The following is a 69,141-nucleotide window of genomic DNA, read 5'->3' on the forward strand; positions in this document are numbered from 1 at the left end:
GCTTGGAATATTTTAAGCTAAGATTAGGAAGTTTGTTAATCAGAGATGAGCCACCAGACATACACTGACTCAAGTGATCTGTTCAGTAAAGAGATGGCCCGGAGGTGTGGTTTAGCCTCTGTCTTGCATGGCCTTAGGATCTGTTAATGATTTAGTGTCTTATTACAAAGCGTAACTCCAACAGAGAAGAGGTGTAATGAGGCCTGCCCAACCTCCCTTCTCCTCATAGCCAACAACTCAGCTTTAAGGTTTTTATGGGGTCCCCTTGGCCCAGAGGGGTCTGTTCAGTTGGTCAGGGGACTTAGGATTTTATTTTAGTTCACAAGCTGAATTAAAAAATAAATGGATTTGGAATGTCTGGTTTTGGTCACAGTAACGTGGCTTGTATTGAACTAGCTTTCCCACCAGAAGCAACTATAAAATATGGAAAGAATCAATAAAACAATTATTTGAAGGCATTAGGAAGAAACTATTACAGACTGATTTGAGGGCTATATTTCTTTTGAGACAGAAGGTATACGAGAGTACACTTCACATCCAGCCTGAATTTACTGAAAACCATTTCATTGTACAGTTAAAATGAATGGATATTATGCTTGCAAACAGGACTTCAATAAAGTTGGTTTTTTTGAAAAATCAGAGTGTTTTTCTGTAAGGATTGAATAGTCCCACAGTAAAGATCAGATGTACCAGCATTTTGATGCTTCCCATCTTTACAGCCAGTGCCCTTCCCAGTAACTTGGAAAGAAATCCTACCAGTCAAAAAGTTCTGTCCACATTTTTAATATTTCCAACAGATTTTTAGTTTCTTCCCTCAACTTAAATATGAACAGGTAATTAAAAATTCACCAGAAATGTAATGAAAGCCTCCAACATCAGAATCCATGATAATTAACAAAAAGGGAGGAAAAAGGTTCCTAGGTGAAACACACAAAATGGAAATATAAAGGCATCTCATTTTATTGTGTTTTGCTTTATTGCATCTTGCATATATTGCATTTTATCCAAAATGAAGGTTTGTAACCCTGCTGCAAGTCTACTGGCACCCTGTTTGCAATAGCATGTGCTCACTTCATGCCTCTATGTCACGCTTTGGTAATTCTCACAAACTTTTTCATTATTATTATGATGTCTGTTATGGTGATCTGTGATCAGTGATCTTTGATGCAATTGTTTAGGGCACCATGAATCGTGCTCACAAAACTGAACCTACTCACTAAATGCCGTGTGTGCTCTGACTGCTTCACCGATGGGCCATCCCCATCTCTCTCTCTCTCTCTCTCTCTCTACCGATGGGCCATCCCCATCTCTGTCTCTCTCTCTCTCTCTCTCTCTCTCTCTCTCTCTCTCCCTCCCTCCTTGGAACTCCATTGTCCCTGAGACACAGAAATATGGAAATTAGGCCAATTAATAATCCTAAAATGGTCTCTTAGTGTTCGAGTGAAAGGAAGAGTCATACTACTCTCACTTTAAATCAAAAGCTAGAAATGATTAACCTTAATGAGGAAATGATCAGACTTGAATGGATGAGGAGTTGCTTCTTAGACAAGCAAAGAAAGTGATTCTCTGAGACAGAATCAACACTTGGTGAAGATGCTGTGAACATGTTGAACTAGCAACAAAGGATTTATAAAATTAAGTATACTTAGTGGATAAAGCAGAACAAGAGTTTAAGAGAATTAACTCCAATTTTGAAAGAAGTCCTAACATGGGTAAAATGCTATCAAATGGCATCACATTCTAGAGAGAAATCTCTTGTGAAAAGAAGAAACAATAGGTTTGGCAAACGTCACTGCTGTCTAATTTTAAGAAATTGCCACACACATCCCAATCTTTGGCTGCCATCAACATTGAGTCAAGCAAGAATATCATAACTTGACTCAGTGAAGGCTCAGATGATGGCATTTTTTAGCAATAAAATATTCAAGTAAGGTATACAAATTTTGAAAGACATATGTTATTGCACACTTAATACATTCTAGTGTAAAGATAACTTTTGTATACACTGGAGAAGCAAAAAATTCGTGCAACTTCCTTTATTGCAACATTTGCTTTATTGCGGTGGTCTAGAACCAAACCTACAATATCTCCAAGGTATTCCTATATATAACTCCCCTACAGCGAACTATAAAAGACCAATAATCAGAAAAATAAAAAAGATTTTGGGAATTCAAAATCTGACTGCCAAAATATAAAATCCAATGGTAAAATCGCCAGTTCTATGAGGTACAAAAAATAGACAATGAAATGAAAAATATGAGAAAAAAGAAAAGAAACATTAGGATCAATGTAGGAGAGCTCCCATCCAACTAATGTAAGCTCTAGAAAGGGAGAAGGGAGAAAAATAGAAGAGAAAAATGATCAAAAATGATACAATTTTTCAGAGCTAAAAAACTCCACATATTGAATGTACTCACAGTGACAACCAGGGAAAATGAGTTAAAAAAGACAAATCTCACTAATATTTAAAATGCCATTTTGAAATCTTGAGCTCAAGAACAAAGATAAGATCTTGCAAGTTTCAAGAAAAAAAAATAGTATTCTTCAAAGAAGCTAGAATCAGACCAATATCAGTCTTTCCACCACCACCACTAGACACTAGAAACAACAAAGGTTCTGAGGCAAAATTACTTTCAATTTTGGCAAACTTGAAGTAAGGCTAGAGATCAAATATGCCTATCTGGGACAGGAAAATGAAGGATTCCAGAGAGATTATTTTTAAAGGAACTCATAATAACTCATTATAACAGGCTTAAAAAATAAAAATAAATAATGCTCTTACTTTTGCTTCTGCCCTCAAAAAGTAGATGCTACAGGACACGCCCCCCCCCCCACATACACATAGAACATGAGACAAAAATAAAACAAATGTTTTCAGAAACTGGACAAAAAGCAGAGCAGGACTGATCCCTGAGAAAAGGAAACAAGTCAAGCTCTATGACAGCCCCATCTTTCTTTCTTTGTGAACACAAATTATTGCCATCACTGTGGGGAGGAGTAACTCAAACAGAGCTCAGCAATCTTGCTAAGTTGAGGAGACAAAGATCACGGTTTGGGGATACCAAGGCTATAAGAAATTGCAGACCAAAGAGGAGCTACACACAAAAAATGATCCTGAAATCTGCAAATAGGTCTCCTTTAGTCTTTGGCTGAATACCATTCTGCATATACATGCAAGGGTGGAAATCCAAAAGCTTAACACAGAAACACTATGGGGAAAGATTATAAAAAAAACTTTAATCCAAACAATTCTCAGCATTCACGTAAGGCAGGAAATGATCTGATGTCCCACCATCATAGTGAAGAAACTGCTGAATATATGGAACACTCAATGGAGACCCAACAAAATAATAGGCCCAGGGTAGAGTGTTCTGTAGATATTAGACTAGTTGGTTTACGGTGTTGTTCAAGTCTTCTATTTCCTCGTCGATCTTCTGCCTGCATGATGTATCCATTTTTGAAAGTGAGGTATTGACATCTATAATTATCATTGTTGTCTGTTTCCCTTTAATTCTTCAGCTTTTGCTTAATATATTCTCAGACTCTGCTTGGAGGCTCTGTTCTCTCTTTCTGAGAGCTGTTGCATTCTGTATCTTCTTCTATCCTTTCACTTTCAATTGGTTTGTGTCTTTGAATATAAACTTGTCTCTCATAGACAGCATATAGTTGGATTATGCCATTTTATCCATTCTGTCAATCTCTGCCTCTTGACTGTGGTGGTTAGCCCATTTCACTTGTAATTACTGACAAAGTACATTTGCCATTTTGCTATTCTCTCTATATAAGCCTTTTTGTTCCTCCATCCTTTCACATTACTGCCTTCTTTTGTGTTAGTTTTCTATAATACCACTTTAATTTACTTGTTATTTCTTTTACCGTATTTTTGAGTTCTTTTATTAGTGTTTGCCCTGGGGAATGCAATCAGCATTCACATCTTACCTTACAGCAATCTAGCTCAGAGTAATACAGACTTAATGTCAATACTATAAAAAACCTTTGTTCTAAGACAATCGACGCCAAGTTCTGCTTATAGTAGCAGCTATGGCGTCTACCTAGTCCTCTTGGGAGAGCTATCACTGATGGACAGGCTGGATTTGGCCATGATACTCTGAGGAAGTTGTCTGGCATTAGCAGCATTGAGCAAGGCATGACTGGACTGAAAATCAGTGGTGACCTGACAGTTGCAGTGACAAAAACTAGGTATAGCTTTGAGCAATAGTGGTGTGACTAGTATTGTTTAGTTATAAACAATGGACGTGTTTATAATGAAAAGTCACTCTGAGGATGACATACACACAGTTCTGTTAAGTGCTCTGTCTGGTGCAGCAGTGAGCATGGTAATAAGAATTTGGATGCAGCTCAGTATTTCCCAAATGGGAAAGTCCCACTATATTTACTCTTCAGTGTGAATGGCCATGGACATTTCTGTGGAGTGGTTGGTATGACATCTGCTGTGGACTACAACACATATGCCTTAGCAGTGCAGCCCCTAAACCTATTGTCAGAAAGCATCCCGAACCTCAACTGAAACTAAACCCAAGGGCAACATGGCAATTGGGTGTTCTGCTGTGCCACCACCTGCTGTAAAATACAACATGAACAGTGGAACTTGGGATGAAAAGGAATCCTTGGTAAAGGCCACCAACCCAGCCAGTTCTGCTTCCTCAAACTATAATCCAGCAGCCTCAGCCATTATTCAACTACCACCATTGGTGCAAAACCAACTGCCTCAGCAGCAGCCTCAGCTACCACAGCCACAGCAGCAAAAGGACCCCAGCCATAGGCCTAGCCTCACCGAGTGCAGCCTCAACAGCAGCAGCTGCACAATCGCTGGGCAGCTCCTCAGACAGAGGAGCAGGTTTCAACCAGAATAGCAGAGCTGGTGGTGAAGACTCTGGTTCAGGTGCTGTGCTCATCAGCAGTTCACCTTCTAGTGAAGAAATGCATCCAGTGCTGGAAAAGCTGAAGGCTGTAAACAACTACAGTCCCAAAGACTTTGATTTGATCCTGAAGAATGGACGTGTTTATAACTAAAGTCACTCTGAGGATGACACACACTGTTAAGTGCTCTATCTGATGTAGCAGTGACCAGGGTAATGAGAATTTGGACGCGCCTTATTATTTCCTGAATGGGAAAGGCCCACTCTATCTATTCTTCAGTGTGAGTGGCAGCAGGCAATTTTGTGGAGTGGTTGAAACAAGGTCTGTTGTAGACTATAATGCATACACCAACGTCTGGTCTCGGGATAAGTGGAAGGACAAATCTGAAGTTAAATGAATCTTTGTCAAAGATGCTTCTAATAACTGATCATGGCAGAAAACTTAGAAAACAACAGCAACAAACTAGTTACCAATTCAAGGGCCACTCAGGTACCTCTAGAAAAAGTAAAGCAACTGCTTAGAATGATTGCTACTTTCAAGCACACCACATCAATCTTTGATGACTTTGTACATCATGAGAAGCATCAAGAAGAGGAGGAAGCCACGTGTAGGTTAAGAATACAGTAATTGGGGGGGGGGGTCTTTGTATTGCTGGTGGGATACAAGGATGGGTATTTTTTAATACCTCTTAATATTACATTCTGAGTTTAAGAACTTCTGAAGGAAATTACCACTTAGTTTATATAACATAACTGTACAAACACCCTGCAGGGGTCTGTGTGGGCCCTATGTGAATCATTTCTTCTTCCCTTCCTAAGAATAACCCCTCACACTGAACCTGCATCTTATCCATTCTTCATACTCCTCAGGTGATAAAGGTCATTGAGTGTAAGTGTTTATCAGAGCTGAATAAATTCAGCATTTATAATTACACAGACTTCTTTGAACTGAGCAGGGGCTCTAATCACTGATCTTACTATTAATTTAATAAGAAAATGCATTTACAGTTTGAAACAAACAGCTTTTAAATAAATGTTTGACTTATTTATTTTATGAGAAATAAAATTTTTTGCATAAAAATACTTTGTTCCAAGAGAGCTCTATTCCTTTTCCTCTTTTACTATTATTGTCATCCAAATTACATCTTTATATATTACAATCCATAAACAGTTTTATAATTATTGCTTTGTGTCGTTTTATAAATCACATAGGAGAGTTACAAATAAAAGTACACATATATACCATCTTTTATATTTACCTACATAGTTACCTTTACCAGGGCTCTTTATTCTTTGTGTGAATTCAAGTTACTATTTAATGTCCTGTCGTTTCAACTTAAAGAAATCCCTTTAATATTTCTTGTAGTGTGGTTCTGCTAGTGAAGAATTCTGTTTTTGTTTCATGAGGAGCAGTGACAGATAAAACCTGCAGGTCTGAGATGCAGGTGGTGAATGAGGGAGGGAGGAGCCAAACCTGAACTTGCAAGTCAGGTCGCAGAAGGATCTGAGTGGAATGAAAACGAGCTCTCTTAAGAGGTTATCTGGTGTTGGAGGTGAGTTTCTCAACTAGGGTTCTATCAGATGTTGCTGAGTTTCCACATAAGCTTGTGAGTGAGAACACTGTTTTGACCTTTGTGTGCTGCATGGTGCTATTCTCACAGTAGTGAACAATAATAGTGTAGCCCTGATGACAGTTTTGTCAACGACCTTCCGTCCCCATTTGGCAGTGTGCACAGGCAGGCCCTTGTGCTGTCGCAGTGAGGGGTGGGTGGCAGGAGGAGACACTAGCTTCTCCCAGCCTCCCCCAGCCTCCCCTACACGCTGCCAGCTGACTCACGGGAGTGAAGAGGCTCTGTGAGGTAGAAAATTAGAGGGGACTTTTCATTCTAAGGGAGGAATTTTTATGTACAACTCAGCTGGTCCCCCGCCACTTTGCCACAAACATTGCAAAAACGTGGATTGTGCAGTTTCAAAGTGAATCATTTTGTGCTTTTTGTACTTTTCATGGTTTTGTTTGGTTTTGTTCATTTTTATATTTAGTTAACATTTGTTTGTGACCAATCTTACAGTCCAGTGCTGCAGTTTTTGAAAGCAAGGTGTGAAATGGAAGAGGACCATTCTAGGAATAGAGCTACAGACATTTGGTGATGAAGGATTTCAGTCTTCCGAGTTACTAGTGAAACAAGGGACACAGATTCTGTCTTTACAATGAAAGCTGCTTCTATTATATGGACTTATCATCCACGCTGTCCTAGTCCACTGTGCATCATCTGTGGCATGCAACTTACAAATCTAGCAACTATAAATCACAGCCACTTGACAAGTAAGGATATTTATTATTTTAAATGGCTTTTGGAATATCAGAATAGCAAAATTTTTGTTCAAAAATGATACTCAGTGAAAAGGTTTAGGAACCAAATTATTTAGTAGTAGAACTTACTCCAGGAAAGAAAAATTCATATAGTTGGTGAGAATCTAATAATACCAACATAAAAATGCTGGGGCAACATCAATCCAAGAATGGATTAATAAAATGTGGTATACATATACCATGGAGTACTATTCAGCTCTAAGAAACAACGGTGATATAGCACATCTTATATTTTCCTGATTAGAGCTGGAACCCATACTACTAAGTGAAGTTTCCCAAGAATGGAAAAACAAGCACCACATATACTCACCAGCAAACTGGTATTAACTGAGCAGCACCTAAGTGGACACATAGGTACTATAGTAATAGGGTATTGGGCAGGTGGGAGGAGGGAGGGTATATACATACATTATGAGTGAGACATGCACCATCTGGGGATGGTCATACTGGAAACTCAGACTTATGGGGGGTGGGGAGGAAAGGGCATTTATTGAAACCTTAAAATTTGTACCCCCATAATATGCCAAAATAAAAAAAAAATGCTGGGGAAAGATGCAGCATAATCAATTAAAAAGACTTGACTCTCAATAAGTTGAACTACTGATGATATGTCACATGATACTAAAAAGGTTCTGAATGATTAACTGAAAAGCCGCAGCTTCTCTATCCAGGTTGGTGATCAATAGTTTTCATTAGTATTTGTCATGCTGTAGCATTTATAAAATTTGTAAATGATGATGAAATGTTTAAAAACCCTTTTTCTGCTGCTAGGAGCCTCCCCAAACAAAGGCCAATATATATATAATGTTGTGTCTTTACATCTGAAAACCAAAGGTCTGTCATCTGTACTCCAAGTTTCCCATCAGTGGCTGGCTCCGTGATAAGTTTTGACTCATTAAAAAAGAAAATCCTAATGCTGACATTAGAGCACACTGCTTTCTTCACAGAGATGCTGACAGCAAAAACTTGGAGATGAAATAAAGAAAGTTCTGAATAATGCTAAAAAATTGGTTAACTTTATTATTAAAGACCCATTTATGCAAGAATGTTAAAAAAAAAAAGGCCCCAAACTAAAAAATGGACAACAGCACATAAATCTCCTGCTTCATCCAGATATCCAATGGCTTATCAGAGGAAGAGTTCCTGACAGGCTATTTGAGTTGAAAGGTGAACTGCCAACATACTTACAAGAAATTAGGAGGCAAGGTTTTGCTGAGTGCATTGAAGAAGTGAAGAATGGCTATAGAAACTAGCCTATTTAGCAGATATTTTTCATCATATGAACAAATGAACGAGTTTCTGCATGGTCCTAGGGAAAAAATTTTTTCTTACAGCAACAAGAGTCTTAGATTTAAAAGGAAACAGACTCTAGAACAATCACCTTGCCAAATGAATTCCTGAAATCTTTCAGCATCCACTTGGGCTTAGGAATGAAGGAGCTAAGTCTTAACTCTTGCCAGAACTCACCTGGAAGAACTGCAAGACCAAATTCAATAGCTTTTCTTCTCCTTTTCCCAGCACTAGTGTATGACTAGATGAGGAGTCCTTTCTCGAAATCTTCTGCTCAGCCTGAGATTTCTTTCTCTGAAAGAAGAGAAATAACTTAGCCTTAGTCTGACAGTTCCGGATTTCTTTGAAATAAGAGTATCCTTCAACTTAGTGCGCATACTCATATACCATGAGGGTTACCTGCAGGGTCTCCTGAATTTGAAAGTTCTTCAAGGGGTTCTCTGGAGTAAAATAATTGAAAAAGGCGGGAAGAGACAGACACCCACAAAGTCTGCAAAATATACTGTTTAGATTGAGATTGTAAAAATAGCTTTTGGAGATGGGTTTATTCTTAAATTTTAAAAAAGTTAGGAACTAGTCTAAATGTTAAGGCTTCCCACACAAGTGGCTATGTTTACTTAATGGCTAGTGAACATGGGAATATACTTTTATCTCCTTGTCTTCTGCTTAGCAAACCAGATAGGGCTTGAGAGGGGCAAAGAGAATAGGCAGGACTTTCCTTGTGTATCTTCAGATATTTAAGAACGTTAACTCTCAATGAGGTTGAAGTCATCTGGAAAGGATTGATAAGAGTATTATTAGTACTATTTGGGGGAACAGGGAGGATAGGATTTGGGTGCCTTCTTCAGTGGACTCATTCCAAGACAAAGATACTTTCATTCTAATAGTGCAAGACTAAAGGTCTCTGGGATAAAATTGGCCACATGCCTACATAACATACGACTCTGGAACTGGGCTCCCTTTAGATTGTGAAAGCTGCTACTGTACAGAAAGATTTTGATTTATAGTTTATGTTTAACTGCCTTTTATATTTATTTGTGTTTGGTAAGACTCATGTGTTATACAAGCTATTCTTTCCCAGCTATGAAATGCTGTGTACTCTCAGAATTTGAATTCATTCATTAAAAAATTTGTTTTTAGGTTTATCACCTGTTGATTTTCACTGACATTTGAGTATGTTATTTTATAAATGACAAGATTCCAGGGGCTTTGAGTGCTTTTTTTTCCTTTAGTTTTTTATTTGAAAAAGTCAGTTAAAAAAATCTCTAATGTTGTGGTTAAATAAACTTGTTTTGCTTCACAGAAGAGTGTTAAACTTCGTATTTTAAAACATGTTTCTCTAAGGTTAAATGTTATCTTAAAATGGTATTTTTACTCGTATTTTGCTTTTGCTACAGCCAAACATTCAGCTTGTTTTTCATAGTTTTTGATATTGTCAGAAAAATAAAAATAAATGACATGATATGTGAACTTTGATAAGAAAATGTGCTATGGTCCTGCTCCCTGTGATTTATTGCTACTGCTTGTCTGTTGTTGTTGTTAATGATGTTTGTTTGTTTAGTGATTCTGTTGGACCAAATCTGTAAAGTATCCTTTTTTTGTTTTATGTAGCAACTGAAGTCTCTGCTCAAGTGAGCTTAGTGGTCAGCTAATGACTGGACACAGATTTATTAGGTGCCTTGAACCCCTAAGTTTCCCTGCTTTTGCAAGGGGGTTGTGTATTGGGGTATGGCTTCAACACTCTGACAAGCATTTTTGACTCTCAAAGGGAATGTTGGTCAAAAACAATTGTTTTGTTGAAAGTTTTGTTGAAAGAGAAACTCCTCAGAACCTGTTAACCTCATTCTTATTTTCCCTGTGTATCTCTCTGCACTACACTTTGGTTGATACACCAAGCAATCTTCCAGGACACTCCTCCTCTCTTTAGCCATGCCTCATCTGTGTATCAGCCAGGGACCAGTTATAAAAACAAAAACTGCACCATGAAATTAAGAAGAAAAAAACCAGAAACCATACCATGAAATCAAAGAGAATTCACTATAGGAAATTAAAAGGCAGAAAGGGAACAGTGAGATAATACAGAGCTGTAACGACTGAAAGCAGTTCCTATTCCTACAACTAGAGGAGCAAAGAGAAGAGGCACGATTATTAAATCTAGGGCCTTGGTTTAAACCTAGGGACTCTACAGAGCCATAACCTAGACCTCTGAAAAGGATGTTGCTGTCCTGTACAAAAGTTTCTAGAGCTAGAAAGGGGGGGACCAAGGGTTTTGGACTAAAACTTCTGAGAAAGAGCACTGACTCAAGGTCATTGCTATCTATAAATGGACACAACAAAGCTCCTGGAAGATTGGGGAAAACTGGAAACAGCAAACAGCTTCCACGTTGGAGTTTGGGACTATTGCTGATTAACACTGACAGGAACAGGAAGAAAAATAGGAAGGAGCAGGTTGATTCTTCCTCCTGCTGCATTTCAGCTACCTCTAGTGCCCCCACTTGGCAGAATTGGACAGAAATATGGTTGACAAGGGAGAAATGTAGTTTGCCAAGTTCATGTTCCAGTATCACAAAGGAGGTATGGAAGAGTAAGTGTGGATCCACTTACATATATATATATATATATATATATATATATATATATATGAACATATATATTCTCTTATTTCTCTGTCTACTAACTGAAGTTCTTGGGAATATAATTTTAATTATGTTTTCTACTATTTCTGAGGACACTAATGGTAAACTGCTTTTATAATTTAGGATTCTGAACTAATGTTCAGCAGGGCCTGTGTGGCCGGGATTTAGTGTGTGTCCTTCAGAAAAGACTTGCATTTACTTTTGTGAGGCACCAAACCAGATATTATCTCCAGGCCCATACTTATGTTAATTTCTGTATTTGGAGAGCAAAAGAAGGGCAATGTCCTAGGCAGATTGGGGAATAACAGATCACCTTTACCTTTCCATCATACAGAATTTGGCTTCATCCAAAAGGGTATATTCTTTCAGAATGTGGACCAGTAGTTTTCCCACAAAAATCAAGCCATGCTAGCCCTTCCAGTAGATAGAAGAAAGAGTCAGAACTAGACAGAGGACCTCCAAGCTTGCTTCACAGGGCGCTCCAGAGAAACGCAGGTTCCCTGAGGCAGAGGAAGATCACTTCTTTTGGGATTGTTGGGTCTTGAACCTAAGGACATCGGAGGCTGACATGGTTCTAGCCTCTGGTTTCAGAAAAAGACAAATTCCCATATGGATGTTCAAGACTTCAACCCACACAGTGTACTCGGTCTTCAGGGCCTGGTGTCTGGCTCTGGTATCTGGCTGTTCCGTCTACTAAAGCTCCAGCCATGCTGGCCTAACCTGTGCTGTTCCTCAGAAATACCAACCACTCTCCACTCCCAGGTAATTTGTGTCTATCATTCCCCAGCCTGAAGTGCTCTTCTCTTTTACTGCAATCAGGACCCTACTCAAAGGACCCCACTATGAGAGGGTTTCCCAATCTCTCTGTTTAAAGCAGAAGACTCCATCATTCTCTATCTCCTTAGGCTGCTTTATTTTTATTCTTAGAAAAAGAGACATTTTATTCTTAGAAGAAGAGATAATTGTTCTTCCTATCTTTTGTAAAAACCTAAGTAAGACCTGTTAAATTTCTAGTAAGAACAAGAGATTCTGGAAAAGACCAGATTAGTGGCGACCTCCTGGCTCTCTGCTCCCAGAGTGGGAGGTGAAGAACGCGGACAACTACACGCAAGTGGGTTGCTGTCCCACAAGAACAGCATGGTGAATCTGCAGAGAAGCAGAGAGGGACAAGCCGCACTAGAAAAAAAGGTGACTTGGAGAGTCAACCGCAAAGTCTAGAGAGTGCAAGATACACAATAGGGAATAGAGTGGGAGATGGGCGCACCTGTCGAAGGCCAGGGCAGTGTGGTCTGACCCACAGGAGGACGAGTCTTTCTCCACCGACCTCCACACCTATGCAGGCAGGGAAGTGTCTGAAGTCAGCATGAAGTTGTGGCATGGGCTGAAAGGCTGTGTGGAGAAGACAATGGCGGGAAACATTTTGAACTCTCCAGTGCACGGTGCTAGGTCCGCACTGGGTTGAGGAGGGACTAGTCTAAGTGGACACTTCCTGAGACTGTGCGAAGGAGGAGTTTGGAGACATGCGCCTGCCACTGGTGGCTGCCCGGACCAGAACAAGGGACAAGGGAGGTGAACACTGAAAGGGAGGCTCTGCCCCTGGAACCCAGCAAAGATTCGGCTGGTCCAGGGTGGGACAGGGAGTGCAGGATCCCCTACTGGACTGACGTGAGACAGTGGGTTAGGGAAGCAGTGGGGACAGCTGGCGGCCCATTGAGACAGCAAGCCAAGCCCAGGACCCACTGTCCCAGCAGTCGCCTCCAGCGCTGGTTGGGGGCGGGGGCAGCCGCCATTTGGGGGTAAATAGCCTAGAAATGCTTCAGCGTGTTGTCAATGTGGGCACCGCCCCTTCCCCAACTCAGCAGGCCCAGGCAACAGGACTTAGGCAGCACCATTGCCCCTGCCCTTGGAGGAGGGGAGTAGCGAGAGAAACCACTTTCTGAACATTCCAACATTCTGCCCCCAACCCAGCCACTTGCCTTTTTGCGCCAGCAAAACAAACCCTGCTCCTGGTGGAAGAACGAGAAAAGCCGCTTTCTGGGCTGAGTCACACAGCAGCCTCAGGAGGCACTTCTCCCCCATCTGTTGGCTTGTATTTCGTGCCCACAGGACAAACCCCGCCCTTGGAGGGGCAGAGTAATGAGAGAAGCTGCTTCCTAGGCTGAGACAGCGGTGGCTTCAGGCAGCCTGACTCCTCCTCCAGTAGGGCAGACCCAGCCCTTGGAGGAGGGGAGAAACTAGAGAACATGTTTTCTGGGCTGAAACAAGCAGCAGTCTCAGGTAACGCCCCTCCCACCCCCAGGGCAGACTCCAGTCTTGGCAGCAGGGAGAAAGGAGAAAAGTCGCTTTCTCTGTGTAACTGGCGTGAATCTCTGGGACCTTGGAACTAAGCAAAAGGGGGCAGACTGTTGATTCGGTCCAGCAGGTTGGTTTTGATCATCTGATAAGAACATAACACCAGGGCTTGCCCTTGGCACCCAGACCACTGCCAGCTTTGGGGCTTGTGGTCTGGAAAGGAAAATCTTGGCCAGAGTCATCAGCAATTGCACCAATTGACACGCCCCCACCTGGAGCTGCCTCGCAAGTGTGGCAAATAACATATTAGCAGCTCTCCCCTAACAGCAGATCAAGCAACCACAGAAGCATACGCTCTCAGGCTCGCAGGCACCTGTTGCCCTTATCCCACCTAAAGTGGCAACAGGGCTTAAGTAACCCTTGGGAGTGACAAGACATTTCCCAAAGGTTGGGATACTGGTATACCCCATTTGGGGGCTTAGAGCCCAACACAAAAACATTAGAATACCTTGATAATCGACTCCTCCACACAAACCTCAAGCAACAAAAGAGAGGGTAACCTCACAGCCCAACAGAGTGCCCTCTATCTTAAATTAATGGAGGGCAGCGGAGTCACACACACAAAAGTGACTGACCACCTAGGCAACTAAGCAAGGGGTCCAAACTTACTAATCTCCTTTGCAAGAGGCAAAGAGATAACAGGTCAGCAATAACCCAACAGGCTAAAACACCTCTAAGGCAATAAAGGAAGGACCAGAGTGCATCTCCCCAGCACTGTCAAGAAATGTCCCTTTGGGGACTTGAAGATAAGGTCATAAATCAGCCCCAGAACCCCCAGTTCTTGACAAAGTAGCCTGATGAGAAAGAATCAGCAAAAGAACACAGGAAACATGAACGATCAGAGAGAAAAATCACCCTCAAAAGAAAATATTCTATCTCCATCAATAGATACCAACTTACACAATATGATTAAATTGACAGAGAAAGAATTTTGAATATGAATTGTAAGAAAACTCAATGGAATTGAACAAAAAATAGAAATCCAACATAAAGAAGCCACAAAAACAATACAGGAAATGAATGAAAAATTCTCTAAAGAAAGTGAAATACTATGGAAAAACCAAACAGAAATCTTGGAAATGAAGGAGGCATTCAAGGAACTTCAAAACAGTGGAAAGCCTCAAAAACAGAATGAATCATGCAGAAGAAACAATCTCAGAACTTGAAGATAATGCCTATGAGCTAAACAAATCAGAAGAAAAAGAACACAGAAACAAGAGAGAAGACCAAAATATACAAGAACTGTGGGATTATGTAAAGAAGCCAAACATAGCCAGCCCAGAGACAGAAAAAGAAAATACACAAGGGCTGGAGAACTTATTTCATGGAATACTGGAGAAAAATATGCCTGGCCTGTCCAGAAATCAAGATATCCAGATACAAGAAGCACACAGAACTCCTGAGAGACTCAACGTGAAAAATCAACCACCACGTCACGTAGTTATTCAGATGACCAAAGTAAACACGAAAGAAGCAATCCTTCAAGCAGTGAGGTGAAAACAGCAGACAATCTAGTAAGAACAGGAGAAGAGTATACATTCTAGAGTGATTTCTGAAAACAGAAGGAAAGGTCAGAAGAGGGAGGAAAAAGTCAAAAGTATAGTTAAGAGAACTGAGCACCACGCTCACAGACATCATCCCTAAGAAAGAATTAGAACTAAAAAGTGGCCGGGCGCGGTGGCTCATGCCTGTAATCCTAGCACTCTGGGAGGCTGAGGTGGGCTCAGCTCAAGGTCAGGAGTTCAAAACCAGACTGAGCAAGACCCCGTCTCTACTATAAAAATAGAAAGAAATTAATTGGCCAACTAATATATATATATTAAAAAAAATTAGCCGGGCATGGTGGCACATGCCTGTAATCCCAGCTACTCGGGAGGCTGAGGCAGGAGGATCGCTTGAGCCCAGGAGTTTGAGGTTGCTGTGAGCTAGGCTGATGCCACAGCACTCACGGTAGCCTGAGCAACAAAGCGAGACTCTGTCTCAAAAAAAAAAAAAAAAAAAAGTGGATGTTCTGTGTTATGGCAAAAAGAATACCAGCCTTCACAGATTCATGAACCTCAATGTGGCACAGAAGCAGAAAACTGCCATTCTCTAAGGAAACACTGTGGATATGGATCAAACTCCACATACTATCAGCAATGACCATGACAAACTCAAAGTTACAAGTGTTAAAAGACCATGAGATGAACTGAGGAAGGAAAGGAGAAGATTTCCAGAGGGAAAAACAATCCTCAGATCTGGGAATATGACTTTCAGAGAAACCAAAAGTGCACACTCCAAAGAAGTGAGGGGAGCAGCTCTGGTCTCTGTTCAGGCTAAGGCAGACATCATTTGGACTGTGAAACATGCAACCCACAGTTAATCAGAAACTCTCTTCAAGGGCTCCAGACTTTTCATTCTATGATGCCACTTCTAAAGACAAAGTTTCCATAAATCAGCCTGATGGATTAATTAAGGTTAATGTTTGATAATGGCTGGAATACAATGTATTCTTATTTTAAGGTTATAAATCTCATTTATATCTATGAAAATGCACTTTTTTGTTGTTGTTATATCATTATCATTTCAGGAAGCTCTAGTCTAACCCAAGACCTGAGTTCTTGAACTAGGAAGCTCTGTATCTGTACACAAAATTCATGTGCACTTCTTTAAAGGATAAAGTCCCCAAATTTTCATATGATTCTCAAGAGGGTCTGTCACCCCAAAAGGTTAGCTGTCACTGTAACAGTATTTTTTCTACATCAAGCCCTATTTGTGATCATTCACCGAATAATTTGTGGCGCCTATTGGTGGCACATTTAGACGTTGGTCCAAGTAGGCATGCCCACTAGAAAGTTGGATATAAAGGTCTAGGACAGAGCTCAAGAGAAAAATTTGAGTGCAAAAAGTCAACTTAATACACCATGAGCATACAAACAGTTGTTAAAGCAGTGGAAGTAAAGATCCTTCCTCCTACAGTACACAGCACTGCTGTGAGAGGAGCCAGAAGCTAGACTAGGAAACATCTATTTGAGAAGCGAAGGGTAAGGAAGAGGCCAGCAGGGAGGCTGGAAATGAAAGCAGAACTAAGGATCATAAAAGTGTTTCCCTGGAAGAAAAAAACCCATCAGAAGCGCCTACTGGATATGGCCACTAGGAGGACCCAGCTCGCTTTGCAGACACCTTCAGGGCCTGGGCTGGGGCGGACTTGCTGTGACAAAAAAGGGACAGGGAGGTGAGAAGACTGTGAACACAGTGCAGGTTCAGGTGTCTTGCCCTGAGCTGCCGGCGACAGCAACGCCGGCGGGGACAACACAGTCTTGGTCGTTGTCCTGCGAGGTCCTGCGGAGCGGGCTCGTTAAGACAGAGAGCAACCGAGTTTTCAGAGGGTACGGTCAGGGCCGACAGACCCGGAGCCTCCACGTTGCAAACGCACTTTCAGAAAGACACGAAAAGCGCCCTAAAAACATAAAACTCCAAGCTCGCCACACACCGCGGACTCTTCCTGCCACTTTCCCTCCCGTAATCCCCAAACGCTCTACCAAAATGTGGCTTTCTCCGAGTTTGGAGGAATAAAGAATCTTTACATACGTTAAACAAACTCCTTCAACGTGGCGTCAGCCTTGGAAATCACGTCACGGACGCCCCAGACCCTCTCTCAGGGCGCGGCCTCCTCCTCCTCCGTCGCCTCCCAGGCCCGCGAGGGAAGAGGCAGCCGTGGAGCCTCCCGCCCCGTCCACGGGCCATGCTGAGGGGAGGGTCCGCGACAGGACGGCCACACCAGTCACAGCCACACCGCTGCGCCATTGCCAGCACCTCACCTCTGGGAACGCGCGCCGCCGCGGGGAGAAGGCTGTTCCAGAAAGTTCCGGCCCCGCCCCCACGGCCCCGCCCCCACGGCCCCGCCCCCACGGCCCCGCCCCCACGGCCCCGCCCCCACGGCCCCGCCCCCGAGCTCACGGCGCAGCGGCCATCACGGACGTGGAAATGAAAAAAAGCAAAGCTCCTTCCTTCTAGGAGCTTCTATCCCAGCCGTGAGAGAAACGCCACAAGCCGCTACACAGATCCGTGTGACAAGCGCTGTGAAGAAAAATGACACAGGCCGGGGACGAAGGCGTTGAGGCCACACGACCTCTGCAGTCGTCATGAAAAGCGTCTTGGCCTTCCATCAGCGAGTCCTGACTGGAACAAACGCGGAAGATCTGCCGGAGAGAACGTTCCAGACACGCAGGGCCGCCAGCAGCCAGCAGAGGGAGGAGGGGGCGGGGACGTGCTGTCTCCTCTGCCGTGTGGACTCCTGGACCTAGTGAAAGTTGGACGTGTCTACAGGGTGGCAGGTGTGACGCAGATACCACGTGACTGTCCCCCGCGAGCCCGGTCACCACCTCGCAACCCCCCGGCCGACGGCGCAGACGGCGTCGGTGCAACAGAAAAATTGCACCAAGAAACAGCTTTTTCTACAGTGTTAATTATGCGTAGGCTTGCCAGATACTGTACAGCATGCTGTATATGTGTATTCTATGCAAAAATAGTTTGTTGTCTGAAATTAAATTTTAACTGGGTATGTTGTGTTTTTTCATTTGCTAAATATGACAAACCCGATGTTGTAGTTCAAATGCCGAATTTGAAAACTTCAGGGCAGTGCTGCGCCAGCCCATATGGGAGCCTAAGGGGAAAGGAAAAATGTATGCCTCTTATACACATGGTTTTGTATATGTTTTTAATGGTTAATTTTCCCTCCCCAGAACATTGAATTCGTTGGCAATATTAAACGTTGGTATATTAAAAGGCACATTAAGTTTAAATATTTATACCAACAGCTTTAATGGACACAAACTCATGAATAACATTGCCAAAATCTAACTCCTCTTGACTAAGTGATGATCTTAATTTTTTATTAACTTCAGTTTTCTGATATTTATTTTTGCAGGATGCCACTGTGACTGGTATTGTTTTTAAAAAATTCTCAAGACCACTTCCAAATGTGGGTGAGATTGAACTAAGAAAAATTCATGAATCAGTTTTAGAGAATCTGAATTATTGATGCTGCATGTTGTTTAAAACTACTTCAGATGAAATTTCCACAAAATTTAAGTGATTGACTAAGTCAATGGCTGCTTTTTTGTACATCAGATGTATTCACAGAATACATATTTTTTAGCCGGGCATAGTGGCTCACACCTGTAATCTTTGCACTCTGGAAGGCCGAGGAGGGAGGACCGCTTGAGGTCAGGAGTTGGAGACCAGCATGAGCAAGAGTAAGACCCTGTCTCCACTAAAAATAGAAAAAATTAACTGGGCATGGTGGTGCTTGCCTGTAGTCCCAGCTACTTGGGAGGCTGAGGCAGGAGGATTGCTTGAGCCCAGGAATTTGAGACTACTGTGAGCTAGGCTGATGCCATGGTGTGACAGAGTGAGACTCTGTCTCAAAAAAAAAGAGAATACATATATTTTTTTTCTCCAAGTAAAAACTCAAAGTCTGAAGACACTCCATTTGATTTTCATATTTCCATCTCTAGGACACCTACAATCTCTTTAATTATTATTTGATAAAGACTTTTCCCACAATAATTGATACACCCATTCAGTGATTTGTACATTTCTGATTTTCAAGTATATTCATAGCTCTTGCTAAAGTTTTACATTAATCAAATGTACTTAGAGTTACTTTCTCTCATTTGTTATAAGCAAAGAAGCCTTTTATTGCGCGTGCAGCTTTGTATATAGTCATTTTGTACTCTAAATCTAACTTTTTCTACTTAGTTCAAAATATCATCCCACACAGATAAACTGCATAAAAATATGATTAATAATCTATTTGCACCAAGTTGGTTTATATTTCAGGATATTGTATTTTGCCATTTGAATTTTTTTCTTATCTTGCAACCCAGCTTAATTAAGTCAGCTTAGGCCCTGACTGAATTAAGATAATCAATCCCCACTCTGCCCAGTAGAGGAAAGGGTGAGCCCTTTGTGTAGAAGGTTATCATCATCCAGAGCCTCTACAATATGTCATACATATTGTTCAGCATTCAATAAAAAATTACCAGGCATGCCAGCAGAGTGGACCAAATGACCAGAAATCAAGGAGGGTGGGGGTAAAAGAGAATAGAAAGAGAGCTATAGAAAATCTAAATCATCGGCCAGGTGCTGTGGCTCACACCTGTAATCCTAGCACTCTGGGAGGCCAAGGCGGGCGGATTGCTTGAGGTCAGGAGTTCGAAACCAGCCTGAGCAAGAGCAACACCCCATCTCTACTATAAATAGAAAGAAATTAATTGGCCAACTAATATATATAGACAAAATTAGCCGGGCATGGTGGCGCATGCCTGTAGTCCCAGCTACTTGGGAGGCTGAGGCAGAAGGACTGCTTGAGTCTGGGAGATTGAGGTTGCTGTGAGCTAGGCTGATGCCACAGCACTCACGGTAGCCTGGGCAACAAAGCAAGACTCTGTCTCAAAAAAAAAAAATCTAAATCATGGAACCATCAGACAAGTACTCTCAAGTAACTGATTTATTACTTCAAGAAAATAGAGAAAACAAAAAAATTCCCCAGACAATTAAATTCCATTAAAAAGAGATGAATGGATATTCTAGAACTGAAAATATAACAAATGAAGAGTTCAATAGATGGGTTTAGCAGTGGAAGAGATAAATGAATTGTAAGACAGATCAACAGAAAATATTTGGACTGAATCATAAGGAAAAAAAGCATGAGAGACACAAAAGAGAGAGTAGGAGATATATGTAACAGTGAAAAGTTCTAACATCCAGATTATTGGAAAACAGCTATGTATTTATACCAAAATATAGCACATATATAAAAAATATGAAAGACAGGTTAAGAGACAAGGACAGCATGCTATGATTTAACTTACATTTAGTCAGAGTTCCAAAAGTAACACAGACAATACTGGAAAAGAAAATGGTTTTAAAATTTTCTAAAACTGATTAAAGATACCATTGTACAGATTCAAGAAGTCCCAAAAAATCTCAAACAAGAAAAAGAAAACCACAAATAATCCACCTAGGGTGCCAGTCATATTTCTGTTGTTTCTCGGTTCCTTTTAGTCTACTCCGTCACGCTGGAGCTGCAACTCAGCAAACTACATTTCCCAGATTCCCGTCCAGGGGCTTCCTGTGAGGTTCTGCCAACCAAAGCCACTAGAGGGAGACCAGATGACAGGAGATTGCAGCTGCCCTAGACCTGCAAGTTTTTTTTAATATGAGACAGTGTTGTATATTAAGCCCCTGAGATTTATGCCTGTAGCAAAGCTTATATTATCCTAATAAAATATGCAAAAATATTAAAACTAGACCCTTACAATTCATACCTTATACAAACATAAAACTAAAAGACAAAGACTAGTTTTCAGAAGAGAACACAGGAAACGTCTTTATGATCTTAAAGTTCAGAAGGATTTCTTAAATAAGACGTAAAAAGCATAAATAAAAAAGAAAAAGCTTGATGAATTTTACATGCAAATTAAGAACATGTTTATCAAAACTAAAAGAATGAAAAGAAAAACCACAAAACAGCATACATTTGCAAAACATATAACCAATAAAGAGCTTGTGTCCATAATATACTAAAAATTCCTATAAATCAGTGAGAAAAAGACTTGAAGGAAAAAAAACTAATAATTAATGAACATATAAAAAGGTGTTCAACATCATCAATAATGCTAAAACAGATAATATACATGTACTCAGGTAGAGCTGCTATAACAAAACACCATATACTGAGTTAAACAAAAACATTTATTCTTACAGTTCTGGAGACTGGAAAGTCCAAAAATCAAGGTGCTGGCAGATCCATGCCTGGTGAGGGCCCACTTCTGGTCCACAGACAGGTATCTTCTTGCTGTGTCTTCACATGGTAGGAAGAGGGCTAGAGAGCTTTCTGGGGTCTCTTTTATAAGGACAGTAATCTCACTTATGAGGGCTACATCCTCATGACCTAATTACCTATAAAAGCCCCCACATCCTAATACCATCCTATTGGGCATAAGGATTTCAACATATGAATTAGGGGGTTGGGGAAACACAAATATTTTGCTAAAATGCAAAAGTATCATACTAGATATTGGAGGTTAGGGTAACAAGAACCTTCATTTGATACTGGTAAGAACATGTACAACCACTCCGAAATACATTAAATGACAAAGTCGAAGACTCACCTACCAAGATTCCACATTTCTACTCCTGGATATACATCCCACAGAAATGTGTCTGTGTGTACCAGGACTCGTGTATAAAAATGTTTATCACAGCATTATTCATAACATACAAACACTGAAACCAATTCCAATATCTATCAGCGGTGTATTGGCAGAATTATTGTATAGCCCTACTGTATACAACAAAACTGAATGAACCATAAAAATTAAACTACAGCTATACAGCAACAACATGGATAAATCTTAAAAATAAGATTGTTGAACAAAAGAAGTCACACACCCAAAAACACGTACTCTGATTCCATTAGTAAAAAGTCCAAAGAGAACAACAACTTATTTAGGGATTTAATCACAGGTGGTAAAACTACAAAGACGGGCAAAGAACGCCTGCCATAAATCACTAGATGATGGTTACCTCCAAAGTGCTGGGGGCCGGGATGGAGATGTGATACCACAGGGGCTCACAAGGGGCTCCCGAGGTATTCATTTGAAAACATTCTCTTCTCTCACCTGGGCGGTGATGACACAGATGTTCCCGCTCACCCCCATATCCTCTAAAGCAGGTGTCCTCAAACTATGGCCCAAGGGCCACACACGGGCCACCTAGCACATTTATCCAGCCCTCCGGGTGTTTTTGCCGCCACTGTCTGTCCTGCTTAGCAACCAGCTTGTCCCGGGCCCACCATGTGCACTATCCAACGGTCTGAGGAACAGTGAACTGGCCCCCTATTTAAAAAGTTTGAGGACTCCTGCTCTAAAGTATGCATCTACATGTCACGAACAATTCTGTAAGTGTATCTCAAAATACACTTCAAATTATAAACAGCAATACAAAGTATAGCAGCATCACAATTACATATGCTCTCTCTGCTCCCTGGGAGGCCAGGAGAGACTGTCTTCCCCACTTTCCAGAAAAGTGTACTGAAGCTTGGAAGAGACACAAGTGTTGAAACCAGGTCTGGAATCCAAGGCTAGGGTTTTGCCACTAAAGCATTCACTATCCAGACTCTTGCCTACACAGAGGCAATGCACAGGAAATGGTGAATTTGCTAAAAACTCCCAGTCTTAAAAAAATACTCCATATAAGGCTCTTTAAGGCTTCTGGCAGGGACATTTTATTTTTTGGTTAAAGCCACAATCAATAGAAATGCCATAAAAACAAACATGTAAACAAGGCATCAGCACTTTGGTTCACTGGAACATCTCACGCCTATACAACTGAGGTACAAAGGCACCTGGCCAGGTGCTGAACAGCCTCACTCTGCTGTGACCGCTCGGACTCTGGCCTCCAGGCCAGGGATGGCACAGGCTGAGCAGAGAGGCTGGGACCCTGGTCATACATGACCTGTCCCAACACGGTCCCCTCTGCTCCAAACACTGACTCCTCCAGAGACACGCCTGAGAACTGGAACATACAAAGGTGTCTGTCACGCTGAACTTGAAGACGACATGGGCTGTGAGGCAAGGAAGGGGAAGGACAGAAAGTGACGTCAATCAACTTCCGTGGATCCACACGGCCTCAAGAACTCCTGTCCTCGTTCATGGAACCACTTATTGGAGACTGTGAACAGAAAGCAAGTATATGTTACCATTTCATTGGTCAGTCCGGCAGCCAAAACTAATGACTCTTTCCTGTGACCCTCCACTGTCCCCTGGGAATCAGACAAGGGTAGGACACGGTCTCAGGCCTCAAGCTGCTCACAAACCCGGTGAGAAAGATGCACATGTGAACAGATTATTGAACAAAATTCTGCCAGTGACACAAGGTACACATGTGCAAGTTGCCATGGGAATAGAGCATCTGACGATGTGAGGGAAGAGGAAATCCCAGGGCTAGAATATAAGTTATCCTGGGAAGGAGACGGACACACCAGGTGGTCCCTCACCAACAAGGTCCCAGAAAGTGGGGACAGGATGGGAAGTCAAGACAGGAAGGACCTAGTGTGTGTCAAGGGTCTCAAGCAGCCTAGAGTTGCTGGGAGGCAGCAGTTGGGACCGAGAGGCAGTGTGAGGACGCAGTCAGCACTATGCTGGGCTGGACGTCACCCTCAGGTGCTACTAGCACAAGAGCAGCAGGGCTGGTGCCAGCACTGTCTGTCACACAAAGCCATGTCCTCAATACCCAGGAACCATGATGCCACTCATCAACACTCTGTCCCATAATGAATAAAAAATGTATTTCAATGCACTATTGGAGCCATGGAGCTTTTAAAAATATAATTTAACTTACAGTAACATACACGCTTCACTGAAAAACTCAGATTGTATACAAGGCTGATAATGATAAACAGCCATCTCCTAAGTCTTCCCACTGCCAGGCCCTACTCCCAGAGAACATTCAGCTCCTCTAGCTGTTTCTTCTGACAGTTGAGCTCACTTGTCTAGATAGCATGCTCACAGTTCTATTTCTCGACTTCCAACTTTGGAATTCTTTTATTCCACTCCGAAAATACATACTTACCCCCTCCCATCTTCCCAATATAGTTAAGTCACAAGGTTGAGTTGAATTAACATTCAGTGTTTATATTATTATGCCACAAAAGTGTTACCCCCGAGCCATCTAGTAGATGATATTTACATTTTCTTTCTTGTATATCGTTTTTTCTTTGAAGTCAGCAACTGCCTCATTTTCTTTTTCATTTGCTTAATTTTCTGTGAACCTAGAGCTATGTATCCCCAACACTCTCCTAGAGGGTGACACACGTGTCTCTTGGCGGTCACCTCCTGGTTCAGGACTCTCCGTGGTTGCTGCTCCCAGCAGCTCCCACAGCTGCTCCCAGGATGAGGCTCACGCTTCAGCCTCCGTGGTTTGGTCCCAGCCTCACCTTCTTGTCCCTTGTGCCACTGGCCTCCCCGTCTTCAAGCGACAAGGGCAGCTGGCCATCACACCCAGGATGCTGGCGTTAGCCTGTGCCTCGCTCTACATAGGCCTCGACTGCCTGGGACACTCCTTCCCTCTCTGCTTCCAGCTCTCCCCCCACCCCCCGGGACCCTCACCAGAGCCCACTGCCCTGAGACCCTTCTGGGACCTGCGGTGCGTACGCAGCTGCTCTTCCCCAGGGCTTCATCTCTGAGTGTTCCCAACCTGCTGTCTCGTCACATAACCAGCTGAAAGGACAGCTGCTCTTCCCTGAGGAAGAGCAGCTGTGTACGCACCACAGGTCCAGGAAGGCTCTCAGGACAGTGGGGTCTGGCGAGGGCCCTGGGGGCCAGGGGGACAGCTGGAAGCAGAGAGGGAAAGTGTGGCACAGGCAGTCGAGGCCCACGTAGAATGATGCACAGGCTAACGCCAGCATCATGGTATGAGGGAAAAAAGTAGGAGGGAAAAAAACCTCAGAAGGGAGACGGTCTTGGCTTTGTGCAAATTTGGCAGCCGTCAACTCCCAGCTCAGAGTCTAAAGCCACCACCAAAGCCCGGGCTGAGGCCACCCTGGCCAGCACCACCCCTCCAGCCACTCACCCCACTTGCAGCCCACGAGCACCGGGCAGGCGGCATGCCTTGTCCGGTAGTCGCCTTCCCCGCTGCGCAGGAGGTTGTACCAGAACACGGCTGTCCCCTGGGAGAAAGACGGGCTGTCAGAACACACTCTTGGAGACCAGTGCTGGGACCCGACCCCAAGCCCTACAGAGCTCCCACCCTGAGCAGAAACACCCTCACTTCCCCAGGTACGGGGGACACGGCTCTGGGCTCCAGCAAGAGAGGGTCCCCAGAAAGCACCTGCCTTTCACAGTGGGATGGATGGACGTCGGGCCACCCACCTGCCCACGAAGGGCTTCCCCTCCCATCCCGTCTCCCCAGGTAGAAGCTGGAACTACAGAGTCAGAGCCCGGGTAGGGAGGGGCTAAGCCACATGATAGCGGTTATCATGCAGGTCGGGGACAGGACTGGGGACGTGGATAAGACTGAGGCCTGCTTCAATCTCTGACCCACGCGCATTAGAACTTACCTTCTTGGGCCAAATCGCAGCCCCCAGATCAGGGAAGACGGTGGCTCCACCGGCTTCGACATCGCTCATCTGGAACACAAGACACAGAGCTTGGCCCTTCTGCCCATGGCCCTCAGAGCAGCTGTGCCATAAAGGACACGACGAGGTGACAGGTCACCCTCCTGTGCACACAGGTGACGCTGCCTAGAGGCTCCACTCCACGTTTGGCGCCGAGTAGAGAAAGGCTCTTCCTGGCCGGGCGTGGTGGCTCACACCTGTAATCTTAGCACTCAGGAAGGCCAAGGTGGGATGATCGTTTGAGCTCAGGAGTTCGAGACCAGCCTGAGCAAGAGCGAGACCCTGTCTCTACTAAAAAATAGAAAGAAATTAGCTGGACAACTTAAAACATGTAGAAAAAATTATCCAGGCATGGTAGCTCATGCCTGTAGTTCCAGCTACTCGGGAGGCTGAGGCAGGAGGATTGCTTGAGCCAAGGAGTGGGAGGTTGCTATGAGCTAGGCTAACGCCACAGCACTCTAGCCCAGGAAACAGAGTGAGACTCTGTCTCAAAAAAAATAAATAAATAAATAACAACAAAAAGGCTCTTCCCACGCCTGCCTGGTTCACTAGGACACTTTCCACAATGTGGGTATTCAAGAGCTGATGCCTGCAGGAGACCCAGATCCGGGCTGTCCTTGGACAGGAACAATCTGAATCTGTACCCAGAAAACGCCTGTGACCCCTTGAGTGCCCACCCAGCCCGGGCCTTCCCTAAACAACTGTGTCCAGGGAACGGCCCTGACCTGGAGCTCCTGGCTGCTCCCAGCACAGCCTGGCCCTGGTTAGGGCTGTTCCTCTGGCAGGTGGTTCCTCTACTCAGACTCCCCTTCCCAGGACAGCCGCCCTCCCAGGGCCACCTGCGTGGGCAGGTGGGGCGCCAGGGTTCTGCTTTCTCCCACGGCAATGCCTTAAATGAAAGTGAACACAGGTTCACAGTGGCAAGGCTACAGCCACACCACAGTGCAGGCCATGATCTGTGCCCAGAGCACACTCCTCTCCCATCCAGCTCTCTCAAGTTTTTTGTTCATAATGTAATAAAAATTAGACCTAAAAACAACTTCCACAGGACACACACCAGACTGACTGAAGGGTACTCGACAGACATATGGTGAATACATTTTTTTTTTTTTTGAGACAGGGTCTCGCTTTGTTGCCCAGGCTAGAGTGAGTGCCGTGGCGTCAGCCTAGCTCACAGCAACCTCAAACTCCTGGGCTCAAGCAATCCTCCTGCCTCAGCCTCCCAAGTGGCTGGGACTACAGGCATGCCCCACCATGCACAGCTAATTTTTTCTATAAATATTAGTTGGCCAATTAATTTCTTTCTATTTATAGTAGAGACAGGGTCTCACTCTTGCTCAGCCTGTTTTCTAACTCCTGACCTCAAGCAATCCGCCCGCCTCGGCCTCCCAGAGTGTCAGGATTACAGGCGTGAGCTACCACACCCGGCCTAGTGAATACATTTAAAACAAAACAAAAAAAAAACCTCTGATGGCTTCCCACGGCCCTGGAAAGCAAACCCAGACTCTTGTCTTGAACCCCAAGTTCCCTGACAGTCCCACCAGCCTCGACCTCCAGACACACCAGCCTTCTTCTATGTCTCCAACATAATGGCAAACTCCTTGTCTCTTAGAGACCCACACATGCTCTCTCCTCTGCCAGAAACTACCGTGTTTCCCCAAAAATAAGACCTACCCATAAAATAAGCCCTACCAGGATTTCTAAGCATTTGCGCAATAGGAGCCCTACTCCGAAAATAAGACCTAGTGATGGGCGTGGCCACGCATCGTATCTGCACAACCCATGCATTTCATCAAAGAGCGGTAAAGAAGGCGAGCAGCCCTTCTCATCTGCCCCATCATGACAGCTACTATCCCAGAGGTGACCGGAAAGGTGCCGGCAGCCCCACCAAGGTCGGCTCCCCCTGTCAGGTCCCGGCCATCCCGTGTGTGCTGCAAGCTGAGGCTTTCAGGGGAAAATAACGCATCCCCTGAAAATAAGCCCTAGGGTGTCACCTTGAGGAAAAATAAATATAAGACCTTGTCTTATTTTGGGGGAAACACGGTACGTCTCACCAGCTATTTTCTGTTCAACCTTCAAGTCTCCACTGAAATGCTGCTTTCCTAGGGTGGCCTTCTCTGAACTGCTACTTCTTCTAACACCTGTCTCCATGACAACTAAATAATCCTCTGTCCCATGTTCAAAGTCAGTCTCCCGTGTTAGACTCCAAGCATAACAAGAAAGAGAGAGCACGTGTCCTGCTCACCAGTCTGTCCCCAGCACAGTGCCCGGAGCACGACAACCACACAACGGAAACTTAAACAGAAAGAACAGATGTGGCGCCATCCCTCAGTGACTTGACAGCCTCTTTGGAGCTGCTCTCTCGGCAGAGGGAGAGGCAGCTGCTCCTCACGTGAGAGGCAAACCCAACGGCCTGCAGGCGGAGCGGAGGCAGCCGGCAGGACGCACCCACCAAGCCTCGAGGCAAACGCAGGCAGCTCTCATGGAAGAGACAGCCAAGACCAGCTCCTCGATCTGCTGCCAGGGAGCCCCCCAGGCGCCCATCCCAAAGTCCGGGCTCATCCGACAGGAGCCAGAAAACGCTGCAGCATGGATGAACCTGGGCACAGAGGTGCCAGCCACGGAAAGGCAAGTGCTCTGCGATCCTACTTTTATGAGTGTATGTGACGTGAGGACTCAAAAGCATAGAGATAGAAAGTGGGATGGTGGTTGCCAAGGGCTGGGGAGGGGAATCTGGGATTATTGTTCAAGGAGGACAGAGTTTCAGTTTTACAAGATGCCAAGTGATGGGAGTGGGTGTCAGTGAAGCTTGTGCATTATGAATGTATTTAATGCCACTAAACTGCACACTTAAAAACGGTTAAGCTGGTGAATTTTATGTTATGTGTATTTTACCACAATTTTAAAAACTGGCCAAAAAAAAAAAAAAAAAATAGCAGAGCCAGGGGAAGTCCTGGTGGGGCGTGGGGACCACACCAAAGGAAACAGAGGCCAGCTCGCTCTTCTCCAGACAGAAGGTGCCAGGCCCAGAAGAACCTGAGAACCGGCCCCGGCCCGGCAGCGGGTGGCCATCAGCCCTGACGGGGTGGGATATGAGACCCCTGGACCCGGGTCCCCTGGGGCCCATGAGCACACGTCATACTCACGTAGTTCAAGAACGTGGCCACACGGTTCCCCGTCCCTAAACGCTTGAAAGCATCTCGCTCATGGTTCTATAAAATTAAGTGAGAGTGAACAGGCGGCCGGACCGGTACTTACGTAGTTAAGAAACGTCGCTAACCTATTCCCCTCCGTTTTGAGGCCGCTGTCAAAAGGTCGCTGCAACAGACAACAACTCTCACCCAAGTCTGCCCCCAACTTCACCCGCCACCCCCGGACGAGGGCCAAAGGGTCGGGGGAAGGTGGTAAGTGTGCGTCCCGTGAACCAGCCTGGAGCGTGCGCCCAGGATGCCAGAGGGACTGGGGGTGGCAGGGAAGAGGAAGGGGAGCAGGAACAATTTTCAGACCCGGGGAGGCTCTTTGCTTGAGAATCAGGGCAAAGAAGGACAGGGTCAGGGCAGCAGGAACAAGCCGCATCGGCAGGGGGAAGAGTCAAGCTCCACTGGGCTTCGCAGGCCCTGTGGTTCCAGGCTTGGGAAGTAAGAGTCCCCCTGGCCAGGCGGAGGTCAGCGTGGGACTGGGGAATGGGGGCGGGGAAGGGGGAGGGGAACTGCTGATATGGAGGCTGAAGTGCTTCTAGAAGCTCTAGCCTTCTTCTCAGGGCCCTCTGAAAGTACCCACAATTCATGCCTTACCCTGGAGAAGTCAAAGTGTGGCTCGTACTGTCCTCCCATTCCGTAATTGGCAACCTGGTGGGAAACAGCAGCGTGACTGGCCCTGCAGAAGCCCATCTCCCCAGGGCAACCACCTCCCAGGCCTGAGAACAGCCAGAACCCCTGGGCAGCCTCTCTAAGCTGGAGGAGGACCACACCCCCCCAGCATGGGCAGAGCAGACGTCACAAACGTGTCTGCAGCTGTGAGCGCGCGCCAGGCTGCAGCACAAATGAAGTTTTCCTAAGAGAAGAGGACGGGCGAACTGCAGGCGGTCACTGCAGGAGGCTCTGGCCCGTCACCCACACTCACTCAGATGGCAGCAGAGGGAGCCAGCCCTCCCTGAGGCAGGCCCCGGCCTGGGCCCTGTTTGGGAGACAGTAGTGATAAGGTAATCCAGAGGAGAGTCTGTAACACACTCAAGACTGGGGGACGGTTTTAACACTAGTTTGGAGCTACAGATGCCTGGCAGTGCTCCGCCTGATGGAGAACTTCTGCGTCCACGTGAGGCCACAGGACGTGGGTGGCCGAGAACTGCTGCATCCTCAGCATCCCAGCGCGGGCCCGGACCTGCGGTGAGACCTCAGGCCCCTGCGGCTATGGCAACTGCCAGGTATCATTCGTTAGATCAGAAACTATAAATTCCTTTGTGAGAAGACTATCTGCACAACGTCAAGTCCAAAATCATGATGATCACTTTTAGCTGTGGTGGATGGAATGAGACACGCAGTTCAGGATGAAGTGCAGAATCTGATGTGGAAGTTGGATAGGTCACGTGTCACCACCAACATCCAACTGGGAACGGTGGGCTGTTGTTTCTTTTTTTCTAAGACAGAGTCTCACTTTGTTGCCCAGGCTAGAGTGAGTGCCGTGGCGTCAGCCTAGCTCACAGCAACCTCAAACTCCTGGGCTCAAGCAATCCTCCTGCCTCAGCCTCCCGAGTAGATGGGACTACAGGCATGAGCCACCATGCCCAGCTAATTTTTTCTATATATATTAGTTGGCCAATTAATTTCTTTCTATTTATAGTAGAGACAGGGTCTCACCCTTGCTCAGGCTGGTTTCAAACTCCTGACCTCGAGCAATCCGCCCGCCTCGGCCTCCCAGCTAGGATTACAGGCGTGAGCCACCACGCCTGGCCAGGCTATTGTTTCTTACTGACACCATGGAAACCTCTGGGGCTTAGCTAGTAGTTCTCAGAAAGTTCATATTTTTTATATATTGGCATATCTTTTTGGCAATTCTAACAGGTGAGAGATGCTAAAAAAAAAAAGGCAATAATAGAGATGGGGTGGAGAGTGCAATTAGGAAGACAGCCAGGGCAGCAGAGGCGCTGCCTGATCAGCCTCTTGCTCTAGGGCACGAGGTCAGCTAATCACGCAGACTGTTGGCCTTGATCAGGGCCACGGGAGTCCCGAACACCAGCTCTGATGTGGAGGAAGCAGTGGCAGATGTCTTTTTTTTTAGACAGAGTCTCACTCTGTTTCCTGGGCTAGAGTGCCATGGCATCAGCCCTGCTCACAGCAACCTCAAACTCCTGGGCTTAAGCGATCCTCCTGCCTCAGCCTCCCAAGTAGCTGGGACTACAGGCATGTGCCACCATGCTCGGCTAATTTTTTTTCTGTATATTTTTAGTTGGCCAATTAATTTTTTTTTTTTTGAGACAGTCTCACTTTGTTGCCCAGGCTAGAGTGGGTGTCGTGGTGATTTTCTTTCTATTTTTAGTAGAGACGGGGTCTCGATCTTGCTCAGGCTGGTTTCAAACTCCTGACCCTGAGCAATCCTCCCGCCTCAGCCTCCCAGAGTGTTAGGATTACAGGCCTGAGCCATCGAGCCCAACCGCAGATGTCTTTTTTTGAAAAACAAAACAAAACAACAAAAACCCTGCTCCAAGAAGACAGATAATGCCAAGATAACGCCAACAGGGATGTATCCGGAGCAGGGGGTTCTGCCGCCCTGCGATGCTGGTGCTCCCCTGCGCTCGGCCAGCGGGATGCGGCGGAGTCCTCCGGATGTGCTCACTCTGCAGAACTTACTTGAAATTACAGAACACAGAGCTGAACTGAAAAAAACCATATACAATTTTCACAATACTGTTCGCAAAGGCGTCAGCATGTTTTTGAAAACTCTGGTGGACTTCACACAAATCCATAAAGACAAGCTCCAAAATTGGTTTTCCTTTTCTTTCTTTCTTTTTTTTTTTTTGCTACAACATGCATCTGCAAACAAAATTGGTTTTCCAGTTGCTGACGCAGCTATGGAGGAAAAAGGTGAGTGCTCATTTGCTTGGGTGTGCTTAGGCAAAAGTTCAGAAAATCCTTTCCACATGATCTTCAGTCCGTATCCTAATGAGACTTGTGGCTGGCCAGACTCAGATGCCAAGCCTAACGGAGAAGGTTGCTGTCTTTAAATGTGCAGAAACTACGATCAAATAGAGGATCTTCGGGACTCTAAAGATGCCAGTGCAGGCAGCCGGGCATGGTGGCTCATGCCTGTAATTCTAGCACTTTGGGAGGTCAGGAGTTCGAAACCAGCCTGAGCAACAGCATGAAACCCCATCTCTACTATAAATAGAAAGAAATTAATTGGCCAACTAATATATAGAGAAAAAATTAGCCAGGCATGGTGGCGCATGCCTGTAGTCCCAGCTACTCGGGAGGCTGAGGCAGCAGGATCGCTTGAGCCCAGGAGTTTGAGGTTGCTGTGAGCCAGGCTGACGCCACGGCAGTCACTCTAGCCTGGGCAACAAATCAAGACTCTGTCTCAAAAAGAAAAAAATAAAATAAAATAAATAAAGATGCCAGCACAACTTCCCTGATGGTGTCTCAGGTCATTGGTCTCACAACAGAACCCAGAAATTCCTAAGATCAGCAGGGAGCTCAGCCAGTGCTGACTTGAACTCAACACCCGAGAGGATACATCATTCAGGAGCTTCACCCAACATCTCTCAGCATGGTGCCACCATGTTTCTTCATAATCACCTTGGAAGCCAGGATCCCAACAGAAGTGCTTTGACAAGGACACCCCACCTCCGCCTGCTAACTGGCCAAGCCTCTCACTCCTACCAACATACTAATATGACCGCGTTGGGTGTCCTGGTTCCTTCCGCTTCTGTGTCCTGACTCAAAATCACAGAGCTGCAGGTATTTTCTGGCAGGTTTAAACCCAAACCAGAACCTTGAACATTCCCAGGCACTGATAAAGGCATCTAGGTCGTTGCCCAAAACACTGAAAGAAACAAGCCCTGCCCTGAGCCTAATTCCATAAACCCTCACGTTAACTCCACACCCGACCCCTCACTGCAGACAGACACAGGGAGAACACCCTTTTCTCCCACTGTCCTGGTGAGAATCGCTGCAGCCACCCACTCTGTAAGCTCCCCTAATAAACGCTTTGGTCTGTCCCTAGAGTTTAGTGCATCTTTCTTGGGAATCCCAAGGGGCCCCATCGCGGGGTAGTTTGGGGCAGTCCCTTGCGGGAACTCCCCTGCCACCACTTTGGGGGCAGCCCCAGCCATGGCTTCAGCAGGACACAACATACAGAACACCTCACCCCCAACCACATTTGTCTCTGACACGGAACCACGACACTAGAATACACTTTCAGCTCTCTGAGAGTGTCCCTAGGACAATTCAGGACTTGAGTTTCTGCAGCCAAGAGGACACAGATGAGCCTGCCACACCCACCACTGGTCCCAGCTCCCACCACACCTGGGCACACACTGGATGCTCAGTTGGCATCTGCTGCACGTTAACTGTTCGATGCCAGGGGACAAGATTAGTTCCGGTGTCCTGACATGCGATCACTCCATATCCACAGCACCAGATTCGGCACCATATCCACACAATTGATTCGGCGAGCCTGTTTCCAGGCACCCTGAGAGACCATCTAGCCAGAAATACCCCCCTCCCAGCTCCCGTGGTCCCCAGACTAGACGTACCTGCAGCAACTCTGCAGTCTGCACCGTGAGCCCCGTGATGTGCTGCATCCGCCGGTTCACACGGGCCACAACGGGGTCGTCGTCCTCCTCCAGCCAGGAGCTGGGCCGGAAGAAGAAGAAGAGGAAAGACAATGGGGAGGGCAGGCCTGGAAGACGTGCTGCACGCTCAGCCCAGAGTCAGGCCAGCACCAGCAGGGAGCACGGCATGAGCACTGCACAAGGGTGAGGAGGTGCCGGAAGGCAGGACGAGCCGAGCCAGGCTCTCCGGGGCAGCCCCAGGGAACCTCGGAGTTGGACTGAGCTCTTCCTGCTCCTCCTCCTCTTCCACCACCAGCACCTTTGCGTACCTTTTGGAAACCCTGTAGCTGGCAACGGTGAGGACACCTGTCTTGGGGTCACGAACGGTGGCTCGTGCGAGCTGGAAGACAAGAAAGGAGGACAGACTTACCCTTTTTGCCTTGAGCACTTTTCCAGGGAGCACTGAAGCCAGATCGGTGGCCGTGTTAGCCGGGGTGGAGGCTTTGCAGGCAGTGAGTGCCCAGCAAGGTCCCGGATCCCGCAGACAGGTCAGGGCAGAAGTCTGCGCCCTGCACCTGCCCCATCTGCCGCCAGACCCTGGCTGGCCACTGCCCTGCTCGGTCAGTGCTCACCCTGCCTCCCGTCCAGGTCTGTGCTCCTGCAGAACACGTCTGTGGAGTCTGCCCCGTCTGCCCACGTGCCTGCCTGACCAGGCCACGCGCCACCCCGCCTGAGAACGGCCTGCGCCCACTTGCTCCCCCCACACTCAGACTGCACCACCATCCTGAGCCTCAACCTCATGTGCTTCTCCCAACTTAGTAAGTGCCACCACCCTGCTGTGCCTCGGTGGCCTCTGCCAAGAAACCCACTCAAACACTCTGTTGTGCCGCCTTGCGCTGGGCTCCCACAGCCGTGAGAAGTCAGGACAGAGGCAGTTTCCCCTCCCCGGGGACCTTCACAAAGTCAGATGATGAATCCGAGAAAGGATTCCCCAAGTTACAATACGTGAGCCACTCCTTGGCAGCCCCCCACCCACTACCCGTGCTCATGCACACCTCCTCACATGCCTCACCTGCCCAGTGTCCACAGATAGGCTCAGCCACACTTCCAGGGGGACCTGCTGCCCAGAGCCATCCACAGCAACGGTCCCCGTGCTGTGGCAGTGACTGGCCTAAGGGTGCAGCCACAGGCCCAGACACTCCTACCTGACAGCGCTTCTCCCTAATTTCAATACACATCTGATGAGCGCCCGCCAGGCGCCCGGCACCACTGCGTGACTGAGACAGGACCCTGCCCTGTCAACTCTGTCAAGTGGAGAAAGAAAAAACCAGCCGGGTAGTTGCAGCACAGCACAGGTGAGCTTGATGTCCTACGGGAGCTCAGCCTGTAATAGATTCTCGAAAATAGCTTCCCAGAGGAGGAGGCCACCTGGCTGAGACTGAAGGGCAGACATGAGGTGGCTGAAGTGGGGGACATCACAGGACAGGGAAGGAGCAACAGTGCAGAGGCCATCGGGTGACAATGAGCACGGCCCTGGCTGTGGATTAGAGGCCATGGGAGGGCAGGTGTGGTGGCTCACGCCTGGAATCCCAGCACTCTAGGAGGCCGAGGCGGGAGGATCGCTTGAGCTCAGGAGTTCGAGACCAGCCTGAGCAAGAGCGAGACCCCAATTCTTTTTTAAAAAATAAATAACAGAGGCCACGAAAACAGCAAGAGATGAGAGCGGGCTGGAGACAAGCAGGGCTCGGGACTAGATGCAACCTGGTGGCCAAGGAGAAGTGCTGAAGGTTTCACGCGGGGGGGAGGGGGCACACGAACTCTGCATGTGGGAAGGATCGCTATGAACACTTCATGAGAACTGACTGCAGAGGGGCTGGAACGAGAACCAGGGAGTCAGTGAGGGGCCTCGGCAGGAGTCAGGGTGAGAGATGGCGACAGCCTGGGCCGGGGGCAGCAGAGGGACGGAGGGGCGCAGAGGGGCCAGGAGTCTGATGGGGTGGAACCGGCCGACCAGGACGCCGTGCTGCCGTGTGTGCTGGTGAGACGGCCACACCCCCAGGACAGATGGCGTCCCTCATCCCCCTGCAGACCCCTCCTGAGCCCCAGCTCACGCCGGTCCCTCTCTGCTGACAGTGGCAGCCACGGCTAGACCCCATCTGAAAATCTGAGCCCCCGCACTGACCTGGCACCCACAGACAGGCTCCAGGCAGCTGTGCCCTGCCCTGGGGACAGACGGGCTATTCTAAACACAAGCCGGGGACCGCGGCAGCTGCCGGCATTCCCCGCGGGCCCAGCTAAGCCACTGGCCCCACTTCAAAGTCGGAATGGCTCGTGTCCCCAGCAAGCTCCGGAAAGGAGAGGTCGGCTTGTCGCGGCCAGTGCGCCTGGCTTCTGTTCAAAGGCGTTTTCCCAACACTCCCCCCACCCCCGCCACGAACACGGGTACACATGTATGTGCACAGAAATGCTCCCGGCATCAGGGACGGAAGGATAGCTGGGAAATCTCTCAGGAAATCCTGGCTCCACGGTGGCTCCCTCGCCTGGAAACCAGGAAAGCAGTTTTGTTCCCTGGAGGAGTCTGGAGAGGACCAGGGAGTGGAAAGGGGGTCCTGGTCCCCGGGCTCCACACACTGGCCAGACCCTCCCTCAGCCACAGCAGTGACGCCGACAACTGACTGAGCTCTAGTGTCCTGGCGCCTCCGGCCAAGGCTGCTCCAAGACGAGGTCCAGGGCCTGGGACAGGAGCCTGTCTCAGGTCTCGCCATGGCGTGGGGCCTCCCGGCCTGTCCCGTGCCACCAGGAGCAGAGCAACAGAGAGTCCCACCAAGTCCCCTCCCAGGCACAGTGACGGGGCCAGGGGGAGGACCCGGCAGCAAGAAGTTCTTGGAAAGATGCCAAATGGGAGCAAGTCTCTTATGAACCAGAATCAGAAGAATAATTTTATAACATGACATATACACGAAACCGACAGACAACTGCACACTTAGCAACGAAACACCAGAGGAATTTCCAGGAAATCCAGGAACGAGACAAGGATGTCTATTGTATCGATGCTCGAGAAGTCTGGGCAGTTCAATAAAACAAGAAAAACAAAGGCACTGCAAGTATTGGGGCGGAGAAAACAAAATTTTCCTTATTTGCAGATGATGATACTATCCAGGCAACCTAAGAGAACTGGCTAAAACCCAAAAAAGAAGTGAGTTCTACCACTAGCCGTGAGCTGTGCAAGCCTCAGCTTCCTCATGGGTGAAATCAAGGTGTGACACCGCCACTTAAGAGACATAACAGCAAACATACGTTAACCACTCAGAACAGGTCTTGTCATACTTATGAACTCAGTAAACACTAGCTATGACCATGAAATATTTTTTAAATCAATAGTTTAGCATGTGATAGTAAACTGACATCATAACGTAACTAGTTAAAATACAATGATGAGGAAACAAAGCTGCAAAAACAAAAAACACTGCCTAGAAATAAACTGAACAAGAAATGTGCACGGCCGATATGAAGACAACTTTAATTTTTTTTTTTTTTTTTTTTTGAGACAGAGTCTCACTTTGTTGCCCAGGCTAGAGTGAGTGCCGTGGCGTCAGCCTAGCTCACAGCAACCTCAATCTCCTGGGCTCAGCGATCCTATCGCCTCAGCCTCCCCAGTAGCTGGGACTACAGGCATGCGCCACCATGCCCGGCTAATTTTTTCTATATATATTTTTAGTTGGCCAATTAATTTCTTTCTGTTTTTGGTAGAGACAGGGTCTCACTCTTGCTCAGGCTGGTTTTGAACTCCTGACTCGAGCAATCCGCCCGCCTCGGCCTCCCAGAGTGCTAGGATTACAGGCGTGAGCCACTGCGCCCGGCCTCTGAAGACAACTTTAAACGATAGGAACAGATGGAGAACGAGAAGACTGAGTGTCGTAAAGATGGACATTCTCCTCCAAGTCCATCGCGTGGTTTGCCGACTGACTCGGGCTGCGCAAGACCCAGCTTCGCAGCCCCTGTGGGGTCTTCCCTACAGACCCACTCCCCGCACACCGGTCCCCGGACCAGGTGAACCTCCCACGGTGGGCCTACCCGGCTCCCACGTGGCCTTCCGTTGAGGCACGTGGCCATCACACTGGCTCCCCCGTCTTTCCTGCCACGGGCCAAGAGCCCCCAGGTCAGACGGAGCCTCAGCCCCTCGGTGCCCTGCAGCAGGCCCACAGCGGACACTGAGAAGGGCCGGCCGGATGCGCTCCCACACTGCCCCGCGGTGCCAGGGACGGGAAAGGGGACCTGCCCCCTCGGTGCCCCGAGGGGACCCACAGAGACACCTACCTTGGGCTTTGCGATCTCCTTGATCCTCTCGATCTCCTCGTCGGACATGACGTCGTAGTACCTGACGATGTGGGGGCTGTCCCACTCGTCCTCCTCCTTGAAGGGCGCGATGAGCAGCTGCGGGGCCCCGTTGCCGTGGTGATACCTGCAGAAGAGCCGCTTCTGCCTGCGGGGCGTCTGGGGAGCACAGGACGGCAGGCCTGAGCGAAGGGCGCCCCAACCCTCCGCCCCGTCCCCGGTCTCACCACACGGCCAGCAGCTGCTGCCCCCGACCCACCGCGGAAGGACACAGAAGCGACACCCCACAAGTCACGCAATCTTTCTTCTCCCCCAAGATCACTTCCCGTCCGCAGTGGCAGAGGGTGACTCCCGACCCTTCCGTGGGGATCGCAGGCAGCTGAGGCTGGGACGGGGGAGAAGCCCTCCTGGGTAGAGGAGCCAGCGGGAGCCGAGCAGACGTGGTCGCAGGAGAGGCTGGGAGCGGCCTCGCTCCTGGAGCCAGCCACACCGTGTCTGCACCGCATAGACTCACTCTCCGCCTGACCCCACGACCTCCCTGGGGCCACCAGTGAGTCCAGGAAACGCCAGGCACGTCGGGGTGAGGAGAGGAGTCCAGTGACAAAAGATCGCAACTCCACCTGGGGCATCCCGTCTACATCTCAGACAACCTCCACGTCAGCCTCAGCTGATGCCACAAAACTGGGGAGTCGTGGAGAAGAGCACCCACAGACGGAGAAACACCCTCCTGCAAACCCGCAGCCCAGAGCCCAGGCGCCCGACCCTCCCGCGTCTCACCAGCTTGACGCCCTCCCCGCGGCACAGGCTCTCGTACACCTCCCGCTCGGGCAGGTAGTCCACCGGCCGCTCGTAGACGCCGTCCAGGGCCGCGAGCTCAGCTTCCGTCTGATTCGATGACGTCTTTTCTCTTTCTTCCTCCAACAGCCGCTCAAAGTACCGCAGATTCCCGCCAGCCCGTTCGTGGCTCGGGTCTAGAAACAGCAAAGAACAGGAGGAAAACCACAAACATCTGTCAGGCCGTTCAGGGAAATCGCTCTGTGAGCGGCTTCTGTCCCTCGGGTCACGGCAGGCCGCGCTCTGCCTCTCACGGCACCTGGCCAGGCGTGCGGGTCCAGGCACAGGTCTGGGTGCGTCTGCCGCACCTGGGCCAAAGCAATGGCTGGGGCTCGCACACAAGCCAGTCGGCAGCGGGACCAGACCTGAAGTCAGCAAGGCCTCAGTCTCTGGCCAAGCGACAGGGATTCGGCCCCAGGAGGGGAGTCAGGCAGTGGCCAAAGGGTCCAGTTCCTCCGCTCTCTCCCCCTCACCTTCCCCGGAGTCTCCTTACCCAGGGAGAGCAGGCGGCGGGTGAGCTCCAGGGCGCGGTGCAGGTCGCCCAGCTGGAAGACGGCGTAGCTGAGGTAGTCCAGCACCTGCGCCTTGGCCGTGGTGGCCTCTTCCCCAGCGTCCAGCTGCTTCAGCACCTGCTCCATCCACAGCACCGTGTGGTAGTAGTCCCCCTCGTTGTAGGCCGAGCGGCCCATCCCAAAGCAGTCGTCCACGCTCAGCACCGCCTGGTACTTGGTCCCTGCGGCAGGAGAGGCCAAGAGCCTCCGGGTTAAGGTGGGGGGACTCTCGCTCCAGGGAGAAGCCTGGGCTGCTGGAACGGGGGCATCATCCACGCAGAGACCCCCGGGCTTCAGACCACACACCCCAGAGGGCCCCGGCACAGAGGGCTGGCCCTGCCCCGACGGGCTCACACCGATCGCCCGGCCTCAGGCTCTCCTCCTCCTCCTCAGCGAGAAGGGGCCTGGTGGCAGGGGAGCCCAGGGGGCCCACCACGTAGCGACAGTCCCGTGAGCCACAGAGGATTGTCCGGTGGGCAGCCAGCCACATGAGTCTGGAGGACAGAAAATTAGCTGAATGTAAAAAAACAGATTTAGGCGACAGCTAAGCCCCAGATGAAGATGATCACTTGCAGGAAGTTTGAGGAAAGAGTGGAGAAGGCGGCTGAGCCGGAGCCACAGCAAGCACCCACCTAGCGAGCACAGAGAGCAGCAAACACTGAGCAGGAAGGAGAGACAGAGGAGATGGGAGCCGCTCAGCCGGTCCTGGGACCCGGGTCCTCTGCCACAGGCCGGGTGCTAGGAAGGGACACAGGATAGTTTCGAGCCAATAACAAGTGGAAAAAAATGACTAGAGAGGAGAACAGAACAGCCGAGGTCAGAATCAAAGAATCCAGAAGGGAGAACACCAGGAAGGGGGCCGTCGAGTGGCAGAGGCCGGAAACCTGCGCACTGGCATCAACAGCCACGCGGCCTTGCAAGAGCAGAAGCAGCGAGCGGCGGGGAAACACCGGACAGCGGGGGACAGCGGGGGACGTAGATGACTCTATCTGCATCCCACAGAGAGGGGAGAGGAGGAGGATCAGCCTCGGAGACTCAGAAGAGCCTCGAAGCCCGAGGGAAGCGCATCCGTCCCGCGCACAAGAACGGAGCCCGCATGTGAGCTGAGGGGGGAGGAGCCCCGAGAGAAGAGGCGCGAACAGGAGCAGAGTCTGCAACCGAGGGGACCCAGGACAGGGGCAGGGAGTCCAGAGCCGGGCACGGTGGCTCACACCTATAATCCCAGCACTCTGGGAGCCCAAGGCGGTCGGATTGCTCGAGGTCGGGAGTTCGAAACCAGCCTGAGCAAGAGCAAGACCCTATGTCTACTAAAAATAGAAAGAAATTAGCTGCACAACTAAAAATATACAGAAAAAAATTAGCCGGGCATGGTGGTGCATGCCTGTAGTCCCAGCTACTCGGGAGGCTGAGGCAGGAGGATCAGCTAAGCCCAAGAGTTTGAGGTTGCTGTGAGCTACGCTGACACCACGGCACTCTAGCCTGGGCAACAGAGTGAGAGTCTGTCTCAAAAAAAAAAAAAAGGGTGGGGATAGAAGCAGGTCGGGGTGCAGATCTGTGTGGCTCTTGAGGGCAGTGGAGCAGGGGTTCCTGAGCAGCAGCCTCAGTTTCCCCTGACTTGCAGGAGGAGAGGGCTCGGCTGACACTGCTGACAGGTGGCGGCTGTCATGGGAATGGGAGGCCAACACCTACTGGGGACCCGTGACAGGGTCACCACCAGGGGTGACAGCACACCTGAGTGTAGAGACCACAAGCTGGTGATGGCTCCACCTCTCCGGCCACTGAAGACACACACGCTGCATAGGCCAGGCCTGGGGTGGCGACTTACCTGGAAGCTCCCCTCTGGAGATCGTGCCCGGGTCCAGCCTGTACGTGTCCTGAAGTCTCATCAGGGCCTTGGCGGCTCCCATCTCGTCCTCGTCAGTGGGAAAGAACTGGCGCTGCACGGAGAAGTTGGCGATGAAACCTTCCAAACGAGAGTGGGAACACCAGGTCACCCCGCTCCAGGGCAGAATCCCACTAGGGGGTCTCCAGCCGGTGGCTTCTCCCTGACCCTTCCCTCAAAGGCCGTTTTCCCTTTCACCAGGAAGTCCTCCCTGATGGCTCCAGCCATGGGGATGTCCTTCTTACTCCTCACTGTGCACCTACTGCCTGTGCTGCTCATTTGCAGGGAACAGAAACGGTCCCTATGTGGGCTAACATTTGGGAGTCTAGAAGTCTGCTCCAAAGCACTCAGGCAGACCTGGCGGAGACAGAAGGGACAGAGACATAACCAAGAGGACTCAGGGAGGACTTGTCAGCTGCCCAGTGGAAAAGTCCCATGGAAAACTGTCTTCCAGGATTTCTGGGCTTGCTGGATAAGCCCAGACTTCCAGCCACGTCTCAGCCTGGGAAGTCTGAGGGACAAAGGCCATGAACTCCTGGAGCCCAGCTGGCCACTCGCTACTGACCACTGTCCCTTATCATCCAGAAGGTGATGATGACAGTCCTGGAGGTTCATGGAATTATCTTTACCCCTCAGATCATCAGCTGAGGGGCTATCTGGCCAGGCCAGGCACCAAGGTGGGACTGTACCAGCCCAGCATGGTCCCCTGAGAAACCACAGTGTGTTTGCTCTGCTCTGTAGGATACTCCCAGCACTCAGACCTGCAAGGAGCTCAGGGCATGAGCTTCTCAATGATGGCACTGAGAGCACAACCTGGAGCCTGGGAAAGCCCCTGACCACAGGAGTGCTCCAAGCCCTGGCTGTTCAGCAAGATGTGCCCCTCCTACAGTTCCAGGACTCCAGTTGGGCACCAGGCCCTCCCCTGCTGGCTCAAGGGTCTGATTCTGCCTGTCAGCTGAGAACGAGGAGAGGACCTCCAAGGCCATGCCTTCCCCAGCCTCTTCCCAAGAGCAGCAGCACCTACGACCACCTGCTCTCAGGACTGCAGGCTCAAATATCCACTGTTAGCCATGCGGAGCCCCAGGGACCAAGAAGCTGCACCCTGCCTTCCTCATGGCTGCATGATCAGGGACTCCACAGAGTTTAAGATCTGGGAAAAAGAAAACATGTCTCCAGCTGTCAGCACACCCCATTCATTTCAGGGGCAATAACCCAAAATCAGAGATAAACACAACCTACTGCTCTCTGGGCCGCTCTTTTTCCAGGTAATTACAAGGTTTTCCAAAGGAACCACACGTTGATTGTGGGAGGACGGGGTGAGGGAGGAGAATTCCGGAGAGCGAGGTCATGTGGGCAGGCTCAGACTCCCGCGGCGCAGGCGGAACAGCCTGTTCTGAGCTCCAGGCGCAGGCTGGGGAGCTGGGCTCTGGGAAAGGCTGCTGGTTTCTGGAGGCCGTGAGCTCACTGGGCACAGCTCCAGCCCGGCTGAGCTCACCAGTCCCTCCCCGGAGGCCACCCTGCCCCAAAGCCTAATCCAGTCTGGCCACATGGGCTAACATGTCTCAGCCAGATAGACAGCTAGTCTGAAGTGAATCAGCACTTGCAGCTCAGGGAAAAGAGGCAGTAAGGAGTCAGGCACGGTGGTGACGTGTGCCCGTGGTCCCGGCCATGCAGGAGGCTGAGGCAGGAGGATCACTTGCACACAGGAGTTCCAGGCTATGGTGCACTGTGCTTGTGCCTGTGACCAGCCTCTGCACTCCAGCCTAGGCAACACAGCCAGACCCTGTCTCTTTAAAAAAAAAAAAAAAAGGGACTGAGAGTGGGGCTGGCAGGCAGGAGGGTGGCACCTCCAGGCCCACCCACCGTCTCTTCCTGCTGACAGGAGAGTGGTAGAGCACAGGGAAGCACTAACACAGTAAAACCACCACGCATAGTTAAAAGCTTTAAAAAGTTCATATCCTGATCTCTAAATATCACCTTTAAGAATTTATCATAAAAAAAAAAACTAATCAAGAGGTACACTCAAAGAAATATGTAAAAGATTGCTGACAGGCCAGGCGAGGTGGCTCACACCTGTAATCCTAGCACTCTAGGAGGCTGAGGTGGGTGGATTGTTTGAACTCGGGAGCTCAAGACCAGCCTGAGCAAGAGCGAGACCCCATCTCTGCTAAAAAAAAAAAATAGAAAGAAATTAGCCAAACAACTAAAAATATATAGAAACAAACAGCCGGGCGTGGTGGCGCATGCGTGTAGTTCCAGCTACTCAGGAGGCTGAGGCAAGAGGATCGCCTGAGCCCAGGAGTTTAAGGTTGCTGTGAGCTAGGCTGATGCCACAGCACTCTAGCCCAGGCAACAGAGCAAGACTCTGTCTCAAAAAAAAAAAAAAAAAGAATCTAAAAGGATTGCTGACAATTTAGAAATGATCCCACATCAAGGACTTGAACAGTTTGACAAAACATCAGTATGACATTCTACTGTCCAGACATTAAAATCACGTTGCAGAAGAACATTGAATGGCATGCAGAGAAGCTGGGAAATTCAGGAAAGGAATTTACGCTCATGTCACAAATCCTCCGACAGATAGGTCAGGCTTGCACAGGATGTGAACAGGAATGAGTTTAATGAGGCCAAGGCAGCCCAGTCTGTCTGTTCCCACCACCCAGCCCATTTGATTCATTTTTTTATTAATTCATTTTCTCCCTTGAAACAAATGAGTTTGCATCCTCAGACATCTATGTATGGTTCCATTTTTTAAAAAATATGTACGCACATGTAGAAAAACTGTATTTAACAGTGCTTATGACCAGCAATTGGATTAAGAACTGTAATTTTCTTATGTGATTGTTTCTGTGTTTTTCGACTTTTCTATAAAAACATGTTACTACAGTATAATTAGATGGTGGAGAGCAGTGGCTCACCCCTGTAATCCTAGCATTTTGGGAGGCCAAGGCAGGAGGACTGCTTGAGGCCAGGAGTTCAAGACCAGCCTGAGCAAGACCTTGTCTCTACAAAAAATAGAAAAATTAGCTGGGCATGGTTGCGTGTGCCCATAGTCCCAGCTACTCGGGAGTCTGAGGCAAGAGGATCGCTTGAGCCCAGGAGTGAGCTATGACGGTTGTAGTGAGCTATGACGATGCCACAGCACTCTAGCCCAGGTAAGAAAGTGAGACCCTGTCTCAAAAGGACAAAAAACAAGGACAGCCAATTGCCAGGTGCCCACAGAAAAGGGAGAGCCCCATGAGCCCAGCAGGGTCCACGTTCACACAATGCACTTGCCCACAATACCCAGACCCAGAACAGGCTCAGACACACCCACCAGGCATGGGCACACGAACAGGAGCTCCCCAGGGCACCTGCTCACCACCACTCACCTGCAGCCGAGTCCTGTAGGACAAGGTCCTCCAGCGCAGGCCAGTCTGTGTTCAGCCGCTTCACCAGTTTGTAGGCGTTCACAGGGTGGGCCAGGTAGCCCTCGGGGTCGGCAGCCGACTTGCTAGTCAGGGCTTCCATTTTGTTGGCCCAGCTGCGGAACCAGAGGAAAAGGGAAACTGATGTGTCCACCCACACAGGACCTGACCAGCAGTGATTTCTCTGGTGAGATCCAGGACCCTCTCCATCAAGTGGTAATAAAAAGGCTGGGCGTAGTGGCTCACACCTGTAATCCTAGCACTCTGGGAGGCTGAGGCAGGTGGATCGTTTGAGCTCAGGAGTTCAAGACCAGCCTGAGCAAGAGTGAGATCCCATCTCTGCCCCCATTTCCATAAAAGGAAATTAGCTGGACAACTAAAAATATATAGGAAAAAAAACAGCCAGGCATAGTGGTGCATGCCTGTAGTCCCAGCTACTCGGGAGGCTGAGGCAGGAGGATCGCTTGAGCCCAGGAGTTTGAGGTTGCCGTGAGCTAGGCTGATGCCACAGCACTCTAGCCCGGGCAACAGAGTGAGACTCTGTCTGGGAAAAAAAAAAAAAACCCAAAAATCCTAAAGAGGTAATAAAAAATGAATACAGTAATCCCAGATACTTCTAGCTCCTTAATCTATGTAAGAGCCAAGGAACCCCAATGTAAGCAAAAAGGTCTTAAATAAGAAAAGCATGACAGTGACTCCTTAGCACATGCACTTTGCTACTCTGCAGGACTGGCACGAGGTCACCTCCAGGCCAGCCCCATGTCACCCTCGTGGGGGCTTCCTCCTACAGGCATCCTGACTCAGGGTGTGTGCAGGGACTAGGACACCAGATACCTCTTAATCTTGGCAAGCTTGGCCTCCTCTGCGAGGATGTACTCCTTCAGAGACTGCACCAGGTCCTTCTCTGCATAAATCAGGTCCGTCATGTGCCCTGCAAGGGAGGGAAGAAAGGACCAGTGAGAAATGGACAGGGGACGTCAGCCCCCTGGGGGCACAGAAGCAAGTCCCCAAGGTGAAGGGTACATCGGCTCCCTGGGGATCGTGGGGACCTAGAGTTAAAGGTGCTCTGGGCACTCACATGGTCCTGGCCCCCAACTTCATGGAGACAGAGGCAAATGCACCAATGGGATGTTTGGGGTAAGTGCACTGGGGGACAATCAAGAAGAATCCCCAAATCTCACCCCCTTGCTGTCACCTAGATGGTCATGGCATGGAGGCTCGTCACTTGGAATAAAGCTCTAAATCTTCAGATCAGAAGGAGGGAAGAGCTAGATCCTCAGGACACAGGGTTTGCTGCTCAGAACCACTCTGTGGTCTGGGGTAAGGAGGCCACACAGGCCAGAGAGCCCAAGTCACAGCCTGCACTGTCCAGGGGGAAGGACCCAGTTCAGACAGCTGGCTCCCAAATCATCCACATCATCAGGATCTCAGCTGGGAAAACAGCAGCTCGGCAAGCTCCTCTCTCCCCAGAACTGCCCAAAACCAGCGGATGAGCCATGCCACTCTGGATGAGAACAGGACTGAGGCAGGGACACCCCTAGCATTTGAGCGAAGATGTGGTCAAGCAGATGACAGTTCTGTGAGCACGTACCGATGGAGGTGAAGAACTCAGCCTGCACGCAGCTCAGGACGCCAAGGCAGGCCACCAGCAACGTGGAGCCCTGGGGTTTCATGGTCACGGGGAACAGCGACTGCAAGACATTCGGTGACATCCACTGGATTAACACAGTGGGAAAGAGCAATCTAGTGAGGAGACACACACACACACATACATGCATGCTCAAACATGCCAATACCCTGGCCTAGCGCACGGAAGCCAAGGAGGACATTCAGGATCACCGGCAAAAAGAACACAGAGTATGGAACCGCTGAGGCACACTCAATCCTGGCTCCTGCTCTGGGGGCCCATGTCCCAGGTGGAGGTTTGTCCTCCCAATTCCTGGCAACCACCTGCAGCATGAAGAGGGCACAGTCAGCTCTGGATCTTTTTTTTTTTTTTTTTTTTTTTTTGAGACAGTCTCACTCTGTTGCCCGGGCTAGAGTGCTGTGGCGTCAGCCTGGCTCACAGCAACCTCAAACTCCTGGGCTCAGGCGATCCTCCTGCCTCGGCCTCCCGAGTAGCTGGGACTACAGGCATGCGCCACCATGCCCGGCTAATTTTTTCTATATATTTTTAGTTGGCCAATTAATTTATTTCTATTTTTAGTAGAGACGGGGGTCTCGCTCTTGCTCAGGCTGGTCTGGAACTCCTGACCTCAAGCGATCCGCCTGCCTCGGCCTCCCAGAGTGCTAGGATTGCAGGCATGAGCCACCACGCCCGGCCAGCTCTGGTTCTAATCACCTGTCAGTCCCAAATCCCGGCCTGCTCCTTCTCAGTTCACACAGTTTGTTCCTATCTCCCCTCCAACCTGTGCCAGCACAGCGCCAGGTTCTGGTGACCCAGCCCCCGCCCACAAGGAGTTGACAGTGTGAGAGAAAGAATCTGATGCAATATGCCTCAGGGGACCCAGCCCCAAACCAAGGTATAAAAAGACAGCCAGAAGAGGAATAAAACTGAACCCTGCTGGTCTGTATCTGCTGGAGAAAGAGAACGAGAGAGCCAGAGAGAGCGTGTGAGAGCGAGCAGCCGGGTGGTGCTCCGGGGCAGACGCTGCTCTTCCTGCAGTCAGGCTCCCTGGCAGACATGCCCTCCCTGGCCCGTCACGACTCATTCACAAATATTTACCGAAGACCCACGCCAGGCACAGAGCTGGGCACTCCGGATACAAAAATGGATCAGCCACACGTGGCCAAAACCTCGGCTGGGCTGCGGGCACGGGGAGAGGCCAGCTGCTGCAGACACAGTCAGAGCAGCCCCGAGCGGCTGGCACAGCTAGGCGCTGGTCGTGGGCCTGGCACACACAGAACCTCCAGACACCGTCCCCCACTCAGCCACGCAGTCCAGACCATTGGAGGACGGCACCCCTCTGCACCCCGCTCTGCCGGTCCTTCCTCCCCCCCGCTCTACCTCAGCCAGATCCCACTGGAGCGCCCAAATGGAAATTTACTGAGAGAAAACAGAGAAAATAAGGGAAATACAAAAACACAAGCCTCTCCACTCCTTTCAAATCCCCTTGCTCGTGCCATCGGTGGTCACACCTTAGGGCACTCAGAAAACAGCGGCCAGGTTCCCGCGTTACATGAGCACCAGCTGTGTTTCTCTGGAATGTGCCGTCTGCAGGCAAAGCCTCAGAGAATCGCAGACGGGGTTCTGGGAAGTGACTTAGCAAGGGCCTGCAAAGTCCTGCTCTGGTAAGAGACGGGGTGACGACTCTGCCGGCCCAGAGAGTGGGGTCCCCCCTGGCAGACGGCCACATCAACACAGCCCCGTCCCACTCCCCCTGATGCTGGGCCCCCGAACCCAAAAGGCTTCATGCAGAGGGTCATCTAATGAGGGTCAGGTTGGGGAAGGCAGCATCCAAGAGGGACTGTGCCTCACAGTGTGGGAAAACCAACTTCTATCCCATCTCGTGTCTGTACCAAGCTTGCTCAGAGCACAGGAGGTGGGAGCCTGTATGCCTGCCCAGCACACCTGCCCAGTGCGGCCAAAGCCCTCCTAGGAATCCTCAGAAACCCACGCAGAACAGGCCTGGAGACATCAAACTCCCTTTTATGGAGAACACACAAGCACCGAGCCAGAGCAGAGGACCAACGCTCACTGTTTCGTGAGCTGCACCCCAAAGTTTAGGACCATGTTTGTCCCGTGCCAGGCACACAACAAACAATGCTTCATCGCAGACTTGCTCAAATTAGAAAACCACAGCAACAGAAGACTTCATATTTTTCACATATTACATTGTTACAGAGCATGTAAGAATGATGCTGAGTGTGTACCAACAGGGAGAGATCAAAGAGATACAGTGAAGTGAGAAAAGCAGGCCCCAAGCAGCATGTAGTGTATAATTCCATTTTGTAAAGAAAAATTAATGTGTCTGTGTGTGTATCTACACAAGAAGACAGTTGAACATCTAGCTGTATCTTGGTAAAGTAATTTTATTTTTCTTTTAATGCTTGTTTGTTTTTCTAATCTTTCTACAAGGAATTTTACAATAATTAAAAAAATATTTTATGATATGCTTAAAACACAGAGAAAACAAAGCAGGCGTGTCTCAGATAGGCTCCAGAGGGGCCCTGGCGGTCCTGCAGAGCCTGCCGACGCCCCAGCGACGGACCGTGATTTAGGCACTGGGAGCCGCCGTTTCTAAGCACGGGGAAATTCCAAGACACACAGCCAGAGGTCCCCACGAAGCCTGCTCTTTGGAAAGGACGTTTACAACCTGGCCAAGTGGCCGGGAAAAGACATTTCCAGCTGCAAACCAACAGCATTCGTAGCTTCTCCCCTTACCTCATCAGGCAGGACCCCACGCCAAGCTCCCAGCTGCAGCCCAAATGGAGCAGCTTGAGTTTTAACAATGCGTTTAACAGCCCAGAGACAGAACATGGGCTTGCTGGGAACAAACAGGTCTGGCTCGGCGCCGAACACGAGGCCTTCCGTAAGGGGTGAAACCTGCCCGAACCGGGCCCCCCGCGCAGCAGCCACCTCCAGGAGGACGGCGCTGAGGGGACCTGCGTGCCCAGCCCAGGAAGAGCCGCACAGAGGCTCCAGGAGGCCCTGCCGCCAAAGCACCTGCGTGTCCACTCAGGCCACAAGCTGCTGTCACAGACCCACCTCACGGCAGGGTGGGAGGCACCCTGCTCTCCCTACCTGGTAGCCTCAGGGTCACACTGGTCTGAGCCACTCCTGATGCCACCTGCAACCACCCTGGTCCACACTGGCCTGGCCTCACTCCCACTGCTCTCTGCAAGGGAGCCAGGGGCTTCCTGAAGGCCTCTTTGGCTCTCCCCTGCCATCAGGATCAAGTCCAGCGCCGCAGCCAGGGGGCCCTCCTGACTCTGTGCACCTGGCCCTGCTGCCTCCTCCCGCCGAGTCTCACAGCTGCAGGTTTCATTGTTCAACCACTACTCCACGTGAAAAATATTCTCCCTCACTGAGAACCTGCTGAAGCCTGGATGTTCATCTGTATCTATCCTTTACTGGCTCTGTCTGGTACCTGAGCATGCTGACGTCCACATCCCCACCTGAGCACCATCCACCCCACAGAGTCTCCTGCTTCAGCAGCCGGACAGTGAAGTAGCAGAGGAGGCTGTTGAAGTCGACAGGCAAAAGCCAGGTTGGGGCCGGGCGCGGTGGCTCACACCTGTAATCCTAGCTCTCTGGGAGACCGAGGCGGGAGGATTGCTCGAGATCAGGAGTTCAAAACCAGCCTGAGCAAGAGCGAGACCCCATCTCTACTATAAATAGAAAGAAATTAATTGGCCAACTAATATATAGAGAAAAAATTAGCCGGGCATGGTGGCGCATGCCTGTAGTCCCAGCTACTAGGGAAGCTGAGGCAGGAGGATCGCATGAGCCCAGGAGTTTGAGGTTGCTGTGAGCTAGGCTGACGCCACGGCACTCACTCTAGCCTAGGCAACAAAGTGAGACTCTGTCTCAAAAAAAAAAAAAAAAAAAAAAAGCCAGGTTGGGTTTTCAGCCGCAGTTGTGGCAGAGACTTGGCAGTCTGGGGTGAGACTAACTCCTAAGGAGGAACTGCACACAGGAACAAAATCCGCACACCGCTACGCTGGATGCATCCAACATACCGCCCGTACTCCCTGGTCTCACCCAGCTCCCAGGCCCCAGGCCACCTGCTGTGCCCCAGCCCCATGGAGACTGCGCAGGCCCCTACGGGAATCTCTGCCTGTCCCACAACTTCAGACTCCAGTGAATACCCCACGCCCTCCCCAGCGGCTACTCAAGGGCCATGGTCGTGCATCCAAGGAGAGAGAGGGAGCTAACCCCTTGTGAGGCAACGCTGACCAATGAAGGACCAAAGACGAGATAGCAGCAGATAAATTCTCTCTCCAGCTTCCCACAAGAAACTGTTTGGAGGCCTGGAGTTTCCACAGAGCCTGTGCAGAGACACCCAGAATTGCCGAACAACGCTCTGCAGAGCGGCCAGCCTGCTGCACCTCCGCCATGCAATTGCTTCCCATCCTCCTCTTCCTCACTCTTCTTTTCCTTCGCCCCGGCTGCCCTGCAATTGCACCTTTCAATAATGCATTATGTACTTAAGCTCTGCCTCGGGCTCTGTGTCCTGGGAAACTAGTCTAAGATAACCACTATTTACGTTCCAGAAATCTTTCACTTCTACCATCTCATTCTCACCGAAACCTTGTAAACTAGACAACCCCCTCCACTTCGGATGGAAGATAGATGTAAAAGACAGATAACCGAGGCTGAGAGAGGTTTTCCTACACACCTGACATCAGTGACAGAACTGAGACTCAAACCCAAAACACACTCTCTGCTAGATGTTGCTGCCACCCGATCCTACCAGTAACAGCTGTTACCTTGCAGCACGAGGGCCTCCCAACCAGGGAGCCACGCCTTACCCTGGCAGAACACGCCTGCCCAGGTTAGGGACTTCATCATGGGTTACCCTAAAGGTTCACAGAGCAGGCTGATGTCCCTGGCTGGGCGACCCCAGAAGGAGACAAACAACATGGACCCAGAAAACATGGCACGTGGCACCCAGAGTCCAGGCATCACAGCACTCGCAAATAACCACCCAGCCACGCTCAGGGCAGGGCAGGGCAGTGCAGTTCAGTGGGTAGGCAATCCTGCCCTGGGGCCAGACAGACCCAGAGCTAAGTCCCAGCTCTGCCACTACTTCCTGGCTTTGTGACCTTGGAGAAGTTACAGACTTCTCTGAGTCTCAGTTTCTCCATCAATATAGTGGAGATAAAACTAGGACCTGTAGCTCATGGGGCTGCTGTGAGGACTGAGTGAGAAGACAGATGTCAGTGGGCAGCCCGGCACCAGGCACAATTTAAACCAATCACCGGCACCCAGGACACCAGGAAGACATCAGCGGACCCGACACAGCCGGCTGCCCAGCCCTCGTCAGTTAAGTCCTGGGTGAGGAAGCAGGTCCAGTCTCGAGGACAGTGAAGATGCAAACAAGGCAGAAATCGAGCAATCTCCATGCCCCAGGAGAGCCGGCAGGGATGAAACATTCAATCCAGGAGAGGCTGGATTCAGGCGTGAGGCAGCACCTTGACCATCAGGCACTGCCCTGCACCTGGCCAGTCGCTGGCTCTCAAGCTCACCGAGGAAAGTTCCCTTGCAAAAGGCAGGTGCTGGGCCGACACTCTGGGATCCCACGTACTTCTGTGACTCTGACCTGCTCATTCCAGGCTCCTACAGGTACCAGGCCTCAGGATCTCCACCCTGCCCGGCCCTCAGGACCGCCAGGTACAGAACAGGCTACTCTCCAGCAAGCACTTCTTGCAAGGCCCAGAGCAAATGCCGGCCTGTGACGAGGCCCAGACATTCCATGTGAGCTGGAGAACGCGCTCCACAAACACTTAATCCTCCGCCCTGCAGTGACACCAATTGAACAAAAACCCTCTTCTAGGGCTCCAAGAAGTCCAGTCCAGACTTTCATTCCCCTCTGCTCTTTCTGAGAATAAAAACTGTCTTTCTACCCCTCACTCCATGTCCCTAACATAAAAACCACAGACCGCAGGACCCACCAGCCCTCTCTGCTCTAGGATAGGCTGATGCCCATGCCAGGGCACTTCAAAAGTCAACTGCTACATAAGAGCGATTTTTTTCAGGGTGTAACTCTCACTCCTCGCACTCTGCTGGGCTTCACGTGCCTGCAGCACGGCTTTTCCTGCCAAATTCCATCTGCAGAAAATTAAACTCTTGACAGATCCCAAGAGCCAGGGACACACCCACTAGCCCTCCACACACTATCGGCCAGCGTGGCCACAAACCTGCCAAGGCCTCGCACCCAACCTCAGACCCTCTGAGGCTGTGGGAGGGCAGACTCTAAAAAGGAGGCTTTCTCGGGAAATGACAAGACCCTAGATTCCCTCTCCCCACTCATTCCCCAGCGCCGCACCCACGCAGTCTCTCCCTTTGATGAGCACTCACAGCCGAGCTCCTCCCGGCACCTGGCCCACTGCCAGTGTGGAGCAGCAATCTCAGGGAGATTATAAACTACCCACGGGCAAGAATAGTGCCTCAGCCACCTCCTCCCTTACTCCAGCCCCAGGCACACCCTCCGTAGAGCCAAGCACGCAGGGGGTACTCAAGGAATGAACCGAGATCAGCCGTGGCCAGTCTAGGCCAGTGGCAAAGCACGCACTTTCTGGGGTACCCCACTGCAGAGTTTGCGACAGAAGGGTCTATCACAAGCTACAGACAATGCCCCAGCTCAGCTGTCACTGTCCCTGCCTGCTGAGCTCCCAGAGAATGGGGTGGTCCAGCATGACCCCATCTTTGGAGCGAGGCCCCCGGCCAACTCACGCCATCCCTGCTACGTGGCTTCATGGGCTGGGCCACCTCGTGGACCCTCTTGGCTGTGTGAGAACGAGAATGCCCCAGAAGAAAAGAATCCAAAGCCCACACATCCTGTGAGTGGGGAGCAGCCCCGAGGCCCAGAACCACAGTGAGAGACGCGCCCTGGACACTTCGGGGGCAGCGTGAGCACAAGCCAAAGGAAATCCTTGTGCACGTAACAGAGAACTAAACTATGAGCCTGCTGTCTCAGACGGATACAAGCCGAGGATAAGCAACAGCTCACAAAAACGTCCTGTAAATTCTTAGGTGGACAATGGATCTCTGCAAAGTCTGGGACATTTGAGAATGCCCCAAGCTACAAGGGGACATCCCCCAACCCTTGCTCTTGGGGCCAGGATCTCCAGCAAGGAGAGTGGGGCTGGTGAAGCCCCAGAAGGTCGGCATCAAGGAACACAAATCATGGGTGTCCCTCCACAGCAGAAGACTCCCCTCAGTCTCGGGAGAGACCCCAGTGCTCTCCTGCATCATCTCAAAACTGTCAGATCAGAACACAGAGACCAGCGGCACACCTGTGCTGAGGCAGGAAGACCCCGGTTCCCTGGGCACCTTCAACACGCAGGCAGGGTCCTCTCCTACAAGCTGCCATGGACCAGGTTCACGGGCAGCTATCCGTTAAAGCGCCCCTTCCCCATCACCTCGCTTCCCCTGGGATGCCATAAAGCATGATGTCAGCCAAGGTCTGCTGTCACCAATCTGTTCCTGTGTCTACGTGACCCTTCTGAAAGCCTTCATCTGACCACTGCGGCTCGCACGCCACCTCCTCCAGGAAGTCCTCTGCCAAGAAGCCACAGCAGTGACCCCGTCCGCGCAGCACTCACCACGCTGCTCTGGGCAGGGGCTTTGGGTCTTCTGGTCCGCGGCCCCCTGGGCTGGCAGCTCCTCCAAGTCTCTGGCACACGGAAGGGTCCGCTTGTTGCGTTAGTAAACTGATCGCCGCCGGTCTCTGCAGCCGCTGGGGGGAAACAAGGCGGGTTCGACAGGGATGTTCCGATCCAACAGGCACGGAACCGGACCCCGCCCGGCTGGGACGTCAGCGCCCAGCCCTGGGGGCGGAGAACGGCGGCCGCCGAGGCCCCCGCCCCCGGGGTCAGGCCGCTTCCAGGGACGCCGGAGCAGGAAGGGCGCGAGTCCCGGCCCCGCCCGGCCCGGCGCGCGAGCGGCAGGAAGGGCGTCCCGAGCTCGGAAGAACGCGGCGCGGCGCAGGGGCCGGGGTGGGAAGCGGGGCGCGGGGCGCGGGGCTGCGGCCCGGATCTCGCGGCGGGCGGCCCCGGCCCTGCCCGGCCCGGCGGGCGGCCCGCAGCTCCCGCGACCCCGGCCCCGCGGCGGCCGAGCGCGCACCGCTCACCTGGACACGCGCCGCTCGCGGCGTTTCCAGAACATCCCGCGGCGCGGCCCGGCCGCCCGGCGCCTCCCCCCGGCTCCGCCCCCGCGGCCGCTCCGCCCTCTTGAGCCGCCGCCACGTCCCGGCCTCGCGCCCCCGGCCGGCCCGGCGGGCCCGGCTCCGCGCCGCGAGGGCCCAGGCGGGGGCGCCGCGGCCCAGCGCAGGCCCCGCCGCCGCCCACGCCGCCGCGGGCCCCGGGCCAGGCCGCAGCCGCCGCCCGCGCGCTCCCTGCCGCGCCGCACGTAGCGCCACCTGCGGGGTCGGCCGCCCTGGGCTCCGCGCCGCTCCTGCCCTTTGCCGCGGGGCCCCGCCGGGTACCCGGCCCGTTCGTCCCGCCCGGTCCCCTCCGCCAGGGTCACCCACCAGGTCACAGGAGCCTGGGGCCACCCCGGCAAGGAGCCGGCATCGGGGAGGGCCAGACCCGTGAGAAGGCCCCGAGGAGGACTAGGGACCTGGGACGACGCCTCCTGGACACCCGACCGGGAAGCCCCCACCCTCACCCCTGGCGAGCTCTCAGGTGTTCACACGTCCTGGCGATGGGGGGACGCTGATGAGCAGGGCGGGAGCCCATCCAAGAACTTGGGTTCGGGGGCGGGCCTTGGTTTGCCCAGACCCTCATAACAGGCCAGGAAGAGCGGACACCCGTCCAGCCGGCCCAGAGGGACGGAGACAAGGACGCAGCAGGCCCAGCCGAGCGGGAGGAGGCCCTGGCGGCCGTCGGTTCCCACGCCTGCTCCGTGAACCTTCCTGCATGAATGAGGGAAGCAGGCCTGAGAATCTCATCAGGGAGCGAAGCCCAGAGGGAGTGCCCGCCCGGCCTGGAGGATTCCCGGTGGCACCAGGGCCAGGCCTGGGGAAGCTCGGCGCAGGCAGAGCACATAAAACTCGGACGAGGCGCTGCTCCTGCCTGAGTGGGCCGACAGCCAGAGCTCAGCCAAAACCACACAGAAACTTCCCTGCCTCTGCTGCGTCCTTTTATGCCACAGAAGCCTTCCTCTGTCCGCCCAGGTCCCCCCAGCCTCTCCCCGTTGATGGTCCCTTCTTGTCCTGAACGCCCTTCACCAACTACTGAATGTCTCTCTCTCAACCACAGCAGAATTCGTTGAAAGAGCTATCTACTAGTCTTCGCCTCTCTTGCACCCCTCAGACCCTGCAGTGGACCATCCACCCCCTAACAACACCAAACCGGTCACAATAAACCGTAACCTTCAGTCCTCATCTGCCAGGTCCCTGCGCAGCTTTTGGCACCCCGGCAGTGGCCACTGCCTGCCTGGAACGCTCACGTCCCTTGGTTTCTCTCCATCCTCGCTAGTCTCCTCAGCATCTTCCTCTCCCCACCTCAGCAAAGGTCGGGCGTCCTTTGAATCAGGCCTAGGCTGTCTCTTTTCCTCGTCTTTCTATAATGTTTTCCTATGTACAGATGACTCGCAAATTTCTCTTTCCTTTGTCCTCACTCCTGAGTTCCAGGTTCGTGTAAGTGACTACTCAGTCTACATCTCCACTTGAGTGTCCACAGGCACCTCAATGGCAACACGTCCCACACTGAATGCCTCTTTTCCCCCTTCCCACCACTCCGTACATCCTGTATTCCTGCTCACCAAGGGAGACACCTCCCATTAGTCACCCAACCAGAAGTCCTACTTGGCAGCTCCCTCTCCCTGGCCCCCAGACCCTGTCCGTCCATTCCCCAAGTCTGTGCAGTTCTACCACTTGCATCTCTCGCTACTCTGTCCATTCTCTCCGTCCTCTTCCACATGAGTGATTGCAACACTGTCCTGATGGCTGCCCTCCACTTGTAATCCATTCCCATCTCTCCTCCACATTATGACCACGGGGATCACCTCAAAATGCCGATCTGAGGCCAGGCGCGGTGTCTCACGCCTGTAATCCTAGCACTCTGAGAGGCCGAGGCATGCGGATTGTTGGAGGTCAAGAGTTCGAAACCAGCCTGAGCAAGAGCGAGACCCTGTCTCTACTATAAATAGAAAGAAATTAATTGACCAACTAATATATAGAAAAAATTAGCCAGGCACGGTGTCGCATGCCTGTAGTACCAGCTACTTGGGAGGCTGAGGCAGGAGGATTGCTTGAGCCCAAGAGTTTGAGGTTGCTGTGAGCTAGGCTGATGCCACGGCACTCACTCTAGCCTGGACAACAAAGCGAGACTCTGTCTCAAAAAATAAAAATGCGGGCCGGGCGCGGTGGCTCACGCTTGTAATCCTAGCACTCTGGGAGGCCGAGGCGGGCGGATTGCTCAAGGTCAGGAGTTCAAAACCAGCCTGAGCGAGACCCCGTCTCTACTATAAAAATAGAAAGAAATTAATTGGCCAACTAATATATATATATAAAAAAATTAGCCGGGCATGGTGGCTCATGCCTGTAGTCCCAGCAACTCGGGAGGCTGAGGCAGTAGGATTGCTTAAGCCCAGGAGTTTGAGGTTGCTGTGAGCTAGGCTGACGCCACGGCACTCACTCTAGCCTAGGCAAGAAAGCGAGACTCTGTCTCAAAAAAAAAAAAAATAAAAAAAATAAAAAATAAAAAAATAAAATAAAAATGCGGATCTGAGCCCGTTCCTTGCAGCTGAGGAAATTGCACAGCTCTTAGGAAAAATCCTCAAAGTAGTCTCTAAGGCCTGACATGGTTTGGCCTCTGCTAAACTCTCTGGCCACCCTGACCTTCCTCCAGTCCCTCTAATTGGTCTTTCCCCTCCCCACACACCCCCATACCAGACCTTCACACATGCTGTTCTTTCTGTCTAGAAAATGTTCCCCCTTCCCAATTGAATCTTTCAAAATCCTTCAGCTTCAGCTCCCTTTAGAAGCAGAGGGATTTTTCTTACTTCCCTGACCAGGTCAAAACCTCCCATAACAGCCTCTCATGTCCCTGTGTGCTTCATGGCACTTGCCAAGTTGATAGTATTGAGATTCCTTAGTTAACATCTTCCCCCACTGGCCCGGGAGCTCCGGGAGTATGAAAACTCTGAGTGTCCTTGTCCATCGCCATGTTCAGCACCTGCCAGAACTGGGCTCAACAAATATTTGCACACTGCATGAAGGGATGGATCTCTCTCCTCCATACCTTGCTTCACACAGTAGTGTTAGCAGCCAAAGGGACGAGTATGGCCTCCATAGCATCCTGGAAGCTCAGGTTGCTGAGCTTGGTTGGTCAGGTGTCCACCTAGGAATCCAAGGCCTTGAGAGGGGGCAGGACTTGCTGAGGGTCGTGCCCCTGGTCTCCCTGCCCTGCAGGAGGTGGCCATTCATTCCTTGTGTGTTCCTGTCTCTGTATTGGCCCCACCCAGAAGATGTCTCTGACCTTGACCTTTGACCTCACTTCTCCCACCCGGCCCTCTAAGTATGGCCCTGGACTCCATCCTGGCTCCTTGTATACTCATTTCCCAGGGCTGCTGTGACAAATGGCTACAAACTGGGTGGCTTAAAGCAACAGAATTTTATCCTCTTACAGTTCTGGAGGCCAGAAGTCTGAAATCGAAATGTTGACAGGGCACTGCACCCCTGAAAGCTTCTGGGGGGGAGGATCCTTCCTTGTCTCTTCCAGCTTTGGTGGCTTCGAAGCCTCCTTGGCTTTGGCTGCATACAACTGATCTCTGCCTCCATCCTCACACACCTTCTCCCCAGTATCTGTATCTTTTCCTCCTGTGTTTCTTTTTTTTTTTTTGAAACAGAGTCTCACTTTGTTGCCCAGGCTAGAGTGAGTGCCATGGCATCAGCCTAGCTCACAGTAACCTCAAACTCCTGGGCTCAAGCAATCCTCCTGCCTCAGCCTCCCGAGTAGCTGGGACTACAGGCATGCGCCACCATGCCCGGCTAGTTTTTTCTACATATATTAGTTGGCCAATTAATTTCTTTCTATTTATAGTAGAGACGGAGTCTTCCTCTTGCTCAGGGTGGTTTCGAACTCCTGACCTTGAGCAATCTGCCCGCCTCGGCCTCCCAGAGTGCTAGGATTACAGGTGTGAGCCACCGTGCCCGGCCTTCCTCCTGTGTTTTTTATAAAGATTTGGGACATTGGATTTGGGGTCTGCCCAGGTAACCCAGGATGATTTCACCTCATCACCTGTAAGTTGGTTATATCTGCAAAGTCCCTTTGTCCAAATAAGGTCACATTCACAGGGTCCAGGTATTAGAACATGGATGTATTTGGGGGGAGGTGCACCATTCAACCCATCACATCTGATCCTGACGTTTCCTCCTGCTCGCCAAGGCCACCAGCCCCTGTAAATTCATCACTCTCTGTTCTGGGTCTACAGCCTGGGCCCACTCCAGACTACATAGTCAATAGCCATTTTATTTTGTGGCCACTTAATAAATGACTTCATTATCTTCTGTAGGGTCCCCCAGGCTCCCCCACTTCTTTCTCTGTCCTAAGAAATGCAAAGTGCCCTGACTGTTCTGTGTCCCAGCCACTGGATCTCTTTCCCTGCAGGCTTGAACCCCAAGCTGGAGCGTTGAGCATTCCCAGGCACTGATAAAAGTGTTTAGGATGTCATCTAAAACCCCGAAAGAAACTAGCCCAGCCCTGAGCCAAATTCCTTAAGCCCTCATATAAACTTCCTCGTGGGAACCTCTGTAGAACATCCCCTGCCTCACACCCCCATGAGTAAGCCCGCTGACCAAAGCTTTGCACTGACCACCCAGGCATTTAGTGTGTCTTTCTATGGAAGCTCGCCCAGCCCCGTGTGAGACAGTTTGGGGCAGCACCTTGTGGGAACTCCTCTGCCTGTGATTTGGGGACAGCTCCAGCCACAGGTTCAGCTTGCACAGAACACTCCCCCACACCCCACCCCACACCACCCAAACTGCTTCTGCTCCAGCACTTCCTGCATCTCAGGAAATGAAATCTCCATCTCCCAGTCACTTCCCCTTTTCTTCGCAGCCCATCCCCCCACTAGGTCTCTTTGCATCCACTTCTTTCCATCTCTCACTGTCACAGGTCACATTCAGGAGACACCACCTCCCACCTGGACCATCCACCCTGCCCACTCTTCTACTCAGCTTCCTCCATCCTTATTCCATTTCATAGCCAGGGTGATATCTTAACCATGTGATTCGATCATGTCATTTCCAAATATAGAACCCCGCAAGGGTATCCCTTGGACTCAAGGATAGATACAAATCTCACCAATAAAGGATAAAGGCTATCAATTTCCTTTATCTAGCTCTGCTGGTCTCTCTCTCTCTCTCTCTCTCTCTCTCTCTCTCTCTCTCTCTCCTTGAGACAAGATCTCACTCTTGCCCAGCCTGGAGTGCAGTGGCAGGATCATAGCTCAAATCAACCTCAAACTCCTAGGCTCAAGTGATCCTCTGACCTCAGTCTCCTGAGTAGCTGGGACTACAGGCACCCACCACCATGCTCGGCTAATTTTTTAGAAATTATTTTTGTAGAGATGGGGTCTTGCTATATTGCCCAGGCTGGTTTCAAACTCTTGGCCTCAAGTGATCCTCCTGCCTTGGCCTCCTAAAGTGCTAGGACTACAGACATGAGCCACTGCACCTGGCCTGGCCTCTTTTATTATGTGCAGCCTCAAATCTGATGCTCCAGCCACTCCAGGCACTTTTCAGTTCCCTGGCCTTTGACTGTGTCATTCTTCCTGCCTGGAAAATTCCCTTTCCCAAAAGGTTATTTCTTCCAAAGCCTTCTCTGGGCCCTGCCTAAGTCGGGTCCTGCCAGAGGCCACACAGCTCCTCCTGGATAAATTCCATGCCTGCTACCTGACATCGTTCAACATCTGCTTCCTTCGCCATTTGGCCCTCCTGGGGATGGGGACAGCCCGTCCTGTCCATCACTGTGTCTCCAGCACGTAGGCCCTGGACAGGAAGCGGCGAAAAAAAATACATGAATGAACGAGAGGACATCCTCCACTACCGTGGCTTCTAGCAGACCCCACTGAGCACACCCAGCGTGGGTCACTTAACGAACCCATGACCACCTGAACAGCCACACGTTAATCTCAGCCTGGTGCAGAGATTCCCACCCTGTCTCTCCAAGTCCATTGTACGAACAAGGCCACACCTCCCTCTGGAACAGCTCTAATGTCTTCATTTACGCATTCACTCAACAAACATTTGCTGGTCACCAGCTGAGACCCAGGCTGGGGATTCAGGGACCACAAATGCCAAACAGGCTCTGTCTAGAGTGGAAACGTGGCAGGTTAGCAGGGGCCCACACAGCGCCCTTGTCTCAGGAGGGAAAGGTCCGAGCCTTTCCAGTCGGAGGTGCTGCCTGCCGAGACCCAGCCCTGTAGATCAGCTCAGGCATGGCCTGTGACCTCTGACCCCGGCATAGCTGAGACATTGCCACATGAGGCTGTACCCCCGCCCACCCCGACTGTCCCTGGGCAACATCCCTAGCCAAGGGTTCCTTGAGGCCGGCTGGTCTTTTCTGGCCGCCACCCCTATCCCAAGGGAAGGACCTGGTGTTCCCCCAGCAGGGAGGGCAGAAACATCTGCAACAAGACAGTGAGGAGGGTGAGTGGGGGGTAGCCTTCACTCCAAATAGGGGCCTCTCAGCCTGCCCTGCCCCGGCCTCCCCCAGCTCGCCTGGGATCCTCATCCTGGGGGGGGGGCGGTGAAGGAAGGCTCCACCCCTTGCTTGGCGCCATGGCGACTCCTGCAGGCCTGGCCACCCCTGCAGCAGCGGGAACCTGGACAGGTTTGTGAGCACCTGGCCTTGTGTGCACTTTCCCACAATCAGCCAGCATCCTCGGAGGGCACCGTGTGTCTTGACAACATCTGCGCCCTTCGGCACAGTCAGCACACAGTGGCCGCTAGACCCTGGGACAGATCCTGGACTCACCCCAGGCCCCTCCCCTCAGGGACGGAGGAAAGACTGGGTGTGTCCCCCTGGACCGGACTCCCACTCGGTGCGGCATGAGCAGCGCCCCCTGGTGGTGACCCCGCTGCTTTGGAGAAACGGCCTGGGGAAGGGGGAGAGAATCTGGGAGAAACCGCCCAGCGGGACAGGACCAAGTGGGCCCTGTAGAGTGCACCCTTCAGATCCCTGAGCTCCCTCGGTGGGTGTAAGAGCCCAGGTCGGCCCCCAAAGGGCTGCAGGTCTCCTGCAGTTTCCTCCCACCACGGTCCTGGGCAGCCCAGGAGAGCAGAGCCGGCACAGCTGAGCTGTCATCCCAGGCAGGACAGTCAGGACTGTAATCACCCAGCAGGTCCGGGCAGGCCCCCCGTGGCACAGAGAGTGAGCTTGGACTTCAGCTCTTCCCTCACTATACCCCATCTTGGGCAAAAGGCTTTGGACTGGTGCAGATGCCCAGAGGGCTGGGAGTTAGCTGGGTACGGTGCTTACAAATTACGATATTTTGATGCATATAATGTAAAACACACTTTTAAAAATTATTATTATTACAGCCTAGCAACCCCTGTCCCTCCTCCCTCAGCCCTGACACCATATTGGGGTTGGGTGGGAATTCAGGGAGAATGAGGATGAGGAGAGCACTGAGGATAGCCATTGGGTGTCTAACTTAGCTACTCTCTAAAAAGCTGACGGCTCAGGGGTTTTAATTTGTTTCCAGATCTTGGCAACACACCAGGAAGCCGGTAGAGCAGGGGTTGGAAGAGTAAGAAGAGTAAAGCTGCAGAAGGCCCAGGACCACCAGGACCACCAGGGACCACCTAGGACCACCAGGACCACCTGGGACCACCAGGACCACCTGGGACCACCTGGGACCATCTGGGACCACCAGGACCACCTGGACCACCTGGGACCATCTGGGACCACATGGGACCACCTGGGACCACCGGGACCACCTGGGACCACCAGGACCACCTGGGACCACCTGGGACCATCTGGGACCACCAGGACCACCTAGGACCACCAGGACCACCTGGGACCACCAGGACCACCTGGGACCACCTGGGACCATCTGGGACCACCAGGACCACCTGGACCACCTGGGACCATCTGGGACCACATGGGACCACCTGGGACCATCTGGGACCACATGGGACCACCTGGGACCACCTGGAACCACCTGGGACCACCAGGACCACTGACAAGGATTGGGATGCACTGCCACGGGCAGGGAGCAGACACCCCAGAGCAAACAGGGGAACAGCAGGATCAGATTTGGGACCCCGGAAGAGCACCCTGTGTACTGCGGAGGGAAGAGGGGAAGGGGGAGCAGAGGTGGACTGGGGAGGGGCTGGTGCAGTCTCGGTGACAGCGCCAGCAGCCTGAACTGGGGAATGCAGCACATATACAGAGATGTGGGTAGACCTGAGAATTGGTGAAGAAGTAAAACAGGAAGTGCTATGTTCCTCCCTTCGTTCATTTATTTGGCAAATATTTACTGAAAACTCTACCCCCCATTTTGAGCTCCCTTTTGGGGACGAGCTCCTGCTTCTCATCTAGGCCCTGTCACCCGAGAGCAGGCCTTGGGGAAGGAAAGTGGTGGCAGCACAAGGGTGGGGGTGATAATTCAGCTACGCCCAGAGAACACACCGGCACGCTTTGGGTTTCAGGCTGACATGGATGCTAATCACAGCGTCTGGTCTCCTCAATTGCTGACTCCTTCCCTTGTACGGTGACCGCCCACGTAATGACAGCTTCAGCGCCTACTCCCAGGGCCACCCTTCCTCTCTGGGCATCTCATTTCCCCTCCTATTTTTAAACCCATGCACTTCGTCTTGCTGTATTGAAACATGTTTGTAAGGCACTTTATGTCCTCTTTGGAGTGAGATCCATCCGTGGAGGACCCCGGCCCCAGCAAACGTGCAAATGGCATACGCGCTACGCAAGCCCGGGGCTGCGTTCACGTCACAGACGTCACAGATTTGCATTTCGCTACAACACGTTTCCAGTAGATGCAAATAAACTGAATTGAAAAAGGAGAATCTCTTGCTAACATGTAAAAAATATCACCATGTGGGCTACCAGTGGCTAGCCCTGTCCCCAATCTAGTGCCACGTGGTCACAGGAGCTAGAGTCCCTGGTGTGACCGAGGCCTGCTCACACTCGCCTCAGGGCCCCCAGCCCTCCTGCAGCCTCTCTCCTGCCCTCAGCTGCCCGGCTGGCGTCAGCTCCAGTGGCAGCTCAGACTCCTCCCTGAACCTTCAGCAGACAGCGTCATCCGAACCTGCCAGTCAGCCCTGCGGGACACGCCCGGGGTTCTGACCCCCCACGGGAAGGCCAGGGTGCTCGTCCCTCTAGAGGCCCTGACAGCGTCACACACATCAGACACATCCCAGTACTCCCACGTCCCGCATAAACACAGCTTATACTCAAGCACACAAGAGCACGGCTGAGCTTCAGCCGACTGGTGTCCATGACACACTGTTCCATTTGCTACCGTCTAGTATTTGTGTTTTCTTTTACGAGGTTATCTGCATTTTTTTCATGTCTCAAACATTTGCATAAACCTGTGAGAAGCTGGATGATCCCTGTACCTCTAGTGTCTGAAAAACAGAACAGCCTGGCCACAGCCTCTGGTGAGAGGCCCCACGCACCCAACACACAGACACACACACATGAGCATGCACATACATGTTCACACACACACATGCAGAGCGGTTCCCATAGACACACAAGCCTGTGGATGTGGCACTTCACACGATGAGGAGGAGGTTCCGTCCTTTGTCCTCAGGCTCCGCCCTTAACCTTCACTCTGACCCAGAAGCCCATGTGGACTTTGAACCGGAATCTGATTCTATTCCCCACCCTGAGCCAGCCAGCGGAGGGCTTGGGACCCGCAAACGTCTGCCTGCATCACCTGCAGGAATCAGAGCCCCGAGGGAGTAAAGGGGCCTGGACAGCACACTTTCCTGGCTGAAGAGTGGATGACGGCAGGTGGTGAAGGCAGGAGAGTGGCGTTCTCCCCTGGCATGGGCACGGGGCACTGCCATCGGGGCAGCAGTCTGGAGGAGGCACTGCCCTCTCTGCCCAGTGGCCACCCAGCAGCCACAGGCCAGGCGGACCCCCGCCCTCCTCAAGACATGCGGTTTTCTCTGCACACCTTGGGTGGGGGGGGGGAGGGGCAGCAGCTATTCATGTCCTGGGGCAGAGGCATGGGGGCCTTTGGGGAGAATCCCTCTTTGGGGAGCATCCCTCTTTCGGGAGAATCCTTTGGGGAGAATACTTGGAGGGGCATCCATCTTCCGGAGCCTCTCCTGCAGCTCCCTCGGCTGAGCGCTGCGCCTGCAAGAATCAGCACGGCCACCGGAGGGCGCGCGGGGCCCACCGTGGGACGCGGTGAGAGGCGCTGCCCCGGCGCTGCTCAAAAGCCCAACCAGCGGATTCCGGCTCCACCCTGCAACCTGGCGGGTGTAGCGGAGCCCCTGCCTGAGCTGTGTAAACACGAGCAACCGAGCAGACAGAGATGTTTTCCAGTCCCCAGGGAGTGACCCCAACGCCGGGACCTCCCGAGGTGGGGAAGGCGGGGAGGATGCTGGGGGGCCTGAACCGTGTGCTCAGCCCAGGGTGGTCCGAGCCCCACAGCCCTCGGGGTTGACTTGCAGCCCTGGGGAGCCCAAGACTAAAGGAGCCAGTGGCCCTACAGAAAAACCAGGGACCAGCCGTGCAGTGCAGTTAGGGAACAAGACAAGGAGGACATTGGCAGGACTCTGGACACACCCAGAACGTCCTGGCTCCATGGAGAGTGGTCCCCAGAGGAGAGGGGCAGAGGAGCAGGATGGACGGTCCTCATCTAGGTTCCCCCCATGTCTGGGATGCTTCTGTGATGGGAAACCAACTTACGGGCACCCTTCCTGCACCAAACAGTACCGAGCGCTCGGCAGATGCCATCCACGTGGACCTTCAGCTCTCCTCCCCCTACCCTTCTCCCCCCACTCTGTGCCTGGCTGCCCGCCTGTGTGGACGGCATCAGTAGGGTCCGCTGCCCTGTGACTTCCAGTTGGGTTCGGCCAATAGGGAGCGCCAACAAACGGTGAGCCGGAAGGAGGAGACGGACTTCAAGGAGGCTGCCTGCAGCCTAGACATGAGGCCTGGCTCGGTGACCTGTCTGGCCACAGCACTGCCTTTGGAGAAGACCAGCCGCCCTGGCCACGCCGCGGGCCAGCAGGCCCATCGTCCCGGAGGGGCTTCGGTACGAGACCACTCAGCCCAGGGCCTTGTCAGCACTCGACACCCTCACGTGTTCAGTCAGTCAACAAACACCCGATGATGCTCCCTGTGTCCAGTCCTGGGTACCCCGAGACACAGAGATAAGCCAGACAAATGCTCTGCCCACGTGGGCCTCACGTGGTTTTGGTTTTGGTTTTGTTGGTGGAGGGAGAGGGGCACAGATGAGGAAACTAACAGTGAATCGCAGGGGCTGAGGACACACACAGAAGGGGGAGCTGACTTGGTCAGACAAGGGGTGGGGCTGGGTGTCTGGGAGGACGGCAGTGTTCCAGCAGAGGAGATAAAACGAGCAAAACCTGGGTAAAGGAATGGCTAGTTCACACGCGGACCTGTGCCGGCCAAGCACGCTGCTCCCTGCCAGGCTTTGTTCCATGCTGGGTATTGGCTGGTGTGGTTCACTTTTGTCCTAGGGCATAACTCTTATTCCTAGGATGTGACCCTCTCTTCTAGGATGTGACCTATCTGGGGACTCACCCCAGAGTCCTTTGGTAAACCTACATACTTACCAAGGTCTCTCCACCTCGACAGACCTTGAATTCTAACTTGTCTCCCCAGCACTTGATGGCTGCTAAAGGTTCCTCAGTTCTTTAGCCTCCAAGCCACTGTTGAAAAGTAGGCCAATATGGCCAGGCAAAGGGGACCACACCTGTAATCTTGGCACTCTGGGAGGCCCAGGCAGGAGGATTGCTTAGGCCAGGAATTCGAGACCAGCCTGAACAAGAGCAAGCCCCTGTCTGTACAAAAAATAGAAAAATTAGCCAGGCATGGGGAGATGTACCTGTAGTCCCAGCTACTTGGAGGCTGAGGCATGAGGATCCCTAGAGCCCAGGAGTTTGAGGCTGCAGTGAGCTGTGATGACACCACTGTGCTCCAGCCTGGATGACAGAGCAAGGCCCTGTCTCAAAAATAAAATAAAGCTAAAATTAAATTAAATAATAAAAAAATTAAAGTGGGCCAATAAATTCGGAGGAATTTGTATGTAATTGTTAAGCTCCTTCTCTGTTGTTTTCTCCTTTCTGGAATTTTCCCTCTTAATTTCCAGGCTCTTTTGCATCCCTGAACCCTGATCTCTGTATCCTCAGCCTGCTAAGACTGATACTTTCTTGGTGGGCACGGTGGCTCACGCCTGTAATCCTAGCACTCTGGGAGGCCGAGACGGGAGGATTGGTCGAGGTCAGGAGTTCGAGACCGGCCTGAGCAAGAGCGAGACCCCCGTCTCTACTAAAAATAGAAAGAAATTAATTGGCCAACTAAAAATATATAGAAAAAATTAGCCTGGCATGGTGGCGCATGCCTGTAGTCCCAGCTACTTGGGAGGCTGAGGCAGGAGGATTGCTTGAGCCCAGGAGTTTGAGGTTGCTGTGAGCTGGGCTGACGCCACGGCACTCACTCTAGCCTGGGCAACAAAGCGAGACTCTGTCTCAAAAAAAAAAAAACTGATACTTTCTGCCTGGTCCTTATTCCCTCGTGAAACAATGTGTGACATACCTTAGGGAAAAACCCAGGGTGAAAGTGGAACTCACTAAACACTGTTTCCTTTTCTCAAGGATCACAATCCCCCAATTATTACCTGGATTGGTTGTTCTCAAATGTCCTCAAACAGTCGTGTTGTGTATTTTGTGCAGCGCTTATTGTTATTTTGGGCAGGAAGTTTATTTAGTCTGACACAATCTCCCATGGTAGCCAGAACTGAAAGTTTTACTCCGTCCAATTCTGATGCCACATCAGGAAGAGCTGAGAAGGGGCTGTCTCAGTGACCAGCTGCTTTCAGCAGAAGCTCAGACTGTCAGATGCGTGTGGCGTCAGTTCCACATCCTAAATCAGGGCTCCCTGTGTTCCTTCTCCTTTTAATTTTTTTTCTTTCTTTCTTTTTTTTTTTTCTTTGAGACATAGTTTCACTCTGTTGCTGGTAGAGAGTGCTGTGACATCAGCCTTGCTCACAGCAACCTCAAATTCCTGGACTCAGTGATCCTCCTGCCTCATCCTCCCAGGTAGCTGGGACTACAGGCAAGCACTATCATGCCTGGCTAATTTTTCTATTTTTAGTTGTTTGGCTAATTTATTTCTATTTATAGTAGAGACCGGGGTCTCACTCAGGTTGGTCTTGTACTCCTGAGCTCAACTGATCCTCCCACTTCGGCCTCCCAGAGTGCTAGGATTACAGGTGTGATTCTTTTAATTTTTAAACTTGAGTTCCAACTATGACTGAGTAATTGATAGTAAACTTAAGCTCCCCATGGAGAACAACTATAAAACTAGATAATATATATATATATGTATATATATATATATATATATATATATATATATTTTAAAGACAGAGTCTCGCTTTGTTGCCCAGGCTACAGTGAGTGCTGTGGCAACAGCCTAGCTCACAGCAACCTCAAACTCCTGGGCTCAAGTGATCCTCCTGCCTCAACCTCCCGAGTAGTTGGGACTACAGGCATGTACCACCATGCCTGGCTAATTTTTTCTATATATTTTTAGTTGGTCAATTAATTTCTTTCTATTTATAGTAGAGACGGGGTCTCGCTCTTGCTCAGGCTGGTTTTGAACGCCTGACCTTGAGCAATCCACCCGCCTTGGCCTCCCAGAGTGCTAGGATTACAGGCGTGAGCCACCTCGCCTGGCCTAGATAAAATATTTATAGCAACTTATTGCAGGCCTTGGACATCAAATAGCCTCTGGCCTTGCGATAAAGGAATACACAGGCGAGCTCCACTGTCACCAAAGTACTTTCCAAACTATGGAGGGAAATGACATCCAAACAGAAAGCGACGGTCTTGCTGAGTGAAGGAAACAAAGATCACAGATAGTGGGTGCTGACGTGGTTGAAATCTGTGGACAGGGTATCAAAGAAGAGGGAGCTACGCAGAGGAGGAGCTCCAGAAAGCCACACAGAGGTCCACTTGCCAGACGAGATTCCATAAGGCCAAGTAGACAAAAACTTCTCTGGATCTGAGACCTAAACAAGGATTCCAGGAGTCACACAGTGTTGAAATCTGTTCTGATCAGCCAGAGTGGAAAGACTTCCTTGAACACCATGAACATTCAGTTAAGACCCTAGAAACACCACACCTTAAATAGAACTGCCCTGCCCTACAGTATGCATTGCTTAGACTCGCCTTAACAAAACCTAAACCAAGCTCTAGTAGGATCAGACTGAGCCTCTAGTAAATCTGCTGCCCAAAGAAACAAACCCAACACTCTTTAAAGGAGACAACATAATTCAAACTCTCAACAATGAAGTATCCACAATTCCCAACATACGGTCAAATATTGCCAGACATTTGAAGCAGCAGGAAAATATGATCCACAACCAAGAGAAAAAAACAGTCAACACAAATAGATCCAGAGGTAACACAGATACTGGAATTGGCAGATGAAGACTTTAAACAGCTATCATAAATATGTGCGAAATTTTTAAATTACAAAATGGACATAATAAATGAACAAATGAGCCATCTCAGCTGAGAAATGATAACTATAAAAAAGAACTAAGTGGAAATTCTAGAGCTGAAAAATACAATATACAAAATGAAAATTTTACTGGATGGACCTACAAGCAGACTGGAGACTGCAGAAGAAAAGATCAGTGATCTTGAAGTCAAGTGTATAGAAATGATCGCAATAGAAACTGAAGGACAAAAGACTGAAAATAAGAAACAGAGCCTCAGTGAGGTAACCTTGAAACAATATCAAGCAATCTAATATATATATATAATT

General features: G+C 50.5%; 1 protein-coding gene and 1 pseudogene across 4 annotated transcripts; one reads left to right on the forward strand and one right to left on the reverse strand.

Moving 5' to 3' along the window:
- Positions 1 to 4,415: 4,415 nt before the first annotated feature.
- On the forward strand, positions 4,416 to 5,508 carry LOC109729761 (YTH domain-containing family protein 3 pseudogene; annotated as a pseudogene).
- A 17,271-nt stretch (positions 5,509 to 22,779) lies between these two features.
- Positions 22,780 to 54,414, reverse strand: P4HA2 (prolyl 4-hydroxylase subunit alpha 2). 4 transcript variants are annotated; one of them, XM_075996009.1, is made up of 16 exons: positions 54,267 to 54,414; positions 53,740 to 53,873; positions 46,061 to 46,160; positions 45,304 to 45,400; positions 44,434 to 44,585; positions 41,006 to 41,143; positions 39,123 to 39,362; positions 38,573 to 38,766; positions 37,778 to 37,954; positions 33,790 to 33,860; positions 33,443 to 33,542; positions 29,487 to 29,540; positions 28,839 to 28,904; positions 25,636 to 25,704; positions 25,149 to 25,245; positions 22,780 to 23,249 (listed from the first exon to the last, which is right to left on the reverse strand). In XM_075996009.1, the coding sequence occupies exons 3-16, from the start codon at positions 46,140 to 46,142 to the stop codon at positions 23,179 to 23,181; spliced, it is 1,608 nt and encodes a 535-aa protein (XP_075852124.1). In that variant the 5' UTR covers positions 46,143 to 46,160; positions 53,740 to 53,873; positions 54,267 to 54,414; the 3' UTR covers positions 22,780 to 23,178. The 4 variants fall into 4 exon arrangements, with proteins under 4 accessions (XP_075852124.1, XP_075852126.1, XP_012617564.2 ...); XM_075996011.1 differs by lacking the exon at positions 28,839 to 28,904 and adding an exon at positions 28,951 to 29,010; XM_012762110.3 differs by lacking the exons at positions 28,839 to 28,904; positions 54,267 to 54,414 and adding an exon at positions 28,951 to 29,010 and having other exon boundaries at positions 53,740 to 54,183.
- Positions 54,415 to 69,141: the final 14,727 nt, after the last annotated feature.

Source organism: Microcebus murinus, chromosome 21 (assembly GCF_040939455.1).
Source record: "Microcebus murinus isolate Inina chromosome 21, M.murinus_Inina_mat1.0, whole genome shotgun sequence".
In the NCBI taxonomy this organism is placed as follows: Eukaryota; Metazoa; Chordata; class Mammalia; order Primates; family Cheirogaleidae; genus Microcebus; species Microcebus murinus.

Bases quoted from the DNA above. Each gene is read 5' to 3' on its own strand.
- P4HA2 (XM_075996009.1), bottom strand. From the start codon at position 46,142: ATGAAACCCCAGGGCTCCACGTTGCTGGTGGCCTGCCTTGGCGTCCTG. The intron at 39,363-41,005 runs GTAAGTCGCCAC...CTCCTGCCGCAG, and splicing joins CTCCAGAGGGGAGCTTCCAG to GGACCAAGTACCAGGCGGTG. The intron at 33,861-37,777 runs GTAGGTGTCTCT...CTTGTCTTCCAG, and splicing joins AGGAGATCGCAAAGCCCAAG to CTCGCACGAGCCACCGTTCG.